The sequence below is a fragment of the Melanerpes formicivorus genome, unplaced genomic scaffold (assembly GCF_026170545.1).
Source record: "Melanerpes formicivorus ecotype bairdi unplaced genomic scaffold, bMelFor1.0.p_v2 SCAF_30, whole genome shotgun sequence".
Classification (NCBI taxonomy): domain Eukaryota; kingdom Metazoa; phylum Chordata; class Aves; order Piciformes; family Picidae; genus Melanerpes; species Melanerpes formicivorus.
The window spans coordinates 2,134,727-2,206,815 of record NW_027142382.1 but is presented as its reverse complement, the minus strand read 5'-3'; positions in this window follow the sequence as shown (position 1 = coordinate 2,206,815).

The window sequence follows — 72,089 nt, the reverse complement described above, 5'->3', positions numbered from 1 at the left end:
GTGGCAGACCTTTGATCAACTCTTTCTTCTCAAAACCATGCCAAGAAAATCAGATGAAAGAGTTAGTGTTTCTGTAGAAACTGCTACCCAGTTCTAGCTGGCCAAAGCCAACTAGAAATTAATCTGGCTTCAGCTGTTAAAGATAATAAAGGCTTCCATAAACGTATTTCCCACAAAAGGAGGACTGTTCTTTATTAGACACAGGAGGGAACAGAGTGGTCATGAGGAAAAAGCTGAAGTGCTCAATACTTTCTTTGCTTCAGCCTTTAGCAGTAAGTCCAGTTGTTTGCTGGATATCCAGTTCCCTGAGCTGGAAGATAGGGATGGGGATCAAAATGAAGCCTCTATAATCCAAGAAGAGATGGTTAGTGACCTGCTGAACCATTTAGACATACATAAGTCTATGGAGCTGGATGGCATACACCCATACATACTGAGGGAGCTGGCAGAAGTGCTCATCAAGCAGCTTTCCATCATTTACTGGTAGTGCTGACTAATCAAGGAGGTCCCAGTTGACTGGACATTAGCAAATAGGATGTTCATCTACAAGAAAGGCTAGAAAGAAGACCTGAGGAACTACAGACCTGTCAGTCTCACCTCAGTGCCAAGGAAGGTCATGGAGCAGGGCATCTTGAGTGCCATTATGGATCATGTGCTGGACAACCAGGTGATCAGGCCCAGTCAGCATGGATTCCTGAAGAAAGGACCTACATGACAAACCTGATCTTCTACAACAAGGTAACCTGCTTAGCAAATGAGAGAAAGGCTGGGAAAGTTGCTTACCTGGACTTTAGTACAACCTTTGACGCTGTCTTCCACATCTCATCCTCCTGGAGAAAGTGTCTGCTTATGGCTTGGATGGGTGGACAATTCACTAGGTAAAAAAATGGCTGAATGACTGGCCCCAAAGAATGGTGGTGAATGGAGTCAGTCACTAATAGTGTTCCCCAGGACTCAGTACTGGGGCTAGTTCTCTTTAATATCTTTATCAGTGATCTGCATGAGGGGGTTGAGTGCACCCTCAGTAAGTTCCGGATGACACTAAGCTGAGAGAGAGTGTTGATCTGCTTAAGGGTAGGAAGGCTCCATCTGGACAGGCTCAATTGATGATCAAGGCCAATTGTATGAGGCTTAACAAGGCCAGGTGCTGGATCCTGCACTTGGGTCACAACAACCCCATGCAACACTGCAGGCTTTAGGGAGAGCCGCCGAAAAGCTGCCCAGTAGAGAAACTCCTGGAGGTGCTGATCAACAGCCAGCTGAACAGGAGTCAGTAGTGTACCCAGGTGGCCAATAAAGCCAAGAGCATCCTGGCCCATATCAGGAATAGTGTGACATGCAGAATCATGGAAGTGATGGTACCCCTGTACTCAGCACTGATGAAATCACACTTTGGGTACTTATGCATGGTTTTGGATCACTCACTACAAGAAAGACATTGAGCTGCTGAAGCATGTACAAAGAAGGGCAGTGTAGCTGGTGAGTGGTCTGGAGAACAAGTGTCATGAGGAGCAGTTAAGGCAGCTGGGGTCATTTAGTCTGGAGGCTGAGAGGAGACCTCACTGGTCTGTACAACTGCCTGAAAGCAGGTTGTTAATGAGGCTAATGTCAGTCTCTTCTCCCTAGTAACAAGTGATAGGAGAGGAAATGGCCTCAAGTTGCACGAGTGGAGGTTTAGGTTGGATATTAGAAGAAACTTCTTCACTGAAGTGGAACACTGGAATAGGCTGTCCGGAGAGGTGGTTGAACACCCACCCCTGGAGATGTGTAAAAGACACCCAAATGTGGTGCTAAGGGACATGGCTTATCCCTATATTTGTTAGGGTTCCATAATTGTTGGACTTGATTTACTAACCAAAACAAATATATGATTCTATAAACAACTATTTGCAACCTTATCAAGTGGCATTTGTCCCTCTAAGCCAAGCCAATTCAGAACAGGAGAAAGCTGTCAGGTAGTGCAGCCACATACATCTGAAAATTAATTACCTTGCATCAGAGGCTATTCTCAGCCAAATTGTAATGAGATGGGGCCATGTTCTGCCTGTTCAGATACTCTAAATGACTCATTAAGTCTGACCACACAGGGCTTGGCATCAGTTTCAGAGCAATCTTAGTGAGTGCACCTGAGTGATGATCCTCTCCCAAAGCATGCTGAAGGGCAATGCACTCACCACCAGTCCTCACTACCTATCACTGCATCAGTCTGCAGACAGAGAAGTGTTCATCAGTTGAAGAAACATTCACAGTTCAAAAAAGACATTCCTTGTCCTCTTTGTGTGCCATGACCCAGTGTCTCAAACCAACTCTGGGCAGTGTGACAGGGTTGTCCTGTTAAGATTTAAAAAATTCCCTTGGAGTAAATTAAGGTGAAAAAACACCAAATGGCTGATGAGTTAGCTTTGTTAGAGCCTTGCTGCAGTGCAAAATATCAGGGGAAAAAGAGTTCTTCCTCCAAGGTAACTAACATGGATGGGTATGTGGGAGACTAGACATCCAATATCACTCTTCCAGAAAACCTTATAACCTGTCCTCCTCCCTGGATTTGCTAATGCTAAGGCAACATCATTCTTTTTCCAGAGGTAAAAGTGAAGGATGTTGCTACTGATAAAAGACAAGTTCTTATGGATCATCTGCTATGTTGATATTGACCAAACAGAACCTTCAGAGACTTCAACAGCCACTGTTTCTGTAATTTACTTCTCCTGTGGTCCCATCATGTGTGGATCTTGGCTCGCCAGTATGTCACAGTTTGAATACTTAGGTTTCTGAGCTGCATGTTAGTATATTTAAAGTGGAATCAATATGAAAGTCCCTTTAGCTATGGTATTAAACACATGAAAGAAGTTAAAATCTTACAGCTATATCCAGATGTGTAGCAGTGGCACAGTGTATAAGAAAGCTTGATATATTTCAGTTTTGGGATGTAACAGAATCTTGCATGTGAAACTTACAAACCACTATCACCTTAAGCCATCCAATTTACTTCATTTTCCTCTATCTACAACATAGAATCATAGATTGGTTTGGGTTGGAAGGGACCTTAAAGATGATCTAGTTCAAACCCCCTGCCATGGGCAGGGACAGCTTCCACCGGGCCAGGTTGCTCAAGGCCTCATCCAACCTGGCTTTGAACATTCCTAGTGAATGAACAGCCACAACCTGCCTGGGCAACCTCTTCCAGTGTCTCACCACCCTTACTGGAAAGCATTTCTTCCTCATCTCGAGTCTAAATCTCTCCTAGCTCAAAGCCCTCACTACAAGCCCTTGTAAATACATAGTAGTGGTTGTGAATGCTGCTCTACCATGTTACTGCTTACACCCCATACAATAGGTATAGGATAATTCTGTTCAGTCAGGCTTGGAGCTGAAGCAGTATCTCTCATTTTTCTAAACAAATGAGATAAATGCAAATGAGAGAGTCAACTACCCAGCTGGGCCTATAAGCATCATTAAAACGTCCTATGGCTTTGATAGCTGTGTATTGATGTTTATTGCACATATGCTGATACAAGGTTTTGGTCTGATAAATTTGCAAAAATCAATAGATTTTTTTTTCCCCCTTTTTAGGTTTCAGGCTACTAAAAGCACATTGCTTTGACAGTATCTGCTGGTGCTTCAGAACAAGTTTTTGATTTTTAGTGGTATTGATTGTATCATACAGTTTTCAGGCAGCCAGCAGTAGCAGGGCTTTAATGCTTCTGTTCAAATGACCCGAGAAAGGTTCTTTCTAATATTGCTGGTTTTATCTTAATAAGGATGCTTCTGTATTACCTGGTAGCTTTAAGGAGAGTGATGAAGTACATGACATGATACCAGAAAATGATGTGACTCTTCAGAAAACGCTCATCAAAAAAAAATAACCAGGAAAGCAGTATTCTGGCAGGGAGAAGCAAGCTTTCTGCAGCAGGAGAAAGCAGCATATAAATGTTCCTTCAAAGAGAATGGCAAATTTAATTTTCATGAGGAAAGGGGAAACATCACAGGTTGACTTTTAATCTACTGCTGTTATTTGAAAAACACCCTGCCTCATGCCAGCTTCCAAATGAAAGTGCCACCTGAAGCAGAGTATTATGGGGCTTGAAGTTCAGATTGCAACATGGGAGTTCTGGGTGCTGCTTTTGGGTTCTGGGGTTTTGAGGGCTGGTTGTCTTCTGCTGAGGTGGCAGCAGCACAGGCGGGATGGGGAAGCAGGTCCTTGCCTTGGGTTTTTAACTTGCTTGCTTCTGCTTGCTACTCCTCTCTGCTGTGCTTTTTCTGCAGGTAGGCTAAGGTCATTGTGCATTTGTATTATGATTATCCAAATTGCTCAAAAAACTATATTCTTGTCTCACTCTTTTTGTCTCAGCCTGGAATTTTTTTTGGTTTTCCTCACTTCTGTGTTGAGGGAGAGAGACAGGTCAAGCTGCTGGTTTGGTTTAACCCATGACAGGAAAACATATATGCATGTGTTTCACTAAGCAAAGGCATAAGTTGTAGAGGTTGTTTTTTTTTTTAAATTGCCAAGCACTTGGAGTTGGAAAAGTTTAATGCTTCTTGGAGTCTGCTCATGCAGCCCAAAAGGCTGACAGACTTCATGATATCTCATGGCACTCCAATATCCTGAGCAAGCAATAGATTATCAAACACATGGGATGAGATTTTTTAATCACTTAAAGTGACAGTGTCAGGTACTCACCTCTGTGTGCCCTTCACAAGGTTTATAATTCTGCAGCTGTCCTGCATGTGCAACTTTGCACATGAGTAAATGTTGCAGAAATTGTTGCATTTAGCCTGCGAGTTGCATTTAGCCTCTGACAGTACGGTAGCTGTCACATCTGCACTTATCTCAGTTCTATGGAAATGCTTTGTCAGATATCATTTTCCTTTGGAAAGAGTTTCTAGACAGAATCAAATTCAAGTGAATACAAAGTCAGCCTGCTGAGAAGGGGCTAACACAAAAAAGAGGAGAAGAAGCACTACTTTCAAAGTACATTGACAACACACTATCCAGTAAGTCTAGTATGTTAGAAAATCTCTCTCAGTTAACAGACAATTGAACAATTATCTTTCAAGAACTGACAAACTACCAAACTGCATGATACTCTGCAAAAAACCCACAGCACTTAACCTGAGGGTAATGCATGAAAAAGTGGCTGTAAGTGAACAGAGTCTGACAGACTACGGGAGAATAAATACCAAACTAAACCAAAAGATTTCTGAATCAGAACTCCAATAAGAGAAAAGAGGTAAACCTGACACTAAAGCACTACATCACACCCCCATCTGAATCCAGAACACTGTATATTTTGGGTCCTGACTCGTAGCTGGGTTTTGTTGATTCTTCCAAAAGAAGTAACTAGCTTAGAAATTAAAGCATTGGTTTTGCATTCGAATTTATTGGCTTCTGAGACTGAATGTTGAAACCCACAGCATCATGCTGTAGAGGAGATTACCCATAGATCAAAAAGCTGTTTGCTCCTTTCATGATAAACTATGTCTATAAAAACAGATTAGGGTTGTACTTGATGATCTTGAAGGTCTATTCCAACCTTAATGATTCTATGATTCCATATTGCAAAATAATATTTTCATCTACAGTTTTCCTGTCCTGGCTACAAGACTAATTCAGTTTTTAGCCTCTGTGAAAGCATTTAGGAGCACTTTATCAGCCAAGTCAATATGCAAAGTCTGGCATCCATGCCTGAGGCACTTCCACTCTTTCTTGGGCAGCACTGGACAATGAGCCAGAAAAAAAGGTCCAGGTTTAAAATAGCAACAAACAAACAAGAAAAAAACCCAGGCTGGTGATTTTTCCAATGTGCTTTGAATGAAAGTTCCAGTAGAAAAATAGTGGCATCACAGAGGTTTTTTGTGCTGAGAGATATGGAAAAGTTATGCCTTCTAAGACCAAGAGAAAAGCACCCTCTGGTAACTCCTTTAACCTCAATCTATTGAAGTGCTTTATGAAATCATGACAGTGTCTCTTTCCCTATTTTGGGCATGGTACTAATGCCTAAAAATTAGAATGCCATACAGTAACAAGAGTAAGGCTTATTTATAGGACAGCACATATTTCTATGCGAGGTTATGGAATTATAGAATGCTAGGGGTTAGAGGGAACCTCCAGAGATCGTTGAGTCCAGCCCCTGTGCAAAGCAGGACCTCTTAGGGTAGGTCACACAGGAATGTGTCCAGACCAGTTTTGAAGATCCATAGCCTCTCTGGGCAGCCTGTCCCAGTGCTCTGTCACCCTCACAGTAAAAACGATTTTTCTCAGACTGAGGTGGAATTTCCTCAGACTGAGTTTATATCTACTGGCCCTCATCCTATCACTGGGTATCACTGAATAGAGACTGTCTCCATCCTCCTGACATCCACTCTTCAGGTATTTGTAGACATTGATAAGGTTCCCTCTCAGCCTTCTTTTCTCCTTAGTTCTTTCTTTAGATGTATATGACATCCAGGAAGTTTCATGTCAAGCTGAGAATGACATAAAAGATGAGAAAGTGAAGAAAGGAAGTATATTTTAAATCCCCAGCAGCCCCCAAACTTGATTGATAAACATCTTGCCAACATATCAATTTGGAACAAACAACTGAAATCTTATTGTTAGGAGCACTGAAAATGTAAAACAGTGGCTCAAAACATTACCTTTTTATGACTGTCTTCTAGTTTGCATCTTAAAATGTTCCACATTTTAAACAAACTTTCTGCAAGTGAAAATTCCAGTCAAAGATTCTTAATAGCTCTGTCAGCTCAGTGCTAGCTTGAGAGTTTGTCAGCTATGGTGATAAGGATGAATATGAAAACAGGGCCCTCACTATGGGCTACTTCTGCCTGTTAGCAAGATTTGTGAGGTTGAGAAGGGTTCCTAAGAGCATTAGGGATATGTGAAAGAAGAAAGACAGGGGATTAGCAAGAGAGAATGCAAGGCTAAGTTTTGTCAAGAAATGAAGCAGATGACTCTGGGGAAGACTGCAGAGTTAGGTTTAATTCTGACAGAGAAGGGCAGTAGCAGGAGTTTCAGAAGTGAGTCACTTTTTCCCCCTCCCAGCCCAGCTGATAAACCAAATAAATGAGCAGCTTAAAAATTAAAATATGCTGCCAAGGACCTGAACTGGGAACAACTTGTAGTCTTTCTATAAATCTTCTTAAGACCTTAGCAGAGAGTAGAACTTAAAAGGCTGGAATTATTATGTGTGAGGTTTGGGTGTCCCCCCCCCCCCCCCCCCACTTGGATCCTAAGCTGCCTCAGGCACAAAAGACTTAACTGTTCAAGGAGAGTGTTGGGCAGGGGGAAAGGTATGAAAATTATCATAATATGCAGTGTACTTTAAAAAAACAAGTAATTAAATTGTTCAACATGCTTGATGTAATGAATATGCCTTAAGTTCAAGTGAGCTAGGATGTTTATTAGTTCATGAGTTAGGCATTTGTCATCTATACCTTGTTTCTGCCTTTTGTAATACTACTACATCAACTCTATGATGGCACAATCAAAGGCAGAAAGATGAAAGAAAGAAGAGCTCTTTTTTTTTTTTTTTTATATAAACTCAGTGTGAAAGTCAAAATTATTTCTAGCATAACTACCTTCAAATAATTCTTACTCCTTGACATTATGAAGGTAAGCTGTGCTCTGACAGACCAACTTATTGGAAAGGAATAAACACTCCATTAGAGATGCAAGGTAGAACAGTCCCCATCTGCTGTAATACCTTCTGGGAGTATGGCCAGAAACTGAGATTCACAGAACAGCTTTCTCACAGCTTATTAAATGGGTACAGAATTTAGTCCATGTTCAGTAACAATCTTGACAATTAATCACCTATGTTTTCCAAAATCTAGATGTTGTTTTTGTTTAACAAAATCACTCATATCTTTGTCTGTGAACGAGAAAGAGAATGAACTACCTTCCATTATTAAAAGAAAGTCCAACTTACAGAATAGCTGCCTGTATTCCCAAAGGTTTGTCCTATTTGAAACTTGATGCCTAGAGACTAAACTTTGGAAACAGTGCTAGAGAATGGTAATGCTCTGTGAGTTTTAAATGCCAAATGGTTGAATCTTGGGAGCTTACGAAAGTAACTGCTTCTGGCCTCACCTATCAAAAGCGTGTTCTGAACCTTCCTGAGGTGAAAATATTACTTGTTTTTTTCTCAGGGGACACAACATTAGAAGAGAGGAATGGGGAGAAAAGGGCTCCAGCTTTGCAGGGCTCTTTGGAATGCTCTCTCCATCTCCAAATGATCTCAGACTTCAACAGATGTAGAACTAGAGATTTCTAGATAAAAATATAATGAAGAAGCCTGCCAAATCAGTAAGATTCATAAAAATAACATTCCCTTACACTGAACTAATGAACACTTTTTTTTTTTTAAAAAACCCTTAGCTGTTGAACAGGCAGTCCCAAGCACATAAAGATTTCAGAGGCTCAGAGGCTCCTGCAACAAAGACACACATGCTCCCCACGTTTTAGCTGCAGTACCATGAAGGAAGAGGCCATGTTGGTGTTTAAAGCAAACATTTTGGACACTCAACAAAACTTCACTCTGCATATCTCTGCTCTTTATGGTGGCATCTTACATTCCGTACTGTCACTAAGAAAACCAAGTTTCCTTTAGAAGAGAAATAGTGGGAAATAAGACAAGCTCTCAAAAAATAGTTTCCAGCTTCTTCATTGGAAGTCACATTTCTGTGCCCATAAAAGAGCTCTTTTTTATGCTACTAAATTCTTCAGTCCTAGTTCAGTAATACAGTGAAGAAAGTGATGCAGAAACCTGAGACTGACAGCTATTTGAATGTGTCTGGCTGAGGGTATTGCCTTCAATAAGCCATTTCACGCTCATATGTTGCTGACCTGTGATCCATTCTTCTGACTTCCACTGAATAGTCTTTTCCCACCTATAGATCTGTTTTCCAGATTTATCAAGTTGTCATTATTGGAATCTCAGGGAGTCTTTCCTATGCTACTACTGCTGATGCAGTAATACAAATATTATTAATGGATTTAAGACAAAAATTAAGGAATAAACATTGCATTGTGCATTAATTCTCAGTGCAAAGAATATGCTAACATAGACAATGCTAAAAGAATGAAAGAAGAAGAAGAAGGGTTTTCTGCTGTAAAGAAGTTAGAAATTAGAACATGTAACAAAACTGTTCTTGTATCATATTTGGTCATATTTGGTTTGGTTTCTCTTTCCTTTCTCTGTTTTGTATTTATTTTAATTACTATTAATCAACCTCACTCATAACTCAGTGTAACCCACACTCTTCATTTATCTATTTGCAAGAGATGAAGGCAACAGAACATTTTTTCAAACAAGTTTTACATCAGAAAGTAAAAGAACAATGGGTATGGAACAGCTGCTTTGCAGTAAGACAGTGGGAAGGCAAGGAAAGGAAAGTGCATCAGAAATTAAATTATTCTAAGGTTTCAAGTCAGATTTCTTACTAAACTCCTGAAAATCCATGCCCAGACCTACCATTGCACTTGTCAGAAGTGGCCTAATACTTTCTAGGTCTGTTTTAGAAGGGTGAATTCCATATGAGCATTAGGGCAATTATAGGAATGTACTGGTAACAGCTGAAAGCTCACAGTGAATTTAAAACTAGCCTATTAAAAATTCTCTTGAAGCATTACTCCTGTATGGCATTATTTTTACCTTTGGCTCTGGAGCTTTAAGGAGCAAACACTACCTGTGAAAATCATAAACAGAGCAGTGTGTATGGAAAACAAAGACCTCTTCTGTAGCTGTGCATGTCTTCAAACAGGTTCTGTGATGCTTTCAGCTTACTCTTAACATAATTTCCATATTAATCCCATGCAACAACTGACTGACTTCTCAGTAGAGCTCACAGTCATTCTTCTGCTACCTCTTATGTATCACTTTTTTTTGAAAATAAACCTCCATTATTAAAAAAGAACCTCTATTTTTTGAGTCACAAACCATCAGAGCAGTTGATAGCCTGTACTTTCCATTCTTATTTTATTTGGATGCACGCTTTCCCTCGCTTCTGCAGAAAGGTCATTTTTGAGGTAAAGTAGAAGTATATGGCATACTGCTTATCTTTATGTAACTTTGATGATGTATATACTTAAGAGGTAAAAATTAATGAATTACAATTACCAGATATGTTTCTTATATCTAAGGCAAATAATAGAGAAGCAACCAGAATAAAATGCTTCCTTTATGTTAAGAATAGAAAACTTCTAGTCAGCTGTCTATTGTTCACTGACCTGTGATAATGTTACTGGCATATAGAGTGATACTTTTGCCTCAAATGGTTATTCTTGAATGCCACATTAAATTGCTGTGTCTAACTATAGATAGCCTAGAAATGCCCCAAAGCCTGCTGCGTACACCACTCCAGACCCTCACACTGCTATTCACTCAAAGCTACATTAAACTCAAAAGGTCAATCTGATCCACTCTTTCTCTTCCATTGCCCTTTATAATACTCTGTTACTTTCTTAATCTACTGATTGTTTTCTTGACATGCTTTTTTCCTCACCTTAGCTTATCTGTTATTTTCTGATATTCTTTTTCTTACTAGTATTGCTTGATGTTACACTGAGCAGCAGCACTTTGGCAGTATCCTTACAGTTTTTTACTAGAGATTTGGAGACATTTCCCCCAACTTCCTCTTCTTTCCATGTTCACTGACCTTTTTTATCCATCCATCACTGATTTCAAATTGAGAAGTAAGTCCATAAGACAGCATGATATCCCATATTCTCTTCTTGAATCCTGCCTGAAATGGCAAGTACTAGCGTAATATTTGGAAAATGGTGTTATAACCCCATTTTTCTTACATTCTTTTTCTTTTATCTTCACTATTTGCAGAAGTCTGAGACATGCTCTAAGCTAACGTTGCCACAGTTGCATCCTCTCAAGGAGGTGTGTAGGTAGCTCTTTTGCTGAAGTTTAGGAATGCACCACCAACATTTTTCTCCCTCATGGCCATTTCAAATGAGTCAAGAAGAGCAATCCAACCATCAAACAGATTTCATTGAGCAGAGGTCAGTCCAGCATCTGCTTTGGATAAACACTGATACATTCAGCACTGATATATTCTGATGCTGCTATTATCATTTAATGTATTTTACAAAGAGCTCACAGATGACAACCAAGGGATTAGCTGGGCATATGGATTTGCTTGGGTTTGGGTGGGTTTTTATTGGTTGGTTGGCTCTGTGGTTTTTTGGTGGTTTTGTTTTTTGATGTTGTGATAGTTTGAGGCTGTGGGTGCCTTTAAGTACCACAAAGAGCAGACCTCCAGGTACAGAGCATACAGGAGGCATACCAGAAGGTTTAATGTTTGTATTTCTTCTCATAAATCCTGCACCCTTATAAAACTGGCTTAAAGTTATTCTTTTTCCTTTTCCCTTCTCTCCCTCCTCATGGGAAGGCCAGGCAGGTTCCTATCTCCTTGTCGGGAAGATAGGCTTAGTCAGCCTTGACAATGGTGCCAATTAAGCATGGATCAGCTTAATTGCGCCCTGGAGTTGCCAAGCTGAATTTCATGCTGTGTCATGCTGCCTTTGTGGTATGCAGGGCACAGAGGTCTTGGTAGGGAGGGAGCATGGAAGCCTGGGTTGGTTGGCGTGGTATAAAGGGAGTTATGTGTGAAATCTTGGCTTGCAATGGATTTCTTTGTATTTCACATGCTTTGCTATGCTCACCACTATGTAATTGTAGAATTGTAGTTTGTGAATAGACTTTTCATTTAACCTTTCCATTGATATCCAATCCATTTGTGTGAGCATTATTCTTTTGCCCCTTTTGGAGCAATAGGGCAATCTATCTGCTCATTGAACCACAACAGATGCAGATGGTTAGTCCTCCTGAAGAAGGTTCTGAATTTTCTTTAGCGGATCCTTCTCACTTCTACTTAACCAACACAAACTCTCATAAAAATGTTTTTCAGCTTCCCTATCCTAGACTCATAAAATTTTCCATATTTTCAGACAAAACTATTTATCAAAATATTGTATTAATGGAAACACTTTAACAGTTAACAGCACTCTTGCAGCATACTCCATTTTCTTGGTGATATATTAAGTTCTCAAGAGTTGTTGTAAACAATTTAATTTCATGACAAACCCCACGATTTTCAATCCTTTTTTTTTCCTTTATCTGAAAACAAGGAAATTTTAACTCAATACTTTTGATAAAAATATAATGCAATAGCAAAAACCTCTAGGTTGTAGTGCTTGTTAAAATATGTCAAAATAAGTATCTAGCGAAGACAAGATAATAACCAAACTTTGCTGAATAATATTATCTACTCCCTTACGGGTTGTGCATTAAAATATCTGCCTATTTCTGTTATTCAATCTAATTATGCTATAGCTACCTAGGAAATGTTTCTCACTGAGTAAATTGTTATGGAAAGCAATCGTTCACTCTCACCAGCATTTCTGTCCTCAATGCTGTTTTATATTCTTGCCCTGCAAACAGAATTTAGAGCTGAAATAATATAAGGGTATCTTGCCATGAAAAAAAACCTGCACTAATCTGTGAACTGATATTTTGATATTTGACTTCTACTCTTCTGAATTTTGGCTCTTGTATTTTAACATTACCTGTCTTACCTGACTACACTGATCTCAGGCTTAGCAAAAAGGACAAGGGGCAATGGATACAAACTGCAAAAGGTTACCCAGGTCATGATACAGTTTTTGGGTGAACCTCAAGTGACAGTGCCCAGCACTCTGTGTGGCTGTGGCTCTGTACCTATTCTTGGAGCTTTTCATTTGGAAAATGAATTCTAGCAATCAAATTTTCTTCATTTATGGTTTTTCATAATTCAAATCTAATCAACTGAAAAATGGTATTGAAAAACGTGGGCATCTCATTATTTAGTTCAGATCACTGCTTTTTTACCTCACTGTGTGATCTTTTGCAAAATTAATGCTGCACATTAACATCTATGTATAGAAACTTCCAACTACCTGGAGGAGACTGAAGAACTGTGTCTGCATACACTTACATCCCTTGTCTTGCTGTAAGTCTCATATCAAGCAACTGCTTTTTACTCCATTTACACAGGTTTCCTTCCTACGGAAACCTAAACAGAGTAATAGGTAATGCTTTCTGTGTGCCCTGCTCTTGTTCCAGTGTGGAGGCAGGAACTTATGAGGATATGGAAGCTCCCAAATGCTTTTTTCTCACCACTTTAGACATAGCCTTGGGTATCTAAGTGCTGCAGGTAAGTGCTGAATTTGATTTGGTATTTTATGGAAAGCGATTGTACAGAGCAACGGATGAGCTTAATGTGCTCTGGGTAGCAGTGCTGCCAAGGAGACTGTGGTGGTTGCACTCGCTGTTAGATGGAGTTTCCCGAGTGTTCTGCTGCTTGGGAGAAAAAGCCCAAAATGAGTGATAAAAAAACCCAGCAACCACCAAACACAAGCATCAAACAAAACCCACAACCATCAAACAACAAACCCAAACAAACAAAACCCCAAACCAAACCAAAACATAAACAAACAAAACCAACAAAGCAACAAGGCCTCAGAGGAATAGTAACCTTTTCAGGAAATGTGTACACAGGCAGACAGTAGCCAGAAGACTTGGTCAAGAAGAAGCTGTCCATATTTTTTGAATGAGCATGCTTTCTTTTTCTTTCTGCTGAACCTTCATTTTTTTTTAGTTTCTAAAATTAAATTTAACCTTGCATTATTTGACTTTCAAAAAAATAAATCAGCGACTAAATCTGCCATATTTTCTGTTTACCTTTTCAAAATTGTTTGTAGTTAAATCTCTGGAAATATCAGAAGAAGACCGAAACATCTAATTAAATATACCGGTAAGATTAGGGGTGGTTGTTTTCAGCTAAGTGTAATTACTTTTCAGTGTGTGCACCTTGGACAGCTGCAAATGGGAATACACTGTCCTCTTCAACATATTCATTGATGATCTGGATGAGGGGGTACAGTCAGTCATCAGCAAGTTTGCAGATAACACCAAGTTAGGGGCAGATGTTAGTCAGTTAGAGGGTAGAAAGGCTCTGCAGAGGGACCTCGACCGACTGGACAGATGGGCAGAGTCCAATGGGATGGCATTCAACAAGTCCAAGTGCCGAGTGCTGCACTTTGGCTACGGCAATCCCATGCAGAGCTACAGGCTGGGGTCGGAGTGGCTGGAGAGCTCCCAAACAGAGAGGGACCTGGGGGTGCTGATTGACAGCCGCCTGAATATGAGCCAGCAGTGTGCCCAGGTGGCCAGGAGGGCCAATGGCATCCTGGCCTACATTAGGAATAGTGTGGCCAGCAGGAGCAGGGAGGTCATCCTGCCCCTGTACTCTGCACTGGTTAGGCCACTCCTTGAGTACTGTGTCCAGTTCTGGGCCCCTCATTTTAAGAAGGACATTGAAACAGTTGAACGTGTCCAGAGAAGGGCAACAAGGCTGGTGAGAGGCCTTGAACACAAGCCCTATGAGGAGAGGCTGAGGGAGCTGGGATTGTTTAGCCTGGAGAAGAGGAGGCTCAGGGGTGACCTCATTGCCCTCTACAACTACCTGAAAGGTGGTTGTAGCCAGGAAGGGGTTGGCCTCTTCTCCCAGGCAACCAGCACCAGAACAAGGGGACACAGTCTCAAGCTGCGCCAGGGGAGGTTTAGACTTGAGGTGAGGAGAAAGTTCTTCACCAAGCGAGTCATTCGTCATTGGAACGGGCTGCCCAGGGAGGTGGTGGAGTCATTGACCCTGGAGGCGTTCAAGAGGAGATTGGACGTGGCACTTGGTGCCATGGTCTAGTCATGGGGTCTGTGTTGATAGGTTGGACTCGATGATCCCCGAGGTCCTTTCCAACCTAAGTGATACTGTGATACTGTGAATGAGGGCCCTTCACAGTGAGATATATTGGGTAATTTCTCATTTTCACTATTATTTTCAAAACTTCTTGAAATATTACCAAAAAAACCCAAAACATAGAAGTAACTACAAGACAGTTCTAGCAAAATAATTCCAGTACTCATTTTTTCCCCATCCGTGTTTAATTTCTCTTGACAGCAAACTAAAAAAACTCAGACTCATTATGTCATAAGAATGCACTCAGCACTGCCATCAGCATTGTGGTTAGACAGAGGAAGGGAGTGCAGAAGAGAGTGGAGCAAACTCTAGGTGATTTGAAATATAAGCCACAAGCATATTTAGCATCTATTTGCAAAACAAATGCCTTTTCTACATTCCAAAGCGAAGAACAGGTTCCTTTCAAGTTGCAGAAATATAAGCATTGAGTTACTATACTTGAAATCACAGAATCCATAAGGTTGGAAAAGTCCTCCAAGATCATCAAGCCCAACCGATCACCCACCTATTTAATCAGCTAAACCATGGCACTAAGTGCCTCATCCAGTCTTTTCTTAAACACCTCCAGGGATGTTGACCCCACCACCCCTAATCTCCAAACAAAATAAAAATGTGTTGGAGACAAAATATATGTTTTGATTAATAGTCTGGAAAAAAATCCCAAACCAAACAACAAACCTAGCCCCCCAGAAATCCCTATTAACCAATGTTATGGTTCTTACAGGTCATGAAATGTCTTCATTTAGATTTATGATTGCCCGTGGGTTAGAGAAAAACAAACTAACACTCCTTAGCTAATGTAATACTGCTGTTCAGCTTGTCAAAGTTCACTATGCTGACCAGCAGGTTACTTGATGTTAAACCTGCAGCTTATCAAGCTCAGAAATAAAGAGTTTCATCTACCAGGTGATAAATGATAATAGAAAGGAAGAGGATCAGAGAGAATCCTTGGAAGAAAAGTAGCTAATACAGAGAGCCAAGGCAGCACGGACACGTTGGCAAACATATGCTTGCAGCCAAAGTGAATGCAAGAACTCAACTGCAAAATTCTTTCTCAAATATGTCATAGAAAAATAATTCAGCTGATAATAATGGGTGGGTTTTTTCTTTTGCAGTTTTCATCAGTCTATAGAGAATCAAATTTAGAACATTCTTTCTCTTACATTTTCTAATTTTGCTATTAACAGAGATTAAAAATGCAATCTGTAACTACCACCTACATTCTCCAGAAGCACTGTGCACATCCATAAATCCTGACATAGTTGTGTCTGTTTTGTGTTTAGAAAGAAGCTATTATTATATTCACATTCCTCAAAAGAGCATTTGTAGCTTACCTTCATTCTCCCTTTGCATCTACCTACACATCTCCTTCAAGTTCCTTCAAGTCATGCTAGTTTACAGAATTAACCAGGTTGGAAAAGAACTTTGAGATCATCAAGTCCAACCTATCACCCAACACCATCTAATCAACTAAACCATGGCACTAAGTGCCTCATCCACTCTCTTTTTAAACACTTCCAGTGATGGTGACTCTACCACCTCTCTGGGCAGCCCATTCCGATGGCCAATCACTCTTTCTGTGAAGAACTTCTTCCTAGCATCCAGCCCGAACCTCCCCTGGCACAGCTTGAGACTGTGTTCTCTTGTTCTGTTGCTGGTGGTCTGGGAGAAGCGACCAACCCCCACCTGGCTGCAACCACCCTTCAGGTAGTTGTAGATGGCAATAAGGTCTCCCCTGAGTCTCCTCTTCTCCAGGCTAAACAATCCCAGCTCCCTCAGCCTCTCCTCATAGGGCTTGTGCTCCAAACCCCTCACCAGCTTTGTTGCCCTTCTCTGGACATGTTCCAGCAACTCAATATCTTTCTTAAACTGAGGGGCCCAGCTTCTTGCTGAGATCACTTAAACCAGCAGTAGGTAGAGATAAAATACACCCTATTATTAAATAATTTTAAAAATGTTCCAAAATAGTGATACAGAGGTTGACTTGTCATGTCAGTCAGGAGACCATGAGGTAACTGACAAAAGAGAGGATACACAGTAAGAATAAAATAAACCAGCCAGAACTCTGAGGTAATGAACACTTCCATGCTGCTGGATTTGAACCACATTTGTGCTCCTTGGTATTCACTGACTTCTCTCACACTTGTCCATTCTGTCAGCCACCAGTAACTTTGCCCAAATTTGTCCTTTCCTTCCAGAGCTGTGTATCTGTGGAAAGTCCTCCACCCTGTAGCATTTTCATTAATTTTAGCACTAATTTCATAGCACTAAACATTATTGAATATCAAAAGGGAAGAATCTGGTAATTCTGATTTGACTTTTAAATCTTTAAAGCTCAAGTTTCACTATGACTGAAGTACATTCTAAGGGAGCTCCAGAGTTATGTGAGTACAGATTAATATTTTAGAATAAACCTTTATTGTAGAATAAATCAAACCAGGTTGGAAGAGACCTTCAAGGTCATCGCGTCCAACCCATCAACCAATCCAACCCACCTAAACAACTAACCCATGGCACTAAGCACCCCATCAAGTCTCCTCCTGAACACCTCCAATGGTGGTGACTCCACCACCTCCTTGGGCAGCCCATTCCAATGGCCAATCACTCTTTCTGTATAGAACTTCTTCCTAATATCCAACCTGAACCTCCCCTGGCGCAGCCTGAGACTGTGTCCTCTTGTTCTGGTACTGGCTGCCTAGGAGAAGAGACCAACATTCGCCTGTCTACAACCTCCCTTCAGGTAGTTGTAGAGAGTGATAAGGTCACCCCTGAGTCTCCTCTTTTCCAGGCTAAGCAATCCCAGCTCCCTCAGTCTTTCCTCATAGGGCTTGTGTTCCAAACCCTTCACCAACTTCGTTGCCCTTCTCTGGACTCGTTCCAGCAAGTCAACCTCCTTCCTAAACTGAGGGGCCCAGAACTAGCAAAAAGTTGGGGGAACGCCTGCAGTTACAACAACTCTCACATACTGCTAAACCAAAATAAGTAGAAAGGTATTGGTTTTGTATGGCTTTGTGTGGTGTGGTTCAAGGAATGACTGAGAAGATGTGATCCCATCATGGCCTGGGTATAATGGTGACATTACTTAGTAGGAGTTGCACAAGGTGAATTTATTTTTAAAATATTTCTTTCTTTCTTTGCAAAACCTAGCATTATATAACTAAAGACATAAGGCAATGTTTACTTTCATTGAAATTCATATTGTCTCTGTAGTTACCAGACATTAAAAAATATATTTTCTCCACTACCATCTTCTGCACAGAATTGTAAATGAACATTTGTTGTGAAAAACACAGTGGAGAAACAGGCTTGTTTTGTTTTCACTATGGAAACTATGGAATTTGTGGTCCCTTTCAAGGAAGTAATCTGTGTTATTTTACACATTTGAGGACAATATTTAACATAAAACAAATGCATACTTTCTATTTCAGCAAAACCAGCACAAAAGGGATTGTGTTCTTGGAAGATGAGGTACTATTTTCCTGAATCTTTTTGCTCTGCAAATATCATGCTAAATTATTCAGGATGCAAGATAACATGGCTTGATGTCCAGATGGAGATGGGTGACAAGTGGTGCCCCTCAGGGGTCCTTACTGGGACCAGGGCTATTTAATATCTTTATCAATGATACAGACAGTGGAATCGAGTGAATCCTCATCAAGTCTGTAGATGACACCAAGCTGAGTGGTGCTGTTGATATGCCACAAGGACAGGATGTCATCTAGAGGGACCTGGACAATATGGAGAAGTAGGCCCCTGTGATCCTCATGAGGTTCAAAAAGGCCAAATGCAAGGTCCTGGGTTGTGACAATACAGGCTGGGGTATGATGTGATAGAAAGCAGCCCTTCAGAAAACAACTTGGGAGTAATGGTGGATGAAAAATTGGGCATGAGCCAACAATGCACACTTGCAGCCCAGATAGCCAATTGCACCCAGGGCTTCATCAAAAGAAACGTGGCCAGCAGGTCGAGAGAAATGATTCTGCTTGCTCTGCTCTGCTCTGGGGAGACCTCACTGGAAGTACTGACTGCATTTTGATGGGGGACACATCCCACCAGATTATAATCACCTCTGCCTACAAGGATTTCAGGGTTTCTCTTTCTGTTTTTTGAGGTTTTTGAAAGATGTTTCTCTTCCTTGTCCTCATCCTTGTAGCCTTGTTAGCTAGGGTTAAGGAACAACTGCATTACCCTTTTAGCAGAAGCCACAGTTCCATCTCCTGTATTAGCATCCTACTACACTGCTGTTTGTTCTGTTAATCAAAACCAAAAGCAGATATTTTGTTGCTCAGGTTCAGGTTTTTATCAGAAGCTTTTTGACATTTGTTGTTTCTACTTTAAAGCCCCATGCCACTGAGAGGGAGCTGTGTGGAACAGGATCGTGTGGATTTGTCCAGTGTGGGTGGTGGCATTGTGTCAGACTGTTGACAGGGAGCAGTGTTGCTCTGCTGATGCGCACAATCTCCAGAAATTTCAGCCTCTGACCTATGGAACAGAGTTAGTCATTTCCCACTGCACAGCAGTGCTGTAACTTCTTCCCTCAGGAGCAGTGGTTGACAGGTATAACAGAGCCATAAGGCTCTTCAAAACCTGAGCACTCCTCCCTTATTACTATGCTTGAGGTTCCAGGCCTTATTAGTGCCTGCAGGATGTGAGCGGAAATCTCTCACGCAGAGGTAGCTGCACAGAGGTACTGACTGTAGATGTGATCACCAAAGTTTTTTAATCTGGGCCATTTCCTCATTTCTACTCAACAGACAAATATTTTTATTAATAAAGCCATATGAATAAAGGAATGAAGAAAAACAGTGGCAATACAATGAACCACACAATATAAAGGCAGCATCCTCCAGCCCTCTAAGAAGAGCTGCATTAGTGCAAATTTATAGCAGTAGAGGTTTTTGGGTTTTAAAGACAAGCATTAGTAGGAATGCCTGAATGCTGAACATTTGTAAAATAACATCTTCTTCAAGGGTGCACCATTACAATCTATCTGCTAGCATTGTTTTTAAAAAAAACTGTGTTGCTTTTAACATTTTCATGATGCATAGAAGTCATAACGAGACAAAGAGCTGTGTTTGTTAATATGTCTCTTCTGTATTTTCCCAGAGCAGAAGTTTAAGTATTTACAGCAAGTAAGCGTTTATGTTCAGGAATCTTGCTTTGACAGTGCAAATTCATTAAATAAGGTTGAAAAGCACTCTAATTCAAAGCCTAGGAGTAAAATGAAGTTGTCTTACACCCTTTGCTTTTGTCGCACCTTACATGAATCTACCAAATGATATCTGTTTTTGCCTTCCTGTTCTGAGTTCTCTGATCCCCACCTAAAAAATCACTAACCCAAGAAAGCGTCCCACCAGTGTGGAAGTGAAATGATTGGTGTCTATTCATGGAAAATGCCTAAAAGATGTAACTGTCCAAAAGTGTACTGAGTATCAGATTTGCAATCCCACTCTGCTGACACCTTAACCGTTGCTTTTTGAAAAGGAATTTTCAGTACAGAGAGAAGGAAAAGGCCTCCTGACAAGCTGCACAATCTTACATTATTTACTACCTACCCGCATAGCACAGCTTCAGCTGGCAGGAAGAGTTAGGGCTGAGAATGAGATGTGTATTGCTGCTGTGAGAAATGTAAATAAGATCAGAGTTGCCAGTCCCTGCTGAGAGGTAAATTTCTTTTCTAGAAGTTGAACACACCTTTTCTTCAAAACAGAATCTTTTTTTTTGTGGGAACTGCTAGTTTGCATCCACCTGCCACGCTTAAACCCTCAACCTTGTAAATACTCTCATTGAGCACAGCTAGGACAGAAAATGCAATGTCTTCTTGTTCTACATGTCTAGGATCTAATCTTCCCCTGGATGCAAAATTTTGGTCAGTCAACCCCAATTTCCTTTCTTATTTTGGTCAGACTGAAAAGGGGAGCACAAGGGGGAATTGGTGAAATAAACAAACTGTACTTAACAGCTGGGGTGATCAGCTCATGAGTGTCACTAAAAGATGTCTTCCACTATAGCTCAATTGATGAACTGTTGCTGTTCCTACATTGCTGATAGGATTCATAAGCTTATGGGTGACCCAGGGGTTGGACACACTAGTATAGTTTGGGATGAATGCTTGAGTTGATAGAGTTGTCAGGACTGGCCAATCACAGGAATTACCTATCTGAGGATGTGATTTCTGATCTAAAATTTACTACAGCTACCCATGGCCATACTCTAGTATGTTCTGCAAGCGGTTAATGTTGAAGGCTACTCAGACTTCAGCTAGATCAGAAAATCCTTGGCCAAAAGGCATATTATAGTACTTCTCTGGTAAATGCAAGTTCTTCTGGTTTGAGTTTTAAAGCAGGGTGTATGTTTTCTTTCTGTTCCCTGAAGAACAGCATATTTTCAAGCAGTGTAAGAGATCATCACTCCTAAAATACATCACGTTGAAACTGTTGTGCCAAAGTAGTTGTGCTGAATCTGAAATGTGCAATAAACGGACTTAGTTTGATGACATTTAAAGGAAGGTAGAGAGAGTGCGTCTCTCTTCAGGCTTTTTGGGATTTCTAATGGTCTCCCAAGATGCTTGTTTGAGGAAAGATTCTATTTAAGTCAGGAATGCCAAACCTTCTACACAACTGAGACTGGCTTACAAATACCTCAATTATCAATCAACACAATGGGAATCTATACTCTGCAGTCTGTCAAATAATTGACCTCTACTGCAGAAGCTGATATTGAAGGAATGGAGAAAAAAAACCTAATGGTTGTTGTAAGTGATTTCTCCTGGTAACATTTATTTTTCTCTGTGAGTCCTTGGGGAACCTAATAAACTGTGAAACTTTTCAGCCACTTCCAACCTAGCAGTGTCAGGTGCCTAGACCAGAACTTGATACCTCTCCTGCCAAAGCATGTCATGTGGTTTGGCTATGAATCCAAGGCAAATCCTCTTCTACATGTCTTTATGCACACACAGAGCCTTCGTTCTGCAGTCCTGTCTGCATGCATTCGTATTGTCACATAGCTGGATATACTCCTCTTCACTTGGCCAGATACAGATCTCTGTGCTTCAGTTCCCAAAGTAAACCTTGGCTTTCATGTGCAGGTCACCATACTATGTCAGCCCTGTCAAGTAAGCTGGCAAGTCATCTCAGACCCTGGAGCCTCATCACAGTGCCACATCCAAGGTAGCTCAAATAAAGCTTTTAGACTCTAAGCAACCAGAATAACACACATAGCCTGAAGCCTACTTCCCACCATCTTGTTGGGACAGCTGTCACAGGGAGGATGTGTCATGTCAGCCAGTCCTTCTCCAGCCTACCTGGAGCCATGGCTTCACTTGTAGTTCAGTTTGGGGTGAGAGCCTCGCTGAGATTTTTAAAGATGCAGAACAATGTGCTCCAGAGAAAACTTCCTTTCTGCCTAAGGCCATGAAATTGTTGCCATTAAGTTCTGCTCAGGTTTTGGAATACTTAAAAAAGATTATATTTAAGGTGTGATAACAGCTTCTGATAATTATTAGAATTGCTTGCACAAGTCAAAATCACTTCTTGTCATAGACTTTGTGTTGATTGTCAAGTTTTCCATGCTCTGTGAGGATGCCTGACTGGGTCATCAATGTCACTGTTCTGAAACAAATGAGTAATTTATTTATTTTTTCCTTCTTATAGTGAGACTTTACCACAAGATGTCATTTTCTCTTCTGAGAATTTCTACATATATTTATGTGAGATACTCGTCCAGTGGGTATGCACCCCTCCAAGCTCGTGCATATCTATCAGCCCCTGCAGTTAGGGGCACTGAAAGGAATGGGTTAATTTTCGTGCCACTCTGAGTCGCACAAGGTCGCTGTGTCCTCGGGGAAGTCAAACTCGCCTGACAGCGGCGGCGAGCGACGAAACAAGCGCCATTCCCTTTTCGCACAGAACAAGAAAACTCACTCCGTCAGCGAGACGTGGGCTCAACCCCGCCCTGCCCACGCTACCACGGACTCAAGAGCATGGCTACGTCCTTCGTCACCGGTAAAGCCGACGGAACCCGCCTCTGGCACAAAGGCAGCCGGACAGACCCGAGCCCGTCCTGGCCCCAGGGAGGGTCGTGCCTGCCCTCTGCAGGACTCTGCCCCCTGCAGCGCTCTGCCCCCTGCAGCGCTCTGCCCCCCGCATCTCTGCCGCTAGGGGGCGCAAGAAACGAGGACAGCGCGTGCCCCGCGCACCCTGCGGGCTGGCGTCGGGGCTTCGTTTCGCCTGGACCGGGATCGTGCCTCTCCTCAACCCTCAGATTCACCGCAATGACGAGGCGAAAAGGGAGGACGTTTAGACTGCGAGAGTGGCCTAAATTCTCCACCCTTTATGCATTAGTGGGAAGAAAAGAAAGAAAAGGAAAAAGAGCTTGGAAAAGCGACTCATATACGCAGGCAGCATAAAATTCACATTAACATCTCATTAAGTCTAAATGCACTTGGGGACTGATCCAAAGGCCATCAAACTCGGTGGAAGACTTTCTGTTGCCTTAAAATGGGATTTGGATCATGCTGTTAGTGATTGGCAAAGGCTCAGATTAACAAAACAAAACAAGCAAACAAAAATCCTGACATTACCTGAAAGGCTATAAAGGCATTTCTCTTCCTTGTTCTGGGAAATCCCTTTTATGGCTGATGAAATGTAATCACAGCAGCCATCTCTGTGGTGAAAGCCTCCTGTTAGGCTCACAACAAGGTAGCTAAAGTACAAATGCAAACAACGCTTCTATTTTGCAAAAATTGGAATGGAAACCTCATTTTTGATCATAGCAAATTATCCATAATAGTAGAGGTAAAGCTGAAGTGAGCAGGGGTTAATTTAAATGCTATGCAAATACTGTTTAAGATGAGGTAGAGATAAAAGCAACTGAAATCTATCTCAGGAAAAGCACACACCTGCTGTGATAAGGATTTACACAAGTCTCCTGTCCAAACATGAAGTAACTAAACCAATTGAAGTAACTAAAGTAGGCTTTATATGATTGAAAGCAAATCAGTTTGTTGCACATGGTACCCTTTTGGAGATCTCAGTACAGGATATCATCAGTAATGGCTGTTTTTATGTGTGGGGATGAAAAGTAGTACATTTTTAAAAAATAACTAATTAACTGCCTTGGGCAGCTTCATATTGCTTGGTGTTCATTTATTTTGTTTTAAAATGCTGCTTTTGACAGAGACAGTCTGGAGAAGAGGCTCCAGTTCTGACTAGGTTTCTGGTTCATCTGGCCTTATCTGGGATTATGTCACTAAGATGATGGTCTAGAATTTCCTGTGTATGTTTAAAGAACAAATGAAGGAAATTACAAACCCCCTACTTTTTGTCCCAAATGTTTCAAATTTGAAACAGCTAAGTTGGATGGGTAGAATGCTATTGAGGATTTGGAAATTTTTCATAGTTTTCCTTCTGGTGTGAGGCTTTGAATGTATTTTTTCTCTTTGTTATAGCAAACAGTTCCTCTGCCTTTTTTTTTGTTTTGTTTTTCTTCCCTCAGCATGTCCAACATCTCCTCCCTGCTGCTTAGCCCAAAGTGTGATGAGAGACTCCATCTTCAGGTATCTTCGTGTCTCTGGCAAACTGCCTTCTTATTCCTCATGTCTGTTAGGAGCTGAAAGGCAAACTTTCAACTGTTTCCTAATTTTTTGTATGCTAGAAAACCCTGGATCTATGGTGAGGCAGTTATGTTCTTATAGGAGTTCCAACTCTTGAAATATTGCCAGCATTCAAATATCACCAAAGGAGGAAGGAATGTAGGTATTGCCCAAAACTTTTAGAAACCATCTAATCACTATATGCAACAGTTATGCCAGACCCTAACTTTAACTTGTGTAAAAGGTAACTGTGAGAATTCCTGACAAGAATTATCATAGTATCAGTCAGGGTTGGAAGGGACCACAAGGATCATCTAATTCCAACCCCCCTGCCATGGGCAGGGACACCCCACACTAGATCAGGCTGGACAGAGCCTCATCCAGCCTGGTCTTAAACACCCCCAGGGACGGGGCCTCGACCACCTCCCTGGACAACCCATTCCAGGGTCTCACCACTCTCATGGTGAAGAACCTCCTCCTCATATCCAGCCTGAATCTCCCCACCTCCAGCTTCATTCCATTCCCCCTAGTCCTATCACTACCTGAGATCCTGAGAAGTCCTTCCCCAGCCTTCCTGTAGGCCCCCTTCAGATACTGGAAGGCCACAATGAGGTCACCTCGGAACCTTCTCTTCTCCAGACTGAACAGCCCCAACTCTTTCAGTCAGTCCTCATAGGAGAGGTGCTCCAGCCCTAAGTAAGAAACTCACTGCTGCAGCTGCTGATCTGGGGATGTTTTGGGCAAGCTGCAGAGAAATCTTTTCCCAGCACCCCACCAAACATGGCCCTTGAGACAGGATGTCCCCATGGAGCTTGCCTCCATAGCCTGAGATTCACAGGGAGCCTAGGCAGGTTCCCAAGCAAACCCTAAGCCTGAGCCAGCCCAAGGTGGTGTCTGAAGAACTCTTCTGGAGTCACTATGGGATGTGTTTCAAGACCAATCCTTGCCCTCACTGCCGGCAGGCTCTGAGCAGACTAAATAACAGCAGCTCCACGTTCTGCTGATATGGGGAAGGACTAACAAGACAAGTGCTGGCTCTCTGGAGTCAATTATGTAGCTCATGTTCTTCCTGGTAGTGATGATCCAACTTCTACTTTTATTCTCCAGTCTCCCTCTAACCTTCATTTCCTTTCTTCCTCTTTTTGATCTTCTAGATGTCTATAGTCTTGCTGCCTTACCTCTCTCTCTTTCTTTGATGGCTCACCTTCATAAAGAATCAAAAGTGTCTCATGACAAGAAGTAATATATATTGAAACACTTATTAAAATACTATCCAATGTATATTAAAAAACTATTTACTCATCTGCAGCATCAGTTCACCCCAACAGAGGGCAGAAGTCTCACCCTTGGCAAGTACTTTGCAGAAACTGCCAGTAACTGCTAATCTTACACGATATCTCCACATGCTCAAGTAGAGAAGTGATGCAGGGGAAAAAGATCAAACTGGCATCTGTACTTGGGATTGTATTTTCACCCGTCTTTCTGTTTCTGGTTGCACATCACCTCAGCTGTCTTATGGTTAATCTCATCACTCTCCTTCTTGAGTCAGAAGGAGTGTGCCATCAATTACAGCAAGAGCAAAATGTTTGGTAAATACTTGTTCCTTCTGCTTCCTTCTCCTCTCCTAATTGGCATTAAACCCAACAAAGAAACTATCAGAAATGTTATGTTGATAATGAATGAACCATTAGTTTTGGTATTATAGCCCTGGAAATGTGTCAATTTTGGAAAACCAGGTGGGAAGCAATTTAAACCTAAGATACCTCTTTGAACCACAGCCTCCACATTGCTTTCTCACTGCAGCTACAGAAGCAATGCAACCCTCTGGCTGCTACATCAGCACCAAATCACTGCTGAGATCACCACCCAGGTCCTCAACTGTGCCAGGTGCTTGCTAAGAGGAAGCAGTGGATAAGCAGAGATGATGCTGCTTTGGTTTGTCAGGGATGCCCAAAGTTTAAGTGGGTATTTCTGTGAAGAACACTTGCGGATTTAGGTGCTGAGTGCTCATGTGGAAAGCTGAAGTCCTTTTCTTGGATCAGCACATTGGTTAGACACCAGCTAAGCGCCATACTGTGTTTTGAAGCCAGTGCTTGCATGGCTTTATTTTCCATTAATCTGCAAGAAGTTTAACTTGACTTTTAAAACTGCAAAGTGATTTTAAAAAAAAAAATTAATACAAAACTAGGCTTTTGTGTAGTTATTTAGTACTCTTGCCAAAGCAATTCATTAAAAACAAAATAAATAAATGAATGAAAATGCAGCAATTTCTAAATGCATCCTGGTAACACAACAGAATGATTTTGTTGATCACAGAATTTCAGGGGCTGGAAGGGACCTCAAAAGATCATCTAGTAACCCTCCCTGCCAGAGCAGGATCACCTGATGATATGGTGCTGAATGATAAACCAGAAAACTGGTCATTTCCCTGTACCACTAGAATTTTATGGATCTTTTAAACTGAATGAGGTGCAAAAAAAAAAAATAACCCAAGCCATCTTAAATGCTGCTATTGCTCACTGCTGTGGCCATCTGAACACATGCTGAACATTAATAACTAGTAATATTAAAAAAGAACCTAATTACTTAGCCAAGGTGACTATTCTGTCTTCTTAGATTGTGACTATTTTCTCTCAGAGTACAATGGGCATGGAAATGCTGCAGCTGATAATGCCTGCAGTTGTCTTTATTTAACATGAAGTAGTGTCAGTGTTTCACCCAAGTATCCTGTAAGTTTGATCAGTTTCTGGTTGTGCTGGCAAACGTTTGAGACATTTTCGTGACATATATTGTCTAAATTTCACCTCTTGAGAAGTTAATCTATGCCTTCCATAGTTAAGTAGTAAGTATTGCTTAATAATATATCAATGTTTTACACATCTATAGAACCTTTGAATGTCAGGTTATTTATACTTAAGTAGATTCTCAAATACTTCTCAAGGAGAGATAAATACTATTATTATCCAGAGGAGCACAGAAAGGAGAGATGATTTTTCTAAGCCCTTTCATTCAGACAATTTAGCTGGAGAGGCCTGATAACTTGGTTATAAACACCCAATAGCAGCCTGGCCAACTGACAGCATTTATTTATTTATTCATTTTATTATTTTTAAAGTGATTCCAACAAAAATATAGCAATGATTTTAACACTAATTTTTTCCACTTGGCTCATAGTTTCTGGGCGTGAAGAATACTCATGCTTATTTGAGTTGAAGAGCTAAAAATGGCCTCTGTTTCAAATTGCAGTTGGCAATCTAGCAGTTTGACAAACTGAGTCTGAGATTTGTAGAGACATCAGGAAGTATTGTGAAATGTTGGAGTTAGCCATCAGGCTTCATAGAGTCTTTGAGCCAGTTTTCCCACAATAGAAACAGTTAGTGAATGAAATTATGCAGTGATCAATGTGTTAAACCCATCAGTGACCTTCAGATTTAATGCATGAAAAGTATTTCATCTCAGATGGAGAAGACAGAAGGATGTAGGATGAGTGGGTGAAAAGTGCTATGGGCTATCAGTAAGAAATCCTTAGTGCCTTGCTTAAAATGCCAGTGCTTTAGCAGTGGAACCAGTAACAGAATCAACACAATTCAATGACACTTAAGCCCACTCAAATAATAATTAATCACTTTATTCAACCTTGATTAAAATATATTAATATATTTTTCTATATCAACATTTAATATTAAATTATAATTAGTCATATGACACATGAAAATCTAGAGGCTAATCAATAGTTATTTTATTAATTAGAAAAAGAATGCAGATGGCTTGTACAGGATTGCATGGAGGGCCAAATGCTGCACTCATCAGTTAGAATGGCTCTCTGTGGATATAATTGTTTGGAGACAGTTCACTGAGGAGATGATTTCCCTGTGTTTTCAATCGTGCCTGTGAATGTGAATGAATGTGTTGGACACATGACTTTGTTCTGTGGGTTTTGCAAAGGAATGCTTAATCCCCTGCCATTTCTTTTTCTTGGCAGGCTTTAATGTTTTTTGAAACTATGACATGTTTTCAAATATAGAGATTAAAAGGAAGGCATGGAGCAATCTTTAATGCTTCAGATTAGTTTGCATGTAATGAGATTATTCGTTTCGACTTGGGTCAGGACAAGTAGCACTTAATTCCATGGCCATCCTCAAGTAATGTGGAGCTTCTCTAGACACAGGCAAAATATCTTGGGCAGCTAAGTGATTAATGGCATTTCTCTGCACTGTGCTTGCCAGAGAATGCTGAGAGGCTCACTTCACTGCTCTTAATGCCACTCAGAAATGCACTAGGGTGCCAAGTGGCTGGTATCACTGGAAGGAGAGACAGTGAAGAGTCCCACAGAATCAGTGGTTGCATCCCTCATCACTCATGTCTTGATCAACTTCTGTGGATGAGATTGTTCTTTTATGGATCCTCCAAATGAAACAAAGAAGGAACCGAGAAGCTGGTTGTGAAAAGTACTTGAATTTAATTTTGCTGGTTTATTGTTTGTTTTTGCAGTATGGTAGAGGAGAAAGGCAGATAGAATTGCAGTTAAAAATAAATGAGCTTCATTTTTAATTCAAATATCCTAGAAAATAAGTTAATTTAATATGTGAACATATGAGAGACTGAGCATGATTTTAATTAAAAAGAAACTGATGCTATTTATGACAAAATCCTAAACTAAACTAATCTCCCTGCATATGGGAATGTTTTCTTAATCCACATCTCTAACAGGGGCATGAGCTGGGTGGTTCTGCTCTAAGAAAGTGATTAAGATGTTAATATACTTGGTCTAGAATATTAAGGAATATTAATCCATGAATTTATGGTCCTAATTGGATTGAGCACTTGCAAATAGATGAGCAAAGCAACAGAACAAACCAAAATCAAGATCCCTAAGAAATGCCATAAAATAATTTAAAATGAGTTTCTACAAAGTTTATTCCTTCTTCTGCTGATAACAAGATTTCATATCCTTTGTAGTTTCCTTTTCTCTCTGTTTCATCAGTTTGAAAGAATCTCCGCTTTGAAGCTCTTGCAGCAGAGAACATAACCAGTTCCAGCTAATCTTTGTTGCAATATCCTCAAGGAGCATCACTCATCATTAAAAGAAAGTGATCTACAGTGATGTCAGTGCTGCGAATTAAAGTGCACTTTGTGTATTCTGGATTTTATGAATTTGTCTTTAATATCTGATTCTGGTCTTAGGAAATTAACAGTAGAAAATATTATGCAAAAATAATCCCATGAAAATTAAACAAGGCTGGAAAGAGCATGATAATAATTCCCTGACTGGGAACACAGCACACTGCACAACACATGCCTAAAGAAAAACTGTTGTTCTTTTTGAAAGATATGTTCTATAAATTATCTAGCAGTGTGTTTACTGAAATGATTTTGAATGTATTTCAAGACTTCAGCTTGGAGGTGTGTATAGAGGGACTTAAATACAAATTCACATGTGCACGTGCATGGTTGTGATGGGTGAGAACGGATGGATGGATGGATGAGGTGGATGTGGATGAAAAGCTGGACATGAGCCAGCAATGTGTGCTTGCATCCCAGAAGGCAAATTGCATCCTAGGCTGCATCAAAAGGAAGTGTGTTCAGCATATCATGAGAGGTGATTCTGCCACTTTACTTTGCTCTTGTAAGACCTCACCTGGAGTACTGCGTTGAGAAGGACATGGACCTAATGGAGTAGGTCTAGAGGAGGGACAGAAAAATGATCAGGGGGCTGGAACACCTCTCTTATGAGGACAGGTTGAGGGAGCTGAGTTTGTTTAGCCTGGGGAAGAGAAGACTCCAGGGAGACCTAATAGTAGCCTTCCATTACTTGAAGAAGGCCTACAAGGAGGCTGGAAAGGGACTGTTTAAAACGGCGTGTAGGAGGGACAATGGTTTCAAATTAGAAAAGAGTAGATTTCAGTTGGATGTTAGGAACAAGTTCTTTGCATTGAGGGTAGTGGAACCCTGAAACAGGTTGCCCAGCAAAGTAGTTGAGGCTACATCCTTGGAGATACTAAAGGTCAGGCTTGACAGGGCAACCTGATCTAATGGAATATGTCCCTGCTCACTGCAGGAAGGTCAGACTAGATGACCTTTGGAGGTCCCCTCAAAACTAGGCCATTCTATGCTTCTATAATTATATGATACTTGGAAAAAATCGTTAAAAGTGGACAAAATTAGGAGTAAATCTACTAGAGGTGATTATCACTGTCCCCTAAAGACATAAATATCATATATAGCTCTCCTTAACCTGGTAAGAAAGGCTGCTTCTACATGGAGTTAATGATCTGGCCTCTGGACCAAATTCAGCCTGTTACACTTGAGTTCTCTTTCATTAGCTTCTGAAAAAGATGCTTTCCATATGCTGGACTTGGATTTGGATTTGAAGTTTTGACAGTCCCCAAGAAATTATTAAAATTGCTCTTTCATAATTTCCTGCAATCACACTTTCATAAATGAAAACACTGACAATGTGTGAATAGGTCCTCAACTCTGAATATCACCAGCAAGACATTTTTGTGATTGGTTGCAAGCTTATTAATCTTTGTAATTATTTATTAATGTGGAAATTAATTTTCAAGACCAAAAATTTCTAGATTGGAGATCCATATAAATTGCAGGAAATATAAATTTTTAAACATTCTTTTTCTAGCATGTTACATGACCTTTCCAGTTCATATCACACTGACTAATTTCATCACAGAATTACAGAAGTTGCAGGCCAACTCATTGGCTTGGAAAACATTGATCTAAGTGTTGTGATGTTTTTTGTTTGGTTTGTGTTTTTTTGGTTTGGTTTGATTTTGTTGTTGCTATTTCCCCACCTCCCCCAGTCTATATGGAGTACTAAATTCCCCCAGATGCTGCTCGTAAGACGTCCTCTATACCCTTCACAAGCTTTATTATGCTTTGTGAGGGGCCTGAAACACAAGCCCTATGAGGAGAGGCTGAGGGAGCTGGGGTTGCTTAGCCTGGAGAAGAGGAGGCTCAGAGGAGACCTTATTGCTGTCTACAACTGCCTGAAGGGAGGTTGTAGATAGGTGGGGGTTGGTCTTCTCTCCCAGGCAATCAGCACCAGAACAAGAGGACAGAGTCTCAAGCTTTGGCAGGGGAAGTTTAGTTAGTCTTTGTTCTTGGGTCTTAGTTCTTCACAGAAAGAGTAACTGGCCATTGGAATGTGCTGCCTAGGGAGGTGGTAGAGTCACTGTCCCTGGAGATGTTCAAAAAAGGATTGGCTGTGGCACCTGGAACCATGGTTTAGTTAGTCATGAGGTGTTTTAATTTGCAATCTCTTCTCTAATAAAAAAAAATCCTGATGAGAATGAGTGTCATGTGAAGGAAGTTACATAATAATTCTTACCAGATTGAATACTTTTCTCTTAATATTGTTCACAGCTACTTTTAAGCCAGTAGAAATTTGTGTTTTCCCTTATATGTAAATAAAAGTAACAATAGTAATAATCATTGAATAGCAATGATTTTAAGAACGATAAAAAGACACTGGTGGCCTAATGCTTCTATAAAACTGTCTCATGGATACAGGAACTATGGGGAAAAAAAGCCCAAACCACTATGAAGTAATTTTCTTCATTTAGGGTTGAAGACAAATGCTCAGATAAGGTAAAGCACACTACTGTTTGCTCAGAAAAAAATATCATGAGGGAAACCAGAAGTTTTACTTTTCATTACTATTTAGTTAGCTATTCATCAAGCTATATTAATGGTACAAATGTGATAGGAAATTAGAAGTTAAGTAGAAGCATCTTTCTCTCATTGCACAGAAAAATGTCACATAAAAATATAAAATATGCAATATTTGTGACATAGGTGAGCTCTACATACTAATTTTGCTTTTTCCTTTTTGTGTATTTCAGAGATAGAGCTGTAAATGTAGCAGTAATGAAGGAGGGGAGAAAAACATCTTTATTTCCTTGTACACAGCCAGAGGGACCATAAACTGATTAACTTTAATTGTATTAGGTTCTGAGTTGCCTACACTGTCTTTGAAGCTCATGTCTCATTGAGATGTACAGCATAGGAAGTTCATCCCCTTTCCACTGCTGTTTTTGGCAGCCTTCAGCTAAAGCAGGCTAAACATAGGAACATCACATCATTTTACTATTAATCAGAGCTCTATTTAAAATTATGAAAAATACTTAAGACTGACATTTATCTTCATATTTCTGTACCTTAATAAGTAGCCTGGTCTTAATCTTTCCAGCCTTCACAGGGGACAGGAGATGCCCAACACAACTAAAAATCCATTAGCTTAATTAAAAACTTTCATATGATGCTAAATACCTGTCATCAGGGCCTCAAATTTGAAATTTCCCCCTCAATCCAGACATTAGGTTGTAGTCAGGTGGGGGCTGGTCTCTTCTCCCAGGCAACCAGCACCAGAACAAAAGGACACAGTCTCAAGCTGCACCAGGGGAAGTTTAGGCTCAAGGTGAGGAGAAAGTTCTTCCCAGAAAGAGTAATTGGCCATTGGAATGTGCTGCCCAGGGAAGTGGTGGAGTCCGCATCCCTGGAAGTGTTCAAAAAGCATTGGATGTGGCACTTGAAGCCATGGTTTAGTTAGTCATGAGATGTTAGGTATTAGGCAATAGGTTGGGCCTGATGATTCCTGAGGTCCTTTCCAGCCTAGTTGATTCTATGATTCTATATTTCTGGGAATATAGTAAACCATTTAGAAAGATTTTGTGCAAACACAATTGTCAACTCTCAGTTTCAATTTCAAACTCAAACACAGAGTAGTTGGAGAAGTTTTGGTACTTTATGCAAGAAATATTTTCTCAGGGGTAGGAGGATAGTCTGTGATTATATTTGCATCCAGGATTTGTGTTCTGTGGATCTGGTTCATAAAAGGTAGCACAGAACAGGCCACCTGACCAAGATCAAGATAAGATAACCTCTGCAATACTGACAGTATCACAGTATCACTAAGGTTGGAAGAGACCTCGAGGATCATCGAGTCCAACCTGTCACCACAGACCTCATGACTAGACCATGGCACCAAGTGCCACGTCCAATTCCCTCTTGAACACATCCAATTCCCTCTTGAACACCTAGAAGAAGGGACAGAATGTACCTCACAGCAAGTTTTGCAGGTGATACAAAACTGGGAGGAGAGGTTGATGCACCACACAGGTATGCTGCCATTCAGAGGAGACCTTGGCAGGCTGGAGAAATGGACTAACAGGATCCTTATGAAGACCAATAAAAGGAAGTGCCAAGTCCTGCACCTGGAAAAAAGTAACTCCATGCACCCACTACAGGTGGAGGGCTGACCAGCTGGAAAGTAACTGCAGAAAACACCCTGACAGTCCTGATGGACACCTAGTTGGACATAAGTAAGCAGTATGACCTTACAACAAAGAAGGCAAACAGCATCTTGGGGTGTATTAGGCAGGTTCAAAAAGGTGATTCTTTCCCTCTACTCAACCATGTTGAGTCAACTCTGGAGTGCCAGGTCTAGTTCTAGGCTCCCTGAGATGAGGGAATAATGGAAATATTAGAGCAGGTCCCTCAAAGTGGCACAAAGATGATCAAGGCTTTGGAGCATCTCTTATATGGAAAGAGGCTGAGAGAGATGAGGTAAAGACAGGCTGTTCTCAGTAGATCTCAGTAAGAGCACAAAGAGCAATGGGTACAAAGTAAAATGCAGGATATTCTGTCTGAATTTAAGAAAAAAACTTTCCTAAGAGGATGGTCAAACATTGGATGCCCTGAGAATTTGTGGAGTCTTCACCATTGGACATGTTCAAAACCCATCTGGGCACTTAGCAAACAGCTCTTACTGCCTTCACTATGAACAAGATCGAACTTTGAACAGTGGTGTTAATTGCCTGGGATACTTAATGAGTGTTGCCTGGGATACTCATGACTGAAATCTAAAGCAAATTAATGTAGTTGCATACTTAGACTCACACAAAACTAGGTATGTATGTGAAAGTCTAAAAGAATCCCATAGCAGCTTTTAAAGGCTAGTCTTTGAATATATTCAGAGAGGTAAAAGCAAATTTAGACAGATGAAAGCAATCAGTGGTGCTGTTATTGATAGCTATGTATGTGCATAAATCAGCAGGAGAGACTTTAATCTCTCTTTGCAACTTCAGATTATGAGAAATACTGGGTGAGAAGGCAATTTACTCCTGAACAAAAAGTGTAGAATTTGCGGATCTCTTTCACAAGATTAACATTTAGATGTATATCCATCAAACACATCATTTTTGAGCTTTACAAAGTGATTTCAAAAGCCAAACAGAAAAGAATCGTGCTTTGCCCATAATAGCAAAAATCGCCTTGTCCAAACTCTTTTCAGCAGTAGGATTCTTTCAAATAGCTGTAACTTTTATCAATATTAGTCCAAGGAAAAATGGGGTTTGTTCTTCACATGTGGGAAGCTAGGAAGCTGTATAAATTCAATCAAAAGCCATATTCTTTGGGAATCTCATGAGGTATCTTATGAAAGGCAGATGTGTACTGTCTTTATCACAGTATGCTTTGACAATAAAATGAGTATCTGTTTCAGTTAATTTGCTATCTCCAAAAGAATTTGATTTTCATATCTCCCTGCTAGCTAATCTCTTATTTGGTCTACTTGCTTTTAATTATCCTTGTAATTAACTTATAAATTATTATTATTATTATTATTATTATTATTATTATTATTATTATTATTATTATTATTATTATTCCTATACATTCTGACAGTTGCTCTAATGAAATTTGGAATATTCTCTGTCCCAGTGTGATCTGTTTGCTCAATTTTACCAAAGCAAACCAAACCAAACTTGCTGGTTTCTGCAGCTGAATATCCCACTATGATATTTTGGGAACCTTATTGCTACAGAGTTCCAGGAAATGTGGCTGTTCTACTCCTGAACATTACCTTTTCTCTAATTTATCCTGTCTGATGGCATGCACCCACTCTGTTCATCCTCTGGAACTACTGCTAACTGGAGACAGTTGTGGTAGTTTTAGGCTATGCCTTTAAATTTTTTTTCACAGATCTTGAACAGAAAAAGTAGTAAAATATAAATAAATCACTACTGGGTATAAAAAGGAAAATAAAGATAATTCTAAACAATCCCATTGGAGATTGGTTGTACCAAAACAATTCCTGCTTCTCTTCTTGCTTCTTCACTCTAGGGAGATACTAACTTGCTTCTGCTTGACCTTGGCTGCATTGTTTTTGTATTAACATTCCTCTGCTCCTTTCTCCCTTCTTTTGTGCAAGGGGGTCTGGGGAGGCAGGGAAGGAGAAGCCACTAGCTTCCCCTGTCTTTGATCAGGGGGGTTCTTGTGCTGTTCATTAATTGTAAATATCTGTAAATATTGTAAATATTGTAAATATTGTATGTTTGTACCTATTCATTGCATTCCATTTTAGATTGTAGTTTTGCCTGCAAATACAGCTTTCATTTGCTTCCAACTGGGTTGGTCTGGCAAAGTTAATGCTGGGGTGGGGGGGGAAATGTCAACCCACCACAACAGTAAAGCACCTGCAACACAAGAAAAATCTCTGAAATTGAGAGTCAATATAGTCAAGATGTGGAGAATGTCTTCATTTTCAGTAGCTATGTCAGTTTAGGAAATGCTCAAATAGGGAGTCTCCTTTCATTTCTTTGTGCATTAGAAGATACTGACAGGCAAAGAGATATTGCTTGGGTAAAGGATCAGCATGGCAGCTTTTTAAATGTACCACTGAAGATTCCCAACTGGTAGTGTGCCTAAAAACTGAAGAGAAGCAAATGAAGTCACAAGATTTCAGGCCTATATTATGGGTAGGGATATGACAGATAGAGGTTCTGTCATGAGATTTTATTTCATGTAAGACGCAAGGGTCACCTTGGGAAAACGTTGCAGCCCAAGTCTGTTATGCCACTATGTGCAGCAATAGGCAAAGGAAGAGCAAGCACACAAATCAAAGAATCTCAGAATCACAGAATTTTTAAGGCTGGAACAGACCTTTGAGATCATCAAGTCCAGCCTATGACCTAACACTACATTATTAGAGGCAGAAAGGATCCATACCCCAGATTAAATCCAACTCCTTGGAAAGCATGGCTGTGAGTGGCACCAAAACCCACCTTAGTTACAGTCTCAGTGTACCTGTGTCTCTCATGCCATAGCTGCACAAGGACAATTGGTGTTACACTTGATAATTCGTAGATGTTTATTCCAACATCAAAATGTCTCCAGGTGAGCTTTAGGTATAGAAGTTGTTTGCTGACTGCAAGCAGGATTTTGTCAATTCCTTTATAAAAAACATAGTGCTTATTAGAAAGGAGGTGATGGAGACCAAGGTGTGAAAACAGGGGAAAGTGGGAGCAAACATCAGACTTGCTTGGATGCTTGCACCATTGTAAAGGAACCATGGTTCAAACCCAAAAAACTTCAAACCAAACCAGCCAAACAAAAAACCCACCAAAACCAAACCACCACCAAACAAACAACAAACCAAAACAAAACAATAGAAACCCCCCACATAACAATCAAACAACAAAACAATCAACCAAACAAAAAAAGCAATAGAAAAACTCCACATAACAAGCAAACAACAACAAAAGGCAACCAACCAACCAACAACAAAGAAACAGCAACAAGACAAAAGAAGAAAAGCAGGAAATACATCCTCTGTTTCTCTCATGTTTTTATTGTAAAGAAAACAATACAATATCTGACCCAGGAAGAAATGCTTGGGTGAACAATTTTTCTCTTGCTTTCCCTGCATAGCTGAGGATTTCTGTCTGAAGAAGAATGAGGCAAACAACAGGAAATAATAAGGAAAAAGTGAACTAGAAGAGATCAGTAACGAATGTTTTTGGAGTGAGACCAGTACTTTATACTTTGCATAGAGTATATCTAAACACTTTCTTTCAAATACTTATGCACTTAGCTGGCATTTCTATTGCATATGATATGCATCTATTTATTTGTTTTTATCAATGTCTGGTGTGTATTTCTACACAATACCTTTGAATGAAAAATATTTCTATTGTCTTACGCTTTTCTTTCCTAGGATATATCTGCTACTTAATGACAATGCTACCTTTTTTTCCCCTGTTAGTCCTATCTTAAATACCCTCAAAGTTATCAGGCTTCTAACACATCCTCGGTGTGTCTATTCCTGCAATTGTTTTATTCTGCAATGTAGCTTGTAATTATCTTAATATAAAAATATTTGATTTTTCTTCATATTTTATCTTGTGATATGTGTTGTGTTGTTGCTTTTTTTTTCTCCCCAAGACCTGAAGATATTTGTATCTTAAAATTAAACTGCTTTCCTAGCATTTGCCTTTGTCAGATTTCCCATTGGTTTGAGGTTTTTATCCTTCATGAGTGACAGTGAGTATAGTTTAGCCACACAACAATCAATAACCACCTGTTCTGAACAACGCTGGAGCAAAGAGAACCACATTCTCTTTAGGAATTAACATCTGCAGGCAATAATTCTATTGCATAAAATCATAAGATAGAATATGTGACCTGAATTTTAATGCTGAGTTTAGGAATTAAAAATATCCCTTATTCATGTAGGTTCCAAAGTCATCAGAAGATGTGAAATATAAACTCTGGGATGCGTGTCTGTAATATTGATCATCTGAACTAATTAAAAGCAAAATATTAAGGGATAGAGAGATTAGGATACCCTTATTCTATTTCTTTAACAGTCCAAGCTCTGCTTCAATTATTTCACAGAACTACTCATGGAGTGAGGTGTAGGTAGAGATATTGGTATAACAATCATCCCTATTTAGGTCATTTATCTTTCAGTGGGCTAAACACATCCAGCTCAGCTACAAGAAAAGCCAAACAGAACAGGATTAAATTCTTTGGTGCACCTAGGTTGGTGCTGACCTTTCTGGGCCAGATCACTTGCAACTTGTTCTGCTACCATTGGGGAATCAAGCATCATGGAAACTAATATGAAATCTCTATCATTCTCCCTCTTTCTCCCTTGCTATCTCAAGTCAGTTGCTGCATAAAACTGTTTACATGTGCTTTGATATTTGCGACGTCACATCAAAATCACAGAATCACTGAATGGTGGGGTTGGAAGGGACTCTGGAGATTATCTAGTGCAACTGTCCCCCCACATCTTGACATTAAGTTTAGTAACTGATGAAATACCCTAATTGTACAGGCAAAGAATTACCCCAAGCAGTTACTCCATTGCAGCTTTAAAAAGGAATAGTATTTGTCGTAGATGGCACAGATGGAAATTTATGAGGCCTATTCTTCCCCTTCCCTTTTATAGACCAAATTTAAATTATAGCATCCTCACTGAAGTTACTGCAACAGTTACGGCTTTTGCAAGTCTCAGTAAGTGATAGTCTCAAACTTTGCAAAAGCAGCCCTCTGGTTCTTTAGTGATACTGTACAAAGATCTCATTAGATAAATGGGTTTGCCCACCACTATTTCTTTGAAATAGATTTTTGGCCTGAAATGCTGTGCCAAGCAATTTTCTTAAAAAAAAATCTATTTGTTTAAACGTAAAATCTGACAATAAAGAAAAAAATCCTTGAGTGCTTAGAGATATCATCTCTTATCTCAGTCTTCTTTTGACATTTCACCAGTTGTATTCCTTCACCATGTTCCCTCCTCTCTTCTTTTTCTGTCATCTGTCTTTTGCCTCTGTTGTTTCTAAAAAACATGTGGATGTCAGAAAGCAGCTGGCTACGTACTTTCCTTCTCCTTCTTTATCATAATTCTCAGTTTCTTGGTGGATATAGTTAATATGGTGTTCAGATAATCCAGTTTCATGACAGAGTTATGCCACTAATTCTAAAAGGTCCTGAGAAATATAAATATGTCGAAATGCCCAGTCATTCTCTCAAGCAAAAATATTGAGTTTTACTTATAATAAGGATATTTTGGTGACAGCTGCTAAGATTATTCCTGGCTGCACCAACACTCAAAACTTTTGTGTGCTTTAATGTATGTCATAGAATCTTAGAATGCATCATGTTGGAAAGAACCCTCAAAGGTTATTTTGTCTATCCCCCCTGAAGTGAGTAGGGATATCTCCAACAGTAAAGAAGAGGTGACTGCCCCTACCACTGAGTGCTACATTCTGTATAGCAGCAAAAGTGCATAAAATATGTTAGGAGTAGGATGTGATACTACGCTTTCAAAGCTCATTAGTCTGTGTACCAGGAACATGCAGAGGTCAGCTTGGAGAACTGAGTAGAAGTATAAGCCTAGGACACTGAAAAGTAGCCTAGATCTTTAATAAATTGTCAACCCATCAGGTTTATGCTGAGTTTGAATGATGTCTTTATCATGGAACAGAGCCCTCGGTGCCATCTTGAGGCATTGCCGATTTGAAATGAGGAGCATTGCTTCTAAATCACTGAATACTCATTTTCTCCAATTCTGATCTGTGCTGACTCTTCTTAATTTATGAGTTCACAGCCCAGTGTGACCTGGCTGCAGGCCAGGGAGCAGAATAGAGTTCCAGGTCCTTCTGACTGCAAATTGAATTACTCCTCTTGATACTAAAGTCAAACCAAAGTCTCATCAGGATAGCACTGCCCAAGCAGTCTTAGTACAATGTGTAGACATATGTTTGAAATCTGTGTTTCAACAGCAAGCTATTTTTTACACTTGCTATGCAAATACAGAATTGAATGCATGCAGTACCAGAAGTATCTTGGGATTAGGGACTTCTGAATTTGTTGACTTTTATCTTCTTGAAAGTGTGTCCTTGTCTGTTTATGGGGTCCTTTTGAGACCTCTGAATACTAATTACCAGCTGCTTAGAAACATGTACTGCACAGGCTGTCCATTGGCTTAGATATCACACTGGTCCATCTTTTAATATTCAATATCCAGGGTCCAGCCACAGTTTATGCAGGAGTTGCCTACCTTTCTGCCTACAGACATTATTTCATTGTTTATGCTTAATATTGTCCCTCAAGTCTCTCTCCATACTGAGGAGTCAACTTTTTGTGAGGAATGATTAATAATACTGCATCTTTGTTTTGAAGATATAAACACTAAACTAATTTAAAATTAAGGAATTAAACCACTTTGGAAAGCAGGCCTCCAAATGTGGTCTGTCCTTTATGTGGTTGCCTAGCAAATAGACCACCACATGGAGTTTCTGGAGGATATGTTGTTAGTGACTCTGGAATATATACTTGCAGCCTGGGATTTAAGAAAACAGTCAAACCTGATCCCAAGAATAATCAGAAGGTCACCTGTAACAGGTAGGATAATTGTAATCTCCTAATCAACTGAGTGCTTTTCAGCTCATTGCTGGCCACAGTAGAACATCAAGTGCCAGCAGAACAAATCTTTTTATTATGTGTGAGACAAACAGCCCAAGAATCAGGGAATAAATGTCTTTGTGCACTTAGCTATTTCCTCTTGCTGGATCTTCAAAGTATACTTCTAATTTTGAGGGTTTGAAGAATACATGGGGATTTTGTCATACTTTTAGTCCTTCTATAATGGAGAGAAGTATTTGTAAAATTGTGGTAAGACATTGTGAAAAGCTGCTGCTCTAGCTCAGAGAGCAATGTCTCTGAAATGCAGTGTTAACAGAAGGAATACTTCATTCAAGTATTATTTTCCAAACATTCAAGTAATGTCTTCCATTGCCATGTGCATTGGTTTTATTAGATTATAGTCTGAAACAGGATTTTGGTCTTCAAGGCTTTGCATAAATCCTAGATATAATCTTTAGCAGATACTGACACCATCTAATTTTAGCTTCAGGCAGCCAAATAATTCTGGAGTATTTGCTTTCCCATAACAGTTTCTTTTAACACTGAAGGCACTAGATTTGGGCTTAATTCTGTCTACCCTTCTACAAAACATGAATTTGCCAACACACTCTCTGGGTGAAAATCTTGCTGATGCTGAAGAATCCTTTTCTGTACTTCAGGCAACTACCACCTTCTCCCTGTTACCTTTACTTCTTGGCATCATAGAGCAAATTCTCTTTCAAAACAAGCCCTTAAAGAACAGAAACACTGTGAAACTGTCTTAAGAAGTGAGCTGGCCATGAACAGGCAACAATACTTAACTGAGTCAAAAAAACAGGAAACTGGAATTGCATAGATGCTGACACATATGTTGGGCTTCACAGTAGATGCTGACTACAGCACCTGGCTACTGAAAATTACCCAGAACTAGACTCTAAGTAGTGCCAGAGTTTCTTAGCACTTAGTAAATTGTCCACATTCACACTGTGCAGGTTACAGTGCTGCACATCTGCACATGAGCAGGTGGGCCAAGGAACTTCTGCCTCCTACTGCGGTGCTAGTAACCCCTAAGGCAGTAACCACCAGGCACAAATAGATGAGACAGCTGGGCAGTATAAAACAAAGCTGTGGATCTAGATGTTGGTGACAGTGGCTGCTAGTTGCTGTATCTGTGGGACTCCAGTACTTCAGATATGTTTACTGATAGAACGAATTCTGGAGATCTAGATGTCTGAAAATGTCCAATAACTGTGAGTCTGAGTAAGAAGAATCACAGAATCACAGAACATTAGGGGTCTGAAGGGACTTTGCAAGATCATCTAGTCCAACCCCCTACCTTGGCAGGATCACCTAGGAGGGCACACAGGAGCATGTCCAGGCAGGTTTTGAATATCTCTAGAGAAGGAGACTCCACAACCTCCCTGGGCAGCCTGTTCTAGTGTTTTGTTACCCTCACAGTGACAACCTTTTTCCTTATGTCCACATAGAAACTTCTGTGCTCCATCTTGCACCCATTGCCCCTTGTCCTGTCATTGGGCATTACTGAGAAGAGCCTGGCTCCATCCTCTTGGGACTTACCAGTTACATATTTGTAAATATTAATGAGGTCACCTCTCAGTCTCTTTTTCTCCAAGCTAAAGAGCGCCAGCTCCCTCAGCCTTTTCTCCTAAGGGAGATGTTCCACTCCCTTCATTTTTGTGGCTCTGCACCAGACTCTTTCAAGCAGTTCCCTGAGGTCCTTCTTGAACAGAGGGGCCCAGAATGGGACATAGTATTCTAGATGGCCTCACCAGGGCAGAGTAGAGGGGTAGGAGAACCTCTCTTGACCTACTAAACAGTCCCCTTCTAACACACTTCAGGATACCACTGGTCTTCTTGGCCACTAGGGCATATTGATGGCTAGTGGAAATACTACATTGAGGGCTAGTTGTGCTAGCTGAGCTAGTGAAAGAGTCACTCTGGTGAGAGCACAGCAAAAAAACCCAAACAACAATCCAAGCCCCGCTTTATCTTGCATGCTCAAGTCTACATTGCCTATTCTAATACTGCTGTTCTGTGGAGAAAATCATGTTTGTCATCTTCCTTTTGAATGCTGATAGTATTACGGGTTTGAATGATTTCTGTGAGGGTTTAGCAGCTTCATTTGGCAACACTCAAGCAGTTAACAAAGCATTGTAAAATTAAGTAAAACAAATCCTCATATTCAGTGCTCTGCAAGGATAGTCAAGTTTTGAGAACTCAGGCATGACATGACTGAGATACATATGGTGCCATAAATAGTCATATAAATCCAGTTTAGAAACTGACAAGGAGCTTTAGGAAAAAAAAAAAAAAAAGAGATAAACATTAGCATTTTTGTATGGCTACAAGAAATGAAGTAGATAATTCAGTTAAAGAGAGTAAATTAAGTTACAGTGGTTTCTGTTGTGTGGGTTTTTATCTGGTATATACCAGGAACTATAGACTTAATTGGACACATCAGTCTTTCAGCAATGAGTTCTTTACTCTTACATGCAAAAGGCAAGCTTTCATATTTTGAGTATTTCACAATTTTCTTTCAAAATGTGTTTTTAAACATATTTCCATTAAATTATGTTAATTTTGTAGATGAAGCATGATTGATTTTTTTTTAACAGTTCTGCTTATACAAGTCAGCAGAAGAGGCTCAGAACAGGGTAAAGAGTTGAGAATGATGGTTCAAACTGTGAAAGCGAAGGGTTTTCAGAGTTCAGACTGATAGGCTGCAGGAACCTAAAAAGAAAACCACCTCTGTTTAGTGAATTTCCAAAATAATTTAAGGTTATTACTTGCCTATGGATAGAAGCCTAAGAAGATGTAAATCTGCAACAAGTCGAACACTAGCTGTTCTGGCAAAAACCCTGGGTCAAACTCAAAGGAAAGAGAGAGGAAGAGAAGAAAATCCCAGTAAGACTGCAGCTGTGGGGTCTGTCTGATGCAGACTGCAGAGTAATGATAGAAGCTGAAAAGCAGGCTGTGTGAGAGATATGTGAGCTCTGTTGTGATGCCAAAGGTCAGCTAAGTCTGTGTTTGATGTGAAGACTGAGCCTGTAATGAGAAATCTTTCTAACAAAACTTAGCCAGGGAAGCCACAAGCAAAGCAAGGAGATAGCAATACAGGGACAAGGATCTTCACCTATTTAGTATTCCTGGTACTTTTCTAAATCCTTCTGGGGAATTCAGTGGCTTTGAGCTGGATTTGTAACATGCAAAAGACTTTTAAGCAATTCTGATGGACTTTTCAGCTTGTGTTGTACCCTACAGCAGAAGGATCTGAACCCCATTCTACCCAAACCACCTGAAAAAATGTTCTTTTGATGTGTTCTGAACAGTTCTTCAGATTTTAATTTCAAAGTGTAAAAAAAACCCCTCCTCCTCAAAAAGAAAAAAGAAAAAAAGGAGTCAATTAAGCAAAACTTTCTATACATTTCAGAAGATTTTGCTTCATTTTACAATTGCAACAGAAGCCATTATTTGCACTGCTCTATCTTTAGTGACGTGTGTCACTTCAATCTCAGAGCAACCTTAGGAAGAAAATTGTGACTGACAACCAAGCTTTTAATTAAAGGGGTGCAGTCGTTTGAGCCTTAACTGGAGTTTAAGAGCTCAGATGGTAGCAAAAAACCAACCCAAGAATGCCTCCCCTCACCCCCAAAAGAGACTGGAGGTAAATCTACAAAAAAATAATATGGAATTGGTTTGGAAGTAGGATACAGTACTCAAGGTGTAGCCTAACCAGTGCTGAGTGCAGGGGAAGAATAACCTCCCTTGTCTTGTGGGCCACACTATTCCTGATACAGGCCAGGATGCCATTGGCCTACTTGGCACACTGCTGGCTTGTGTTCAGCAGGCTGTCAACCACCACCCCCAGGTCCCTTTCTGCCTGGCTGTTCTCCAACCATTCTGTTTGCAGCCTATATCACTGCATGGAGTTGTTGTGGCCAAAGTTTTGATTCAAATTCCAGTGCAGTCAGATATCTGCCACATACCACCTTGTCTTCCCTTCAGTGAGTGAAGCTCTCTGAATTCTATTAGCAGCACTCATTCCCATCCCTGAATACCTCATGGACATGCTTCAGAGTGAGAAGCACAAAATGCAAGGTCAAATACATGGAGAAAAGTACCAGAAGTTATTCTTGTAATCTGTAAGTAACAAAGGACAGGACTGCACTGAACTACCAGATGACAAGAGGAATGTGAAGATTTTCTGTGCAATGGAAATGACAAATGCAGCTAAAGTGGGAATGTTTTTATTATAGGTAAAGTATAGGGAAGTATGGTGAGAACTAGTCTAGAATCTTCTGAAAATTCAGGAATAGGTTCAGAGAAAGGCTACAGCTATAACCATAATCACAATCACTGAAACCCTGTCATGGGATAAGACCAAAATAATTCACCTTCATTTTACAAGGCAGAACAATTCAGAGAGGGGTCTTGAGAATCACCAGAAGTAAGACAGCATAGTTAAGATGAAGGACAATGCTCCACAAAGAGCAATGGGCCCATAACCTTTCAATGAACTCAAGATGGAAATAGGCATGTGTCTTGACATCAGAGGGTAAAGAACCTTTTGCTTTCTTTATATTAATTATGAAGAAACCAATTTTAGAATGAGTCAGAATTCTTTTATAAAAGCAAATACATAATGCAACTGTCTGCAGTGGAAATGGAGATAGGAAGTTATAAAGCCAGAGCTTCTGTTTAAATTCCTTTACTGCTTAATGATTTCTTTATGTTATTTGTTCTTCAAAGTTAATGAAAGGATCTCACTGCTAGGCTAGCCTGCTGCAGGTATGAGATGTAGCAGACCACGTACATTTCCCTGGTTTGGTTCTTCTTTATTTTCTTCAGCAGTGAACTCTAACTGTACACAGAATGCCACATCAAGTCTGACTCCAGTTCCAAGATCAGGGTGAATTTTTATGAAGGAAAAGGACAGGTGAATGCTATCGTGTTCTCTAAGAGGCATCTCCTTCCTGCATGGGTGCAGGCTAGCAAAGTCTTGCAGAATTGTCTGCTCACAGGTGCAGGGAAGAAATGCTTGAGAAGAAACACTTTCTTCTCTGAGGGACAAACACTCTCATGTCCTTCTCCAGAAACAAATATCCTACTGTCCTAGTTTTGAGCCACTAGCTGCCCAGGGCAAAAGGACAGAAAAGATTTTTTACCCCTTTCCCAACGAGTAAAAATAAAAATGCTCCACACTGATTGGATGTTTAAATGGAAATTCTATTTACAAATATATACAATAGGTAGTCAGGTAGAAGGAATACATTCACAGCCTAGGCTCAGTCACCTGAGCCTACCAGCCAAAAACCTTCCAGAGCTTTCCAGAAACCTCCACCTCTCTTAGCGCTTCCCCCCCCAACTAAAACAGGCCTACTGCAGGCTTCTACAGACCTAACTGCATAGCTAGAGATTCCCTGCCAGCCAGAAGGCAATTTCCCCCACAAACCATGAGATAAGACATGTGCTCTTCCCAAGGAAGGGAGAGAAGAGAAGAGCTCATAGAACCATAGAATGTTAGGGGTTGGAAGGGACCTCCAGAGATCATTTAGTCCTACTCCCCTGCCAAAGCAGGATTGCTATGAAAGAAATAAGAATATCACACCCACAATCTGAAGGCTTTAGAACATTCTTACCAAATTCAGAGTGGGCTTCAGTCCTCTTTTGTTATTTAAACTACAATTGCCCAATGAAGAAAGAGACTTATGTACTCCTAATACTCTTCTATTTGGTAATGAAGTGACTTGAGCACTTAAACCCAGTGCCAGGATGACATGGTTAACCATTCAGTGGAGATGAATATTGGCTCCTTAAATAGAGGAGTACCAGGAAACAGAATAGAATAACAATTTACAGTATCCTGGGACATATTGCCTGTCCTCTTGGGATTCTCTCTAGCTTTTGGAGGAGTCCCTTTGTGGTTTTACGAATAAACTCTTGATTTCCCTTTACCTGCCACACCTACTTGTTTGAAACGAACCCACAAAAGAGTAGGAATCCCTGAGAGAACCAAGACCACCTAGACGAGAAAGAGTTGGCTTGGCATTTAGATTCATATACCGTGATGCCAAGCCAAAAAAAAAAACAAACCCAAAACGACCCTCCCCAAAAAACCTACAAACCAACCAACCAACCAAAACCCCAAACAAAACCCCACAAAACCCCACCAAACCAGCCAAACCAAAACAATAGCTTGTTGATCATTAAAGAATTCAGTCGGTAGTGTCAAAACCATGTGGAGTGAGCTTGGAAAAAAATCTCATATAAACATACTTAATCACTACTCTTTGGTTCTATATGTCAGGGCCTGCAAATGGTGTATCTCCACCTTTCATTGCACACAGTATTTGAGCTGTCACTGTACTGAATAGAAATTTTGAAGAAGGTGTCAAAACACAGTGCTGAAAAAGCTATTTTGAAACTGAGAAGGAATGATTGCTGTAGGTGTTGAATAAGAAATTACTCCTCAGTCAATTCACACACAGACTAGTTTCCGAACAGTTGGCTTATAGTGAAATGCATGCATTGTTACAGATAAAGGAATTCCAGTTCTCTAGCAAGACTGTGCTTGATGGATTATTAATTGAGATAAATATGTATGCTTGTGGTTCTACATATGCACATGCACATAAAATGAGCATAATATATCTGAGAACAGAGGTTATCTGCTGAGTCTAAAAGACTACCTGAGCCACATGGGAAAAACTGGTTACATTCCATAGAAAATACTATGAAAAAATGCAGAATATGTTTACACAAAAAATATATCACACTTTTGATAACATACACAGAAATATGCTAGAAGTCTGGGCTGGCTGTTTCACTGCATGAAGCTTAGCTAGAAGACTATTTCCCAGGTAGAACAGAAAGATCAATTCCATAGTGTAGTACCTTGACTGATTTCTCCCTCTCCTGAGCCAGACAGGAAGGTCAAACCCAATATTTTAATTTCTAGGAAATGAGGTTCAACAAAATCTGTGCCTGCTGTCTTTTGTATAAATTTCTCTGCTTCAGTTAGTATTCAGAATGTGTGAGGACTGAATACCTGAAGGAAAGGGATTGTTCAAGTTGTAAGAAAGAGCATGCTGCTTTTACTCTTTAATGTCATATATCCCTGGCTTGTCTGGTCAGGGTTATTTTATGCCCAAGTAGTTTCCAGGAAATACCAGATCTGGCTTTACTGCAGCTCCTGTTTGCACTGACAAATTCCTTGCAGGACCTAACCTAAGCTCTTTGTAGTGAGAAGTGAAATAAACTACATCTGGACTAAGGTAGTAGGTGTGCTGTCAGTTTGTTTAAATCTAACCTTTTAGCCCTTAGCAGAAGTTTGTCAGGCTTTGAGGAGCTGTGTCAGGAATGGACATCTTTAAGGCAAACAGGAGAGCAATTTAGGAATATGGCAGTGTCATGATGCTGGTCAGGTCTTAGACACAAGTGCATTTGCAATAGTGTGCTCTGAATTAGCAAATCAATGGGTAGTTGGGCTATTCAATGTGATTAACAGCTGTTTTATAGGTTGTTGACGCATACACATACTGAGGAGCTGCTCTAGTGATGCAGAAGAATAAAGAAAGCCTCTGGGACTGTGGACAAAAGCATCCTCTGGTGTTTTGTTAAGGGAAGTTGAAATACATGTAAAATTTTGATCACTTAATTTGAACTTTAAAAATAATTAATATGCCCACCCTTTAAAGTGATCTTTAGAATGAGAAATATGACAACATGGTAATAAACCAGGAAATTGTGACTTTCTTATTCTGCTGTTTTGTAATTTGGCAGAGAAAGTGCTGATGAGCACATGAATGCACAAAAGAGACTGGAGAATCTTGGCTGAGTCTCTGTTAATAAGGCCTTATTGAAATACAAATATGCCACAAAAGCACAAAGCCAGCTAAAATATCTCACAGCCAAATCAGGTCAACTAAGACAAAGCCATCCCACTGGATATTATCAACACTGCTAACTCACACTGCTAATGAATTGGAGTTTCAGTTTGCTTTCCTTTCTTGGTGGGGGTCTGTCAGACATACAATTTAAATTAACTGAACTCCCAGGATTGCCAAGGACAGCTTCTTTAGTTTTGTTCTTTTCCAAAACAAACTTATTCTTCAACCTAAGGAAGGCATATTTGAGGGGTGAGGGGGTGGATGGAAGGTGACAGCTTGCAACTTTTTTTTTTTATTATTCAATAACTTTTTCTTTAAAAAATGAACACCAAGTTTCTATATTTCACAGGCATCAGAATCAGTGAGCAAATACTCAAGGGTATGGCATTAGGGTTACAGTTCTTGGCAACTCTAGGCAAATCAGATTTTCTATAAATACATGTAGTAATAGTGAGTCCAGGGGAAAGCCATAAAGGTGATCCAGGAGCTGGAGTACCTCAACTAGGAGGATAGGCTGAGTGAGCTGGGGTTGTTCACCCTGGAGGAGAGAAGACCCCGGAGGGCCCTTACAGCTCTTTTCCAATACTTGAAGGGAACCTAAAGGAGAGCTGAAGAGTGGCTTTTCATAAGGATGTATAGCAATATGACAAGTGAGGAATGGTTTTAAGCTGTAGGATAGTAGGTTTAGACTGGATCTTAGGAAATAGTTCTTCAGTATGAGGGTGGTGAGTGGTGAGACTCTGTAATAGGTTGCACTGGGAGGTTGTGGATGCCCACTCCCTGGAGCTGTTCAAGGCTAGGCTGGATGAGGCCTTCAGCAACCATGTCTAGTTGAGAGGTGTCCCTATGGCAGTGAGGCTGGAACAGATGATCTCTAAGGTCCCTTCCAACCTAAGCCATTCTCTGAGCTTTCCTAGTTTCTTTTCTTTGTATGTTAGATGCCTGCACCTGTTATTGCTACCTTACACTTTGAGGGAAAAAAGAAAGACTACTTGTAAAGAAATTTCATATCCTGTAATAGACACTTAAGAGTTTATCTCTGCCTGCAATTAACTCTCATAAGCTGAAATGATCACTTTCTTTCTTGGAAATACAGACAGAATAAAACCTGAGAGCTTAGTAAGGAAAGTGCAGTGTGATACTGTGGTTCAGAACTGCTGTAAAATTGATTTTCCCATTGATTTATTATTTTTTTTAGCATTTCTAAATGTAAAAATATGTGCACATATCTGAAGTCCTCAAGAGAAATATAATTACTGTAAATGCCATGATCTGTCCTGCTTTGTTCATGAATCTAATCCAAAAAGCCTCAACTCATTTATCATTTTCATTCTATATGGCGTAAACTCCTACAATTTCCACATTCTCCTAAGGAGAAGTCCCTTGTTACTGTATTTATTTATTTGGTTTGGGTTTATTCTATTTCAGTAGAATGAGAAACCACTAGTGTAGAGGACTTAATATTATTTCTTTCAGAGATTACAGAATCACAGAATTGTTAGGGTTGGAAGGGACCCCAAGAATCATCTAGTTCCAACCCCCCTGCATGGGCAGGGACACTCTTCACTAGATCATGTTGCTCAGAGCCACATCCTGCCTGGCCTTAAAAACACCCAGGGATGGGGCTTCTACCACCTCCTTGGGCAACCTGTGTCAGTGTCTCCCCACCCTTATGGGGAAGAACTTCTTCCTAACATCTAATCTAAATCTCCCTTCCTCTAGATTGGATCCATTCCCCCTAGTCCTGTCACTACCTGACACCCTAAAATGTCCCTCAACAGCTTTCTTGTTGGCCCCCTTCAGATATTGGAAGGCTGCAATAAGGTTTCCTTGGAACCTTCTCTGCTACAAACTGAATGACCCCAACTCTCAGCCTGTTCTCATAGGAGAGGTGCTCCAGCCCTCTGATCATCCTCAATGGCCCTTCTCTGGATGTGTTCCAGCACGTCCATGTCTTTCTTGTAATAGGGGTAATAGATTTCTGCGTGGGAAATAGTTTTTTGCAAGAGACAGTGGCTTTTCTGTGTCAAGGCATAAGTGGAGGTCAGTCACAGCATAAAGTGAATTTTTGCTTGACACTGAGGGTTTTCTGGACATCACATGGGACACTATACAAACCAAACTGAAGTCAGTCTGTGTGGAAGAACATATTAGTAGGAAGACTACTCATCAGGGCTGATACTCTCCCTGGGAAGTAGGAAACAGCAAGAGATGAGTGTGTCTGTGGCTCACTGGAGCTCAGCCTGGGAGTTTGTGACCTTGCGACCTTGCCTTTTCCTGATTATATTTGCTTGCGTGTTTATCACAATATTTAGGTAATTTCTCTACTCTCTTGTTCTTTGGTGTGCCTGCTGGAACCCCTGTAAGATAATGCTACCTCATTTTGCCAAGGTCAGTGTCCTTCCTGGGACCTGGCCTGGAGTGCATCATAGGGCAGCTTGCCTTCCCTTCACAACTTTGAAAGCAGACCATTGTATAAGAGTTTGGAGATGGAAATAGTTGCTGTTAGCTCTTATACATAGATTTATTGACCTCACATGATGTAAAATGCATTTAGGATGGTATGGAAGAGTTGTAGACCCACTGGAGGAGTGTGGTGGGTTGAAGTTTCCCCCCAGCATTAACTTTTCCAGACCAGTTAGAAGCAAACGAAGCTGTATTTACAAGGAAAAAACTACACCCTGTGATGGAATGCATTGAATATGTACAAAGCATACAGTATTTACAATATTATACTGATATTTACAATTAGCTAACAACACGAAATGCTCCCTGGTCAGAGACCAGGGAAGCTGTTCCACTGCCTCTCCTCCCCCTGTCCCACAAAAGAGAAAGAGGAGCAGAGAGAAAGCAGTGGGTTAGACTTAACTGAACAATTCAGCCAAGGTCTACCAACAAGCAGGTTAATCTCTCCCAAGCAAAGCAAACAGCAGAGATTAGAAAAGAAGAGAGAATTGTTATGATACAGTTCATTTTATACTAGATATTTAGCCAATTAATTTGTTTAGAATAATCTTTAGTTTTTCTTTTTACACCCAATAGTGATTTATTTATATTTGTCTACTTTGCTGTTCAAAATCTGTTTACTAAATTTTAAAGGCATAGCCAAAAACCAGCACAGGGATCTCTTCTGGTAGCAATGAAAGTGTAGCAGAAGAGCCTGTGGCTCATCCATGGATTTTAGGAACACGGAGAATGTTGAAATACGATTCCATAATGTAACTCCCGCAAACTTTTACAGTGTTAGTGATGAGATCTTTACTGTTCCATCTAATGTCGTTTTCTGCATTAAGACTTTGTAGCACATTGTCACGTCTGAGTTCAGGAATCCGCAGAGCCTGCTGAGGTTTTTAACATGCAGTTTATTTTATGTCTGATATATCTAATGCTTTTGTGGACACAGCTCTGCTACTGATAAGAGTTGTTTAAAGAGAAAATGGCTTACTTGCAGAATTATATTTCAGTGTTGAAGACAGGCTTGTTAGTTCAGTGAATGCAACTAATATGTCCTTATTGCCTGTGACAGTGAAAAATTAGCTTGATTAATACCAAATGGTGTTCCATTCTCAAATGTTATAATAAAGCTGAAATATTGGGGTTTTTTTAGAAGTAGGAAAAAGACAAGAAAGGGTTGATCCTATAGAATTTCCACTTTGTTCTATCACATTATGGATTTTAGAGAGCATCTTCATTTTAGTCTTTCTAGGTACACCTATATTTAGTTCGGGAAACTTCTGGCTGATGTTGAAGGGAGTAATTTCTCCTTCTAAGAAACAAAGCATGATCACAAAATTTGGTTTAAGAAATTATAATCATTGTTGTAATAATAACCCAGCATTATATGTGAAGTTTCCTAACTTGTTTCACTGTAAAAGCAGACAACTAACTCTGAGCATCTTGATTTACCAAGAGCTCTTGCAGCTATATTTCATTGGGAAAACCGTAGGTTTGGCTATGGCTCTAGGAAATTTCTTAGCTGTTTCCAGAAATTGTTTCTCTCTTAGAGCTGCTGTCAAGGTACAATTGTCATGTTACCTACACACTCTTACATTCTAACTTTAACTAGGCTTAAGAATTACTAAAATAAAATAAAATCCCAAGCTGTTACAGCCTTTTTGAAGAATCCAAATGATGTATACCTTGGTTGACTTTGGCATTTGAAGCAAACTAATTTCACATGATAATACAGCAAAGTCCAGTCTGAAAACCAGTTGAAGTCATTTGTCATCAATCTCTTTGTCTCTAAGTACTTTGGAGCAAAGCCAGACTGTTTAGACATGTAATGGTTTCTAACTTAAGTGGTTGAAAGCAGCCTTGAAGCTTCAATAAAATTCCATAAGCTTGTAAGACATATAAATAATTAAGATGGAAATGTACTTTCCTAACTGAGCTTCACTTCTTGTATTTCAGTGTTCTTCACATTCTTTCTATCAAAATTAAAGTTAAATTGAAGGCAAGAGGAGAACAATCCTTGCAATGAAAATGCTGAATAAATGTTTCCAGAATGTCAGGCCTTCTTATATAGGGGAAAATAGCTCTAAGCATGAGGTAAAAGTTTGTCTCTTCCCAAGAACAAGAATTTTTGCTTCATCTGTTGTTAAATTATTTCCTGTAACAACTGTGGTAAACCTGAAATTTAACTTGGAAAATGAAAAGAATGGTGGAAGAAATCCAACACACACAAAAAAGTACTGATGTCTCTGAAAGGCATAAGCAAGACTTCTACTTGACACTTCTAAAATTCGCATCTGGAGATAAGATCCTTTGTTGGAATCCTCATTATTAGAGTATCCAATGTGAGCGTTTGGAAGCAATATAAAAAGTAAGCTGGAAGTAGATGATCCTTGTAGTGTAGAACTTTCACACTGCAAACTAGGATTCAAAAATTGCTTTCTGGTGATGTTTCAGGTAGTATGAAACTGATGTACTGTGAAAACAACCTAATAGGGATTAGAGAAGCTGATATCCCAGGATCTAAAGATTTTCCTGACAGGCAAATTTGAGACAGTGCCCTCTGGAATTGGTGCTACGCTTAGTTAATTAACTAAACTTGTCTTACCATCCTTGCTGTAACTGTCCTGTTATAAATCCTGTCACAGTGCACCTGCTGCGTTGCTGCTCTGGTGAGCTGGTCTGAGAAGGGCAGTCGAGCAATTTGTATTGCTTTGGTGATTGTGGACTCTTGTGTAGCTGTACTAATTTATGCCATTGCCCTTGGAGGAAAGTGGAATAAGGAGAAACAGAAATGGTTTTGTTCCTTTGTCCTTTGGGCTTTCAGAAGCTTAATGTACTCCATGTGCAAGAATTATTTAATGGTGAGAAAGACATAGGAGGGAACTATCTCAAAGAGACTGTGAGTTGCTGGGAGGCTATTATAATGAGGTAAGATATGCTAAAAATGTTAGGTAGTCAGACACAATTTATTTACATTTCATTCTTTCAGCTGTTAGATATGGTGCTTCTAGGGACAAATATTACATGGAATAATTTGGGTTTCCTTGAATCAGGATATCCTTAAAAAGGCTGGTGAGAAATATGATTCTTAATGTCACTTTTGTCTGTGTATGTGTGGTTTTAACAGGCTTGAAGGATGAATTTAGGTTTTGTTCTTGTTTAAGTCTTATATTTTTGTTCCTGGAGAAAGGAAAAATAATAATGCATTCATCAGTTGTGTCCAGCTCTGGTCAATTCAGCTTGGTAAAGAAAGTGGTGTAGTTTCAGCAAAGAGCAGCCATATATTCAAGGCAGGGGAAAAAAAAAGTCACGTCACTATACCTAAAAGCCTTTGATAATTTGATGATAGGATGAATAAAATAGGACAATGGGAAGACATATGAATGTTTCAAAAAGGTTCCATGTGAATCATGGCATGGATTGGATTCCTTTGTGGATAATATAAACATCTATAGTAGTATTTATAGCAGTTTATTTTAAAAGGGATAAAACCAGTTATATTTTTAGGAATAAATTAGTCTAAGAGTTAAGGACAAACCTTTCTTGGAAACATAATCACCTTCTGTCAGGTTTAGCCTCATAATTACAAAAGTATTCCCAAAATGGGAGAAAAGATCTTTTGATGATTATGTTTATGAGCTTTTCTTCTTAACAGGTAGACCATAGATCAATGCAGAGTTGTCTGTTTAGATACCTAATGGCTTCCATTATCACTGAGTGCATTGAAATTCTTAATATTTATCCATTTTAAAGGCAGGGAACTACTCCATTGTACACACAGGAAACTACATTTGGAGTAAATATTGAAGTGACTTGTCCAAGAGCATGTAAGGACTCTATGTCAAACTTTTTTAGCTCACCAACTTGCTTCTATGTGTGGTGGCCTAACTGAGGCAGATATGACAGAGGTTGTTAGAAGCATTCAGTTTTCACTGTCAGAAATTCAGGGAAGGTCATGACACTCAAAACCAGACCTTGCTCTGAGCCTTAATGATTCTCTAGAAAGCTTTCTTCAACCTTCCCTGAACGTCAAGGCAGCAGAAAGAGCATAAGCTCAGCTGGTGGGCACACATCACAGAGCTCCCTGAGGAACGCTAATGTCTAATGATGCACTTAGAACCAGTAAGCTTCCAATTGGGAGCCACTCTTGACTACATTTTTTCTTACAAGTTCTGTCTGAAAAGCCAACTACATAAAGTTGTCTTTATCCTGCATCTTTCCCTGCATATATGGCCTACGAATGTATCTCTGAATGCACAAGGATGAGGACAGTGATCTAGTTAGTGATTGCAGATCAGAGATGCTGTGAAAGCATAACAAAAAGCAAGCACACAAGAAGGATATATGCACCTAAAAATTGGAGAAGTACGTTTCAAAATGTAGTTGTAAATTGTCCAAACTAATGGAGTGAAGTTGGGCCTTAAAAATAGCCTAACCAAGTTTTGAAGTAGTAAAGGAAGGCTGATAACTCTTTCAAATAATTACTTACTGTTAGATTATGTAGTCTTCCATGAATTACAGTGATGTTCATTTCTGAAAGACAGTTTTGCTATCTGTATGATTAGCATGAAGAACCATAGGAATACCTTTATGTTCTTTTGCAATTATTTTAGAGCTGTAGAGTGTTCTGTTTTCAGTAACTACTGGGAAAATAAGATGAAAGTGAGCTTTTGAGAAAGATTTTTTTACAAACTTTGTATTGGTCTTCAAAAATGTTACTCTTTGGAATAGATGTTCAAAGAGTTTGTTTCCAGTTACTGGGATTCAGTATAATGTGTTCAAAAGTTCTGTGTTCTTAAGTATTCCAGAGAATTTTGTCTTTTGATTCTGATTGTGTGTGCAGTGTGGAGTAGTGTTGCACCTACATGGATTCAAAGTAGTGTTGATGGAAGATGAAAATGGAGTAGAAGTAAGAAAACTGAACAGGAAAAAAACCTGAACCCTAAGAGCAGTGAAGGCAATTGCAACCACATTACAAGTATGGTTCAAGGAGCATCCTGTGATCTTTCTTGATGTGTGGACACCTTGTCTCTGTTGTGGCTTCATATTGGGGTGATTTTACCATCTGTTTGCTCACTTAGCTTTTATTGAAGAAAACAATAGGACATTTCAGCAGAGCCATAGGTGCAGGCTTACAGGAGCTCTCCAATTTAAGGCAATGTATTAGACATGCAAAGGATTCCTGCTACAAAGTGAATGTAGCTGTAGGATGTGTTCTGCAAATCTCATGTGCTATTATTCATTAGTGTGGTTTTGTACCTCATCATGGTAAGGTCTTATTGCACTGATAGAACAAAGCTGCAAGGTGGAGGGAAGTATTTAATCATAAGGAATTAACATATAAATAAATCCCATTACAGGTAAAGGGAATTACATGATTAAGTGTGTATTTTTCTGTTACAGAGAGAAATTTAAGCACATGTTTATGTAGATCTCCAATGGTTTCAGCAGGCAACTGCTTTCTTTATAAATACAAAGTGAACAGTCTTTTTGTATTAGAGCAGAGACAATCTGCTTTGTTGTATTTAATTTAGGTGTAAACTTGGAAACCTGACGTATTGTCAATAAAGCCTTTGAACAAAGTTTAAGAGTTGCCGTATGACAAAAGTTTGAATAGAACAAAGAGTGGACAGAAAGGAATTTTAGACTTAAATATTTGAAGTACAGAACAAATGGTCGAAAAATTGTCTCTGTGACAAGGCAGAGCCAAATGTTTTTATTTGTTGTTTTTTTCATTAACACCTCTCTTTCCTCTGCCTTTCACAGCTAAAGGCATAGAAGACTGTGACTAAATACGACTGAGAATATTTTAATGTATTGAAAGAGAACAAACCTGCCCCACTACCATAACTGCTGCACTGTAAATTTCCTAGATCAAGTAGTATTTGGATGTTGTTTTTTTATCCTTAAGTGATGGCTAAGTATCACGCTTTTCAGGAGTGAAAACAGAAGTTCTGCTCTCTCCATTTCTTCCAAATATCTCCAAAAGTCTTTTGTAATCTGGGACAGCAGATTTATGTCTTTTTCTTTTAACTCTTTTTTACAGTAAAATTAATGTCAACATTTGCTTATGAAAAAAGAGATTTTACAGCTTCTGAGAACACCAGGCATAGTAAGAAAGGCATCCAAATTGTTTTGTGTAGTGTAGTTGATATTATATTTTAAAAGCCATGAAAACTTACAATGGTATAGGCCTGGTTTGTAATTTTGTTTCCTCAAGATTATTGCTATATCTTGTGTGTAGTTCTGATAGGAATTTTGGAGACTCTCTTAATGAGTTAATTTGAGCTCAGTTATGTAAGAAGTTGCTGCTTGCTTGGGAACAGCCCTGTGGCATAACTCTGCCCTCTGCTTTTCACATTCATTAGACAAAGTTTCAAAGCAGACAGAAAGAATAAGCAATTTGAATGTCAGAAACATTAAATCCAGAAAAATATCCTTCAGATTTCTGAGGCAACCATACTCTCTACAACTACCTGAAAGGAGGTTGCAATGAGCCTAGTGTTGGCTTCTTCTGCCAAGTAACTAACAATAGGACAAGAGGAAATGGGCTTAAGAGGTTTAGATTGGATATTAGGAAAAAAAAATATGTACTGAAAGACTGGTGGGCGTTAGAACAGGCTGCCCAGGGAGGTGGTGGAGTCACCATCCCTGGAGGTATTCAAGAAGCCTGTAGATGAGAAGCTTCAGGGTATAGTTTAGCGGCCATGGTAGTTGGGCTGTGGTTGGTCTTGATGGCATTAAAGGTCTTTTCCAGCTTCAATGGTTCTATGATTCTATTCTATGATTTTCAGTGCTCCTGATCATAGAATAGAAAAATGACAGGGGTTGGAAGGGACCTCTGGGGATCATCTAGTCCAACCCCTTTGCTAAAGCAAGTTTGCCTAGAACATGTTGTACAAGAACACATTGAAGTTTGTTTTGAAAGTCTTCGGAGAAGAAGACACCACAACATTTCTGTGCAGCCTGTTACAGTGCTCTGCCACCATCGAAGTAAAGATTTTTCTCCCTCCCTCCTTTCTTCCTTCCTCCCTGCTTTCCCACCTGCCTTGCTCTCTTGCGCCCTTCTTTTACCTCTGTTTTGTATTGCATTGGATTCCAAGTAAAAATCTTCTCATTATGAAAGGAACAGGGGGCTAAGAACTTTACAGACTAGAAGAAGCATTAGTTAAGCTGTTGGGGAGAGGACATGCTACTATGATTCCCTGCCATACTTTGCTTTCACAGCCTGAATAGAACCATTGAAAATCTACTCCAAATTCTGAAAGAAGAAAGAAAATACCACTATGACTTTTCTGGGTTGTTTTTAGAATGTGTTCTTCAAGTCAACTTGTGCTTAGATAACTGTAGCTTTCTGATATTTTTAACCATTGTGTGGTGTCTGGCAGTATCGAGCTTCTGCACAACTTGTTAATATTAGTCAGGAAGGGTGTTTTTCTCCATTTTTACACTTCCTTTTTTCCCTCAAGCTGTATTTCTTCAGTATCTCCCACTCTTATCTCACAAGAGTACATGCTTATACCACAAGCAGACACAAAACACATCTAGAACTTTTGAAACTATCTGTACAACATGCTACAAATTACGCCACGGAGAGAACAATATTAAGTACTTTTCTTTCTTCATTTAGATGGAGAAAACACTGTAGTGTCAGGTAATTCAGGTTTTAAGGTTCATTGCACACTTGCACTAATTTCTGTCTGTTCTTTATAACTTTGTTTCTTAAAGATGTGAATTTACTGTTTCTGAATTTTCTATTGGTCTATCTTCTACCTCCTAGAAACAGCATTGCTGAATAATTTCTACCAGATCTTACTGAAGCACAAGGACTCACATGAATTCAGTTTTGACAAGCCTAATGAAATTGCAGTCCAAAGAGAATGAAGAGATTATTACATGTACCTTCAGAGAGACATGTGCAGAAATGCCAAGGTACACTTTACTAGACATCAGTGAACTGACAGTGGAAATCACCATCATCAAAAACATTCACAGAGCACCCAGTTTCAGGATCAAAGCCTGGTTTGTGTTCTGAGAGACACCCTAGATCAAAGATAGAAAAGAAAACTAGTTATGCAAAGAGGCTGTAGAGTTGGGGCAAAGCATTTACAACAATCAGTTTTCATAAGCCTGGGAGGAGATTGTTTAATCAGGTTACACCTTTTATTTGATATAACTGTTGTTGTTAACACTGCAAAAGTCTATTTTATAACTGAAGCATTTCTCTTAAAAATCAGAGCATGCCTTTTCCTGGTGCTTCCAAATTTTATTACCAGACTTAGCATTGTCTTTGTTGTCTCTTTCAGGTTTCTCTCAAGTGTCTTGTGCTTTTCTTTCCTTTCTAGCCTGATCATTTCATACTTCTATTCTCATCATGCATCTTACCTTTATGTCTTCATTCATGATGAAAAAAGAGTATTATTTTTATTTTTGAGACCTCCCTAGATCACTCCTGCTGGTTCTTTTCTTAGGAGTCCCATTTTTTATTGTCAATTTTTGTTTCTTTTATTTCTTTGTAAGGTCTCAGCTCTCAGCTTGAATTCTTGCAATTCTTACTTTAGCCCTACATTTCTTGATAGCTAAGATATATCTTGCTAATTGGTGTCATAAACCTGAAGGCTATTCCTGATATTTTTATTGGAGTGATTAGATCAGGTTTCTCTTCCTCCTTTTCTCCTTCCTTGACATAGAGATTCTTGATAGACTTATGTTTACAGTTCATGGAGATTTAATGTTTCTGTCATTCAAACCTCTGCACATTTTGTCTCAGGAGATGCATGAGTTAATGTCATTAGTTTATAAAATTTAACCCTTTTAGAATGCCAGAAATAGTACTGCTTTTCTTCTTTTTAAGTTTAAATCATAAGGCCTCCATCAAAGATTAAAATATGTGCTATGATTTTTGAATCTCCTCAGTGAGAATTTAAGGGAAAACTGACCCCATTTTATTTCATCAGTGGCTGATGTTATCTGATGTTAGATAAAACTCTAACAATCAGTCTGTGTGTTCAGACTTCAACCTAATGTGAAGCAGGAGTGCAACAGCAGGGCGTACTGTAGCATTCCTGCTTTTGAGGCACTCAGTAACCCACTAATATGGTTCTCCAATTTCATTACTGTTATTCTGCTGTATAAAAGAGAGAAGATAATCAATGTCAGGAAGCAAATATCTAATACATATTCATTCAAACTCCTTTCCAGAAGATGTACAAAACGGATTTATGGATATTAAGAAACAAAGAAAGTAGCTTCATCCTCATTATCAACCATCTCTTCTACTATTTAATCTGCCAAATGTGCTGTAATAACAATCTTTTAAACTTGTATTCCCTTATACTTAGTTATTTAGTCTCCAGTTGTGAAAATTCTTCTTTTGCTTTCTTCATTATCTTGTTCATAGCCCTGTTTTCCAGAGAAAAAAAATGTCCTCTTCCATCTTTGCCCACCGCTTCAAATACCTTGCAAAGATTTATAAAATCATGACTTCCTCTTTAATTGAAAGTCAATACCTATTGAAACCACCTTGGTTTTGCAAGCCTTCAGTTCTTTGCTATTACAGTAGTTCAAATAGCTTCCCAGTTCTGTTTTGTTTGTTTCAAACACGGGTACAAAGTAAGTTATGCTTCCCTGGCTGGCAGTCTTCCAGAATCATAGTAATGCTCAGAAATTGATTGAATAGCTCTGTCATTCCAGAGAGCAAATTAAATCAGAAATGCACCTTTCTAACTGTTGCTCTCTTAATTTCCTTAATCTGAAACCAGTGCACAGGAAACAGTCCCAGCTAAATTATCTGGAACACTGAGATCTTGGAAAAACACACAAGGAGCTCAAGGGACATGTAACATGTGGCACTGCAGAGTAGCTTAAGCCAAAACTAACACTGCTGCAAGTTTAATGCATGGGGAAAAAAACACCAAGTAGAATTAATGAGAGAATTTAACATTCTGGTTCCAGTATTTTGATTATGAAATTAACATGTTATCTAAAATATCTTCATGAAACTCAATGACATGAATTTAAGAAGAGTAGAAAACATTACATAAACTCCATGACATTGATCAGTAATTCACAAATGGGCAGTTACCCTTCTTTGCCACATTCGGGGTACTGACTACTGGACAAAGAACCCCATGTACACATAGAACCTTCCTACAAGGTAAAAGCATGCATGACACATCTCCAGATGCTCAGACTGCTGCTCTTTGTAAAACTACCAGTGTCCACAGTGTGTCCTAGTGGAGCTGAACTGCTTTCATTACCACAGTGTTGTATGCACCTATGTAGCCTGGAAGCAAGCAAGCTGCATGTTAGATTCTTGACAGGTTTTATAAGAAAGACTCAAACTGAGTGCTGAAATAGTGGGGATTGGGAAGAATCATAGAAACATATATTGGCCTGGTTTGGAAGGTACCAGTCCAATCGCCTTCAGGAAGCAGGGACCTCCTCCATTAGATCAGGTTGCCCAGAGCATTGTTGAGCCTCACCTTGGATATTTCCAACAGTGGGGCCCCAACTGCCTCCCTGGGCAACCTGCTCCAGTGTTCCACTACCCTCATGGCAAAAAGCCTCCTAACATCCAATCTAAATATACTCTTCTGTAATTTAAAACCATTACCCCTTGTCCTATCACTACAGGACTTTGAAAACATTCTCTCTGCAGCCTTCTTGTAAGCCCCCTTCAGGTGTTGGAAGGCTTCTCTAAGGTCTCCCTGGAGCTTTCTCTTGTCCGGGTTAAACAACCCCATCTCCATCAGCCAGTCCTTGTAGCAGAGGTATTCTGGGGGTCTAAGAACCCCATGTCATGAGTCCTTAACATTTATGTCTCCATACCACTGTTCTATGTCCTCCTGATTTTTAAAAAATATGCTGTTAGAATAAGTATAGTATCCCATCAATTAATTAATTAATTTGGTGTTTAAAGGAAGAATATACCCTCACTGGCATATATCAAAGGCATTTTCTGTTCAAAGAACATTATTCTATTTTGGTACCAATTGACTTCTCTTTATGCTTGTTTGAAGTCTGCTAAGGTTAGAACTTCTAGAGTGGTTTTTATTTTCCTGCACTTTATATATGGATCTCATCTTCTTCTGAACATAGTGACTCCATACCCATTCTAGCTGGTAAATTAGAGTAAGACATTTATTTCTGTCATCATCTAAAGAAAGTTCAGTGGCCTTTCCCCCACAGCTTTTCCTTTGAATGGTATGAAATTCGTGATATAAAAGATATATTGTATTTATAGCATTTTATTTCATGCTTCGAGCTTATTTCAAATGCACAGGTAAGAAAATATTGAGTAAGTGGATATATTTACAGTACTTCACAATACCGAGGTCAAAGGACTAGCAACTGTGCTTTGCCTCAGGAAGAGAAAAGAAAAAATTGAATGCTTCAGTTTACCATGTATATTTTCATAATATTGCTAGAAATTAGTAAATATACTGATGCCTCTGAGTAGTAAATCCAAGAATATGGAAGCCAAACAAGCATGTAGTGAATAAGAAGAGTCCATTACCTCCCAGGGGATTTAAATTCCATCCACTATGAAGAACGTTCTGCTTTTCAGCAGTTTCAGCAAGGCATCCTAGATGATGGTTGGGAGAAAATTGCATTTTCTTGAACCAATCTATAAGCCAGTCCTTTGCACTGCCACAGTTGAATAAAGTGGTAACCCTGGCTCTAATGTAAAGTGCCTTTGTTTGATATGTTTGCATGTCACAGTTCAACCTTCTCTGTGTATTCTTGTTTGGGAATAATTCATTCAGAAATAGAAATATATGTAATGTTAAGAATGTTAACACAAAAAAACCCAAACACAAACTCAAAACCAATCAAACAAAAATGCCTAAGATGTTTTCTGGACTATGAAGTGTGATATTTTAATCTTAACAGAGTGAGGCAGTTCCTTTATAGCTGTTAGTTAGTCCATAATCCATAACCAGTATGATTGCATGAAAAGAAAAAGATTGCTTTTAAATATTCTGAAATTTGATTCAGAATTGTGAACTATGACCTCCTGCATTTTAAAGTCACACAGAACTATCAGGAATTTTGTTCTTTGGTGAAAAATACAATTTTTATATGTAAACAAGTATTATGCCAACAATTTAACTGCCACGTTTCTTGTCTTTCATATAGTGGATTTTCAAAGAAATCTCAGAAAAGAGCTTTAGAGTCATTCTGAGAAAACAATGCAGAAACTGCTCTTATTCTGTTCCTGATCAGTGATTTTTTTTTTGCATTAGCACGCAATTCAAACTGAATTTGCTGCAGCTGTTAAGGGTGAGGCTGAATTTTCAACAGGTTAAATAGTAAAGAGGAAGAAGACTCCAAGATGTCTTGCTGGCATTAATACTCCATGTCATGTATGGAAAAAAAATGTTTAAAGTCAACATGAGAGCAAAGAGCTCTAAAATGAGAAGCTTCTTTCTAGTGTATCCAGAAATTATCACTTGTTTTTCTATTAATTTCTTCCCTTCTTAAGTAGGAGTTAGGCAGCTCATAGCAAGCTGTTTCTTTAGCCTGTCATGTACTTCCACATACAAGGCCATGCAGGGACATTTTGAGGTTTTCTGAAAGAAAAAAATAAAAAGGAAAATAACTATAGTGGGCAGGGGCCACTTTTGCAGCCAAGAACTAAACAGAAATAAACAAGTTTTCCAATTATTTTGAGAGCAGGGTGTGTTTAGGCACATCCACTGATGCTGATCTTTGTATCAGGCTTAGTACAAATTGTACATGTGGTCAGGGACAGCACATCTTTCAGAAGCACTTTTTAGAATGAAAGGGAAGCAAATTATAAGGAGGCAAAGTGTTCCACCTCATGTACAGCTCCTCTCACCGCTTCAGAACCTCCAAAGGATTGTGGCAATGCTGGTAACTGTTGTAGGTTAGGGGTTAACTGCTGGACCCTCAGGTGAGGCTCGATTCTGGTGTGTGGAAAACCCCATTCAGAGGGTGGCACCAGATTACGTTATTCCCTTCTCTTTCCTGCTTACCTTCTATTTTAGGAGTAGGAACTTCTGAGGAATTCTCTCTTGCTTTCACTTTGCTGCTGGCTGGGAGCCGTTTTATCATGTGGTGGGGGCCTACTCCATTGCTGATTCTGGTTTTGTATATGTTCCTGTATCTATTCCCTTCCCATGATGTCTCTGTATAACTCTTTGCCTTAATAGCTTTTCTTTTTTGGTTAACATTACTTTTTTAAGTTCCAATTCAAGTCAAGTCTTTTTGTTTACATCTTTTACCTTCCCCTGCCTATCTTTTCCCTACGGGGTGAGTAGGAGCAGGGGAGAAGGGTAATGTACAATTCTGCCCAGTGGGCTTTAGCCTTAGAATCTTAAACCACGACAGTAATCTAATCTCCTTACAGTGAAATTCCTCACAGCCTACGAAATTCCATGTTTCTCCTGTCTTAAACCTGAGTAAATAAAGTTTCAGAAAATAAAGAGAAGCTACACATATTAGCAGCTTGTATATGTATTACTTTACCAGCCTGTTTCAGTTAATATATGGGACATTTCAAGGAGTTTTTGTGCAGCTTGCTATGTGCCTCATAATCCTCATTCTCAAAATCTCAAAAGCCTAAAATGCTGTGTTTGGTGTATTTTTACAGAAAAAAATAAGTGATCATCTATATGCATGAAAAACATTAAGAATTTGATAAAAGGGGATATACAGTAGACTCTATACAGTAGACTCTAATGAGTCAGACTTCTGAATGTGTTACTCAGCTTTTCATCACACATCTTTGCCTATTTTCTTCAGCAATGTAGAACAGAGAGGTAATTTCACCAGAATCAATTTCTTATTTGTCCTGTGACATAGCCACATACTAGTAGGTTGCCACAGGTTAAGTTGAATATTGGCTGGTGTTATTCAAAGCCATCCTGCCTTGTGCCAGCTTCAAAACAAAAGTGCTGTCTGAAGCAGAGTATTACGGGGCTTGAAGTTCAAATTGTAACATGGGAGGCTTCCTGTTCTGGTTGGTGCTTTTGGATTCCAGGGTTTTGGGTGTTGGCTCTCTTCCATTGAGGTGGCATCAGCACAGGAGGGGAAGGGGCAGTAGCTCCTTGGCTTAGTTATTTAGCTTGCTTGATTCTTCTTTCTGCTGTGCTTTTCCTGCAAATAGGCTAAGGTCGTTGTGCATTTATATATTGTCTCATTTATATTAAACTCTTATCTCACTCTCTTTGTCCCAACCTGGATTTTTATTTGTGTGTGTGTGTGTGTTTCTTTTCCCTCAGTTCTGGCTTGGGGAAAACCCGTTCTCAGGATTTAACCTATTACAAAGTTTTGCATTTTAAAAGAATTTATAACTAGATTTCTCTGCATTTTTAGTTTATCTGTTCAAAGGGAAATTAAGAGGAAAGAAATAATTGCTAGTTTGGAAAATATTATTCTTAATTTTGAAAATAGCTAATTAAAAAAAAAAAAATATATATATATATGTATATATGATTTCCTTCATGCCAATCATATCCTGGGCTGCATCAAGAGAAGCATAGTCAGCAGGTCGAGGGAGGTGCTTCTCCCCCTCTTTTCCACTGTGGTGAGACCCTACCTGGAGTACTGTGTCCATTTCTGGAGCCCTTATTACAGGAATGATCTGGATGTGCTGGAATGTGTCCAAAGAAGGGCCATGAGGATGATCAGAGGGCTGGAGAACCTCTCCAGAGAGTTGGGGCTGTTCAGTGTGGAGAAGAGAAGGCTCTGAGGTGACCTTATTGTGGCCTACCAGTATCTGAAGGGGGCCTACAAGAAAGCTGGGGAGGGAATTTTTAGCATGTCAGGTAATGATAGGACTAGGAGGAATGGAGCAAAACTAGAAGTGGCTTGATTTGGATTGGGTGCTGGGAAGAAGCTCTTCACCATGAGGGTGTTGAGATACAGGAATATGTTGCCCAGGGAGGTGGTGGAAGCCCCATCCCTGGAGTTTTTTAAGGCCAGGCTGGATGTGGCTCTGAGCAACTTAATCTAATGTGAGGTGTCCCTGCCCATGGCAGAGGATTTGGAACTAGGTGATCCTTGAGGTTCCTTCCAACCCTGACAATTCTAAGATTTTATGATTCTATACGTACTGATTGTGATGTGTCTTTTGAGAGCAAGCATCTCTATATATGTGTGCAACTGCAAATGACAATGTGCCCATAGGTACAAGGACTTTCTAAATTTTGACTCCTCTACTTTTTCTTTCAATTTGCCTCTGGAAACAGCAACAAAAGATTTTAATACTGCTCTTTAAGTTCACAGAACAGTAAGTAAATTTATGGTTTGGATTTAAGTCTGGAAAATTAAATGGAAATGAAATGCTTTGTGGAATAGGTCTTTACAACCTATGTTTTATGTTACATTACAAGCTCTGTGGTTTAGTTTGATGACTATTTGTATAATGAAATTCTGATATTCCTTTCCCCAAATAGAATGTGTTCTCTACTTGGATAGGTTTAAGATTGTGGTGTCTCTCTTGATTAGAAGTTAATGTGTTGTTTGTGAAATGCATCCTTGAACACTGAATTTCTTTGCCCTGTAACTTTTATTTTTAAATCCAGACTTCTTCAGGAGCTCTGCAGTCTCAGCTGTACTCAGTGTACACCTAACCAAGGCTACTGATAGTATTGATTAATTTTCCAGTTCATCAGCCAGATTAGAACACAGAGAGGAAAAAAAAAACCCATAGTCTTTGGACTAAAGTATTTCTTTCATTCCTTTATGTTTTATTTTTAATGTAAAATGGAATATGCTATTTTCAGGTATGCTTAAAAAGCAACAGAAGCCAAGGGCTGACTACCCAAGCACTGTCATTACAGAGCTGTATCATGTGCCTACATCAAGTGGCTCAAGAATGAGAAGGCCATGATTATAGCAGATGACTTTCCTTCTATATCTAACTTGTGGTCTACCTGCTGTCCCACACTGCTGCCCATCTACCTGAAGCAGGTGATTGTAGTCATTTAGCAGACCCTGAGAAGGAGTTGAAAAGCAAAAAAAAGGAGGAAAACATTGAAGAGTGGTATATAGGACCTCAGTCTTCAATATGCTTGCTGAGAGCCGCAAACCAGGTGATATTTAGGGCAAAAGCCGTCATACGCTTGATAAAAGTACACTCAATAGCCACTACTCAATTTAAAATAAAACCTTGTGTAGACACAATTTAAACTATAGTTTCAGCAAATTTATTTACATACATGAAAGCAATGTATTATAACATTATATATTGTATTATGGTATAATTATATTTTACAATCATAGGACAATGCAGTTCTAGTAACATATTTCTATAATATAATGTATATGATACTGTATCATAATGTGATAAAAGTATGTATTACTATGCACATATGAAAAACCAAAGCTGGAGAAAAGTTGAGCTTTTAGAGATTCCTTCAGACAAAGGAGTATGGAAGTGTTGCTTGAATCTGTTCTGTTTCTGGAAGTTTTGTCCTATTCAATCTCCCTACTTAGAGCTATTATTTTAATCCTGAAATTTAGTCCATGAAATGGAGATTACCCTTTTGTGGAACACCAAATTTTGTAAAAATCCTAATAATTAGGGGACTAAAATCTTCTTCCCAAGTGTCTGTGGCAAAAGAAAGTCAGTGAATATTCATCTAAGTATTCTGTGAGGAGTAAAGGTATCCTCCAAACCTTTCTCATTAGTTTCATGTTCTGTTGCCTGTTGCTGCCTCCTTATACCTTTCAAAGAGCTGCTTGGAATGCAGAGAATGTGTTGTACAAAGCAGGTTTCAAACCAAGCAAATCAGGTTATAAAATTTAGATATGATATGCTTAAAGTACAGCTTTCAAAAATAGTAATAAAAAAAAAAAAAAAAAGCTTTTTCAGTGTCATGGACTCTCCAAATGTTGATTCTCTTATCAATACTACTTGACCCTGACAGTTTCTTCAAACTCACAGCAGCTTGTACTTCCTGCAGCCAATTTCCTACATACAAAACCCCTACTAGTTCAGCAAGACATAATAGATTGCATTTTACATAGCTGAAATTAATCTTTCTCCTGCAGGCAGTTAATGACAGGAGACCACTGGAGAATCTTTGAGGGACGCAGCACAAGTTTTCCCTCTGTTCTTGCCACGCAGGAGAGTGATTCCTGAAGTAAGGGGCACTGGAGTTTTGTGCACCTTGTGGGTCCCCAGGGACTACAGGTCTTCCTTACATCAGTCACCAGCTCTTCTACTTTCTTTCCCTAACATGTAGCTCCCGGGCAGTCCCTGCTGTCTTCAGGAAGATGACCCTGCCAGCATGTAATATATTTTTCTGGAGCAGCATAGAAACCTAGGAGCCAAGTTAATTCTGTTTCAAAGGATATTTGAGAAAGCAGAGAGGGATAGAGCTCTCCACACACCGCAGGAAGTATTTACTGAGATAAATTAAGACAGCTCATAAATTCATTCTGGCTTGAAGTCAATGGGGAGAATATTGGCCCTTGAATGCCTGGTCTAAACTTCAGTGATCTTTTTCACTTTTCTTTTTTTTCAAGTGAATATAATCTGGTTTTAACATGCCCTTCCTCTTTATACTGCCAGATGGTGTTTAGGCACAGCAGATTAAGTCAGATTCCTCATGTCACTCTTCCTTTTTAGCCTGGCATGGATATATTAAACACTGTTCCTTAATAACCCTCAGGTGCTGGGTTAAAGATGTCTTTGGCATCTAGTTTTTCTCAGGAGGCCCAAGAGACAGCCTAATTATGCCAGACAAATGCCTGACAGTTATTCACCATATCATTAGCTGAACCATTTTGTGTCATGACTCCTTCTGACCCGATAAGGTAAGTGAATTTTTTATTGCTTGAAGAGAAACTTCTAGGGAACACCTTGAACATTCCCAGAGTGGCACAATTTATTATGTTGCTGTTGTTATCAGCCCATTCCATAACCGTGCTTTGGAGATCAATGTTCCTGAGCTATCCAGAAGGTATAAAACCAAGTTTATATGGAGCTAGTCTGCAGCTAGCCACAAGTAAGAAATGACATCTTTAGAAGTAGGTCAAATTTTTAGAGGGTGCAGAGGATTAAATATAGTCAGGATCCCAAGGGAATGCAAGTATCTGCATTATAGAATATTTTTTAAAGGGTCTGATCCACTGCCATCTGCAACAAAATAAAACACATATGAATTCTATCACTTCTTTTCTGTAAGGAAACAAAACAAAAAAAAGGACAAATTTTCAATCCTTTCTTTGGGGACCAAGGTCTATTTTGCCCTGCTGTTGCCACACTATCTGCACCAGCAAACTGTGCAACCCCATAAGATTAGATTTATAGTGCCAAAAAGCACTGAGGCCCTAGCAAGTTTGCATTAAAAGCAAAAGATTTACTTCAGAGTCACTCTGCTGACCTCCCATGGACTGAAATCATATTAATGTAAAGCCAGAGGGTCTTTATATAGTATTAGTTTTGGGCAAAGCACTGTGAGACACCTGAGACTGAGATAAACTTGAGAAAAACTGGCATGTGGCTCTCGAATTCTAAAGAAGGGGATTTAGGGTCACAACCCATTGAGGCAGAGCTGGAAGAACCCCATAAACTGTCACAAGGTGCTTAGTTTGAAAAGGCCAATCTACTGTCACTATAATGGTAAGCTATAACCTGAGTTGATATTATTGGTTATCTGTCAGATTATAAAATCCCTCTAACTAGTCAAAGTAACAGTTTGGTTTTTGTTTTTTTTAATCTAGGAGTGGTAGATTTCTTATTATATATTGCACTCTTTTTTTTCCTTTTTATTTTTTAATGGCATTTCGTGGGGAGAAAAAACCAAAACAAATACCTGTCAAATTTTAATTTCCAGATTTTTGTGTATGAAATCTCTAGGATTTACAGAAGACTCATTTTTGTTTTGACTAAGGTTGGTCTATCATATAAACTTTCATTTAGAATTTTAATCTGACTTCAGCTGAACAATTTTAGTCTTTTTTTTTTTTTTGTTGTTGTTGTTGTTGTTTTTCCCTATTTCATAGAATCATTTGGTTGGAAGGGACCTTTAAGATCATCAAATCCAACTGTTAACCCAGCATTTATGTCAGATAGTGCCAGGTGACCCTGAAATGATGTTCCTGAGCACTACAGAAGTGTCCAACTATCCACTCCTGGGTCAGGGCAATCTCAAACACAAATATAGGCTGGGTGAGGAGTGGCTCAAGAGCAGTCTTGAGGAGAAGTACTTGAGGGTGTCATTTGATGAAATACACAACATGAACTGGTAACATGCAGTTGCAGCCCAGAAGGCCAGCTGTATCCTGGGCTTCATTAAAAGCAGGATGAAAAAGGCTGATTCTGCCCCTCTACTCTGCTCTCATGAGACCTCACCTGGAGTACTGTGTCCAGTTTGGATGCCCCCAGCATGAGGGACATAATGCTGCTGGAGCGGGTTCAGGAGAGGGCCACAAGGATGATCAGAGGTCTGGAGGACCTCTCCTAAAGGTATAGGTTGAGAAAATTTGGGCTATTCAGCCTCAAGAAAAGAAGGCTCCAGGGAGAGCGTATAGCAGCCTTCCAGAACCTGAAGAGGGCCTACAAGAAAGCCTGTAAGGCACTTTTTACAAAGGCTTGTAGTGATAGGATGAGAGGGAATGGTCTGAAGCTTGAGGAGAGATTTAGATGGGATATTAGGAAGTAATTCCTACAGTAAGAGTCGTGAGACACTGGAACAGGTTGCCCAGGGAGGTCATAGAAGCCCTATTCCTGGAGGTGTTCAAGGCCAGGCTGGATGAGTAGAAACCTGGTTTAGTGGAATTACATGATCTTTAAGGTCCCTTCCAACCTAAATCATTCTGCAATCATCTACATCATCTTACTGTCCAAAACTACTACTGAATGAAAATTGTTCTCAGCCTATATGAATCAAAGGAACTTAAGCCTGGCCTTATTCAGCAGTAGGTAGACATTTTCACTGGATTTTTTATGTTTAACATATTTTTTTAATGAATCAGGTCCAGTGACTGAGTTTTAGCGCATATAACTTGAACCTGAAGCTAATAACTTGTCCTTCTAAGTATAAATTGTAACTTCATTATTCTTTCAGTTATTTATGTTTAAAATCTGTTGTTTGCTTTCACACTACAACTTTTCACAGATGTGGTATCCTTGAATTAGAACAACTGAAGCTTCCTCCTCTGCTCTGCAAGCCTGGGTGAGTATAAGAAAGCACTAGTTTGCTAAATGCATTTTCACTGCACCCATTCATGCATGGTTTAGAATCTGTCGTAAAGCTACACTCATTTAAATACCTTACAATTCAAAAAAATATATTTCCTCCTCTAGCCAGGTTATGAAGAGAGTTGTAATCCATAAATCAACTTTAAGGGTTTTCTGTATTTGAGTTTTTTCTTGTCTCTCTCTGAGGATTAAAAATCACGTCTCAAGGCAGGCCATTAAATATCATCCATCTATCTGAGAGATTTGTGGGTGCAAGAAAAATGGTGTTTAGACTTGATCAAGGAAAAAACTACAGGAAGAAGAAACTCAGATTTTCCATTATTTCTGCTCTACTGAAGTTAGTGAAATTTGAGTTTAAGTGAAAACTACAGCAGAGCCTATGTGAATCATAACATTTGTTATGCCTATTTTTTTAATGATAAATTGAGGAGGAGAGAAGATCATGACACTGTGCTTTCACAACTTGCAAATTGTTTCTCTCTCCTGTTTTGACTGGCTTAAAGTGGAAGATGGGAAGCAAAGCTTCTCTAAATTAGCAAGGTCTTGTTGGCCAAGCAGACCAAATAATAGAATTAAGATTGCCAAAACAAGCATTTCTAGTTGTTAGAAAGGAGTACTTGATGTGGACTGTATTAGCAGCTAAGCAAACACTTTCTAATCTTTAGTAGGGATTAATAGGATAAATGTCATGGAAGATGACAACATAGTAGGTCAAATTAGGATTTGGTTTTTTGTCTATAAAGTCTCAATAGTCTATCAGAATTATTAAATATTTCTCTCTCTATTGTTATATACCTGAGAATAAAAGACTTATATCTTCTAATGCACAGCCTTTGGAAGCAAGGGTGATAGAAAACAAAAGGCTGGGTCCAGAATCTATGCAAAGTGACAACTCAGAGTTACAGATGACTCAGATGCAAGTAGGTTTTAAAAGTTATTTTTATTT